This window comes from Xenopus tropicalis, chromosome 3 (genome assembly GCF_000004195.4).
Source record: "Xenopus tropicalis strain Nigerian chromosome 3, UCB_Xtro_10.0, whole genome shotgun sequence".
Classification (NCBI taxonomy): Eukaryota; Metazoa; Chordata; class Amphibia; order Anura; family Pipidae; genus Xenopus; species Xenopus tropicalis.
The window spans coordinates 63,799,400-63,871,488 of record NC_030679.2 but is presented as its reverse complement, the minus strand read 5'-3'; the positions used below and the strand labels follow the sequence as shown (position 1 = coordinate 63,871,488).

The window sequence follows — 72,089 nt, the reverse complement described above, 5'->3', positions numbered from 1 at the left end:
GTTACTACCACTTTTATTTTATTCTTGGTTATTTACTACATATCTATAACCGTAAAGGTACATGGGAATGTCATTTTCTGTGTTTATTCTTAAACTCAATAAAAAATGTATTACAAAAACGTATGAACACAAAAGTTACATTTACAATGCCATATGTCCTATGTTTGGTGCAAGGACAAAATTCCAGCAAATTGAAGCTTGGGTACTGAATACATTAAAGGGGATGTTCATCTTCAGACAATAGTCTGAATTTGTAAAGCCCTACAGCCCAGGTCAGAAAAAAAAACTTTTTGTAAATCACCAATTATACATTGATCTATCATTATTTAAAATATTTACTTTTGAAGCTACAGACCAGGATCAGTGCTGCTGACAGGCTTTCTCCTCTGCTCTCAGTAGGGAGTTTCTCAGGACTTTGCAGGCACCAAAAAAAAAAAAAAAAAAGGTTTGCGCTGAAACTGGTTCTGCTCATGCCTTCCCTCTCCGGCTTCCTTTGAATATCTGTGATACAATTGGCTGGCAAGATTCAGCCAATCGGATAAACACAATGCAAATGAAACAGGAGAGGGAAGGCATGAGCAGTAACTAGTTCAGTGTCACATTCCCGGTTTGGGCAGAGCGCAAGTTGGTGTGGGGGATCCCTTCAGAAGGCAAAGGGGAGAGCCGGTCAGCAGCACTCATCTGTAGCTTCAAAACTAAGCTTCCTAAACATTAAAGATGACAAAAGTATTTTTTCTAATAGGGTCTGTTCAAATTCATACATTTGTCTGAAGGTGAACATCCCCTTTAAGTAATACATCAAACAGGTATGGGATGTGTTAAGCTCAGAATTATGGGAAGGCCATCTCCTATAGACTCCATTTTTAAAAATGGTCTCCTTTTTCTCTCCAGTAATACAACAGTACCTTGTACTTGGTGGTAACTAAGCTGCATGGATCTATATTTTTTAATAGATAAGTTTGTTTTTACCCCAAAACCCTTTGCTGAGTTTCTAAACTTGCAGAGGGTTTCCTTTTAATCTGGCCTTTAATATATGGAGACCCACCTGCAAAATCCCAGGCCCCAAGCATTCTGGATAACAGGTCCCAAAGCTGTACTGCTTGTTCTCAGGGTACCAAAAATAGGGCTCTTTAGGAACCTCAAAAGAATGTATTTTTATGGCTAATATTTTGACCCTTCAAATACACTACCTGTCTAGGTTTTTTTTTTAGAAAAGCCCCAAACTCTAAATTAACCCAAGAAAATCATGTTTGTCAAGTACAAATGAAAAGATGAGTGCAGCAGGTCTTGCCAACCAGCATGCATAGTTCATTATATTTCAGGCTAAAAGCCTTTGAATGTGTGTCCAAAGCATTAGTTGCATTCAGAAGACATTATATGGTTAAACAACACAAAGAGCAATTTGTCACTACTGTAAACTACTATAAAGAATAATTAACCTCTAGCATATAAAAGCTCAAGGCTAGAATTCCCCACTTTTTACCTAGGGTTAAACACACCTGATCTTCCAGAAAAAAACACTGGGATTATAATCTATATGTGTGAATTTAAGTTTGTTTTTCTAAACTAAATAAACTCACATATTGAATTCTAGAACGGCAAAACTAGTTTGAATAAAAAACTCGAATACCTCAAATGTTTCCAGTTGAAAAACTCGAAAAATATTAGTTTGCAAATATGGCTTGACTTTGCCTAGGACAACTCCCATTGACTTCTATAGAAACTTTCAAGCTTTCTAGATGGCATTAGAGTTTTCAAGTTTTTTGCACTAATACATTTGAGTTTTTGAAACATAATTCAAAGTTTTGTTTGTCTACTTCATGGCCATTCCCTATTTTTGAATGGGAACAAAGGGGAGAAATAGGTGGAAGAATAGATGCTAGCATGTAAATAAAAAAGACTAGAATAAAGAGGTTGGAGAGTGGGCCTATAGTCTAAGGTTTTCTGGTGGGCCCCTGGGGTCCCATTCCGACACTGGTCTGAGGTGTCTCATCATATTCACTATAATAAATTGCTCTGCATGTATGTTTCTGGAATGCAGGAAGAAACCTTTGTGAGCAGTGGGAGAACAGAAAAACCCTTTGTATTTCCTGGCTGGAATCAAACCTAGGGCCCCAGCACTACAAAGCCAACGGCGGCGCGATTTTGCGCAAATCGCCCCGCCGCGTCTGCCATCCCACCGGCGACTTACATGTTCGCCGGTGGGATGGCAGGGGAAGGCAACTCGGGGAGATTAGTCGCCAGCGAACAGGGAGTTTTGCTGCGGGCGACTAATCTCCCCGTTTGCCAGAGCCCTAAGTGCTTTGGGGCTTTGTGTACTTTATACCACAGAGACAATGGGGGGAGTTCACATGGTGATACTGAGACACTGAGATACTGAGAATTATAATATTGCCCCATTCATTAGAGGGATTCTGTCATGATTTTTATGGTATACTTTTTATTTCTAGATTACACTGTTTATATAGCAATTAATTCACTCTACCATTTAAAATTTTATTTTTGAACCAACAAATATATTTCTTTTAGATATAATGTTGGTGTATAGGCAGCCATCTCAGTGCATTGTGCCCAAGTCTGAGCTTTCAGAAGGAGCCAGTGCTACATATTAGATAACCTATATTTCAGATAGCCCTTCACATTGTTTCAGTTTCCAAAGTCGCACAATGTTGCCTCCAGGAGGAAACTTTGTGTGACTTTGGAAACCGAAGCAATGGCAAGGGCTTTTTGGAGCGGTTAAACGCCCGGGATAGATTAGAGTAAGTTGCTCTGTGGGTGCTTACCCACAAAGCGAATTACTCGCTGGGGAAGGGATGGGAGGTGTCTTGCAGTAAAGAGTTACTGAAGTTTATCAGAGCACAAGTTACATGGCTGAGGGCACCAGGAAAATTAAGAATGTCTAGCAACAGATGCAGATTCCTTTAAAAATCTAAGGAGGTTTTTTACACCTATTGTTATTCTATGGTTATTCGGAAAATGAGGTTTGTACCCTGCCAATCCCCATGAACATGCTAATGAGGCCCCCTATACTGCTACTGAAATAAGGGTGAATGGAGATTGAAGGAAGCATTGCAGAGCCAAGGGCAGGGGGAGGAGATATCCTGAGCTTTATTCGCAAGCGCAACAATTAAACTCCCATACGGAGCAGTGGGGAGAAGTCCCCATTGCTCCGTATGGGCGCGAAATGTAAAAATGCTGTTGCGGTAGGGCGGCATGCCGCCCCTAAATTTGTGCCGCCCTAGGCCCAGGCCTTTGTGGGCCTGCTTACCACTGATGTCAGACTAATAGGCCTATAGTTTTCAGGCTGAGAACGGGATCCATTTTTAAATAACTGCACCACATAAGTAATTTGCAGTCTCTCGGCACCATGCTATAAACCACCCCGTATAGATAAGGGGGATGAGGCCCAGCTACTGTTGCAAATAGAGGAGGCTTCACAACTGGGTCAAGTTGTTATTATGGGGGATCCGGACATTGACTGGAGTAATGGGGTGGCTAAGTCAGAAAAAGCTAGTAGGTTTGTAAATATGATAAATGACAACTTTTTATTTCAGGCGGTTCAAGAACCTACTAGGAATGACTCTATTTTGGACCTGGTGATATCTAATAATACTGAACTCATCTCTAACATTTGTGTGGGTGAGCATTTGGGGAACAGTGATCACAACATGGTCTCCTTTGAGATAATGCTGCAGAGACAGCTCTATAAGGGAGTAACTAAAACGCTCAATTTTAGACGTGCAGACTTTGCCAGTATAAGGGCATCTCTGCAATGTGTCAACTGGGAAAGGCTTTTCATGGGGTTAGACACAGAAGGAAAATGGAACATCTTTAAAACATTGCTTTGCAGGTATACACAACAGTATATCCCCCTTGTAAGCAAGGAGAGGCATCGCAAAGCAAAACCTTTATGGCTGGATAAAAAGTGTCGAGGTTGGTAAGAAAAAACGTGCTTTTAAAGCATTCAAGTTAGCTGGGACAGCAGAAACTTTCATCAGGTACAAGGAAGCAAATAAAGCATCCAAAAAAGCTATCAAGCAAGCTAAAATAGAAATGGAAAGGGATATTGCAGCTAGGAGTAAAAAGAATCCTAAATTATTTTTTAATTATGTGAATAGTAAAAAAATGAAGCAAGAAGGGGTGGGAACTTTATTATCACGGGGGGGTACGTTGGTTGATGAGAACGGGGAAAAAGCAGAAATTTTGAACTCTTATTTTTCATCTGTCTATAAATCTGAGGAGCCAGATAATGAAGGCTTCCCTTTTAATATGCCCAGTTCTAGTAATTTAGCTACTGACGCATGGGTCACTCGGGAGGAAATTCAAAAGAAACTTTAACATGTAAAGGTAAACAAAGGTCCAGGGCCGGATGGGATTCATCCCAGGGTATTAAATGAGCTGAGCGCTGTGATTGCCAAGCCTCTTCACTTAATTTTTCAGGATTCATTGAGGTCTGGCATGGTGTCGAGAGACTGGCGAATTGCTAATGTGGTGCCGTTATTTAAAAAGGGATCCCGTTCTCAGCCTGAAAACTATAGGCCTGTTAGTCTGACATCAGTAGTAGGAAAGATTTTGGAAGGGGTAATAAGGGATAGGGAACTTGAATACATTGCAGTTCACAATACTATAAGTTTGTGCCAGCATGGTTTTATGCGTAACAGATCTTGCCAGACTAATTTAGTCGCCTTTTATGAGGAGGTGAGTAGGAACCTCGATGCTGGAATGGCAGTTGATGTCATCTACTTGGACTTTGCTAAAGCATTTGATACAGTACCTCACAGAAGGTTAATGATCAAATTAAGGAATATTGGCCTAGAACATAATATTTGTAATTGGATAGAGAACTGGCTGAAGGATAGATTACAAAGAGTGGTGGTAAATGGAACATTTTCTAATTGGACCAGTGTGGTAAGTGGAGTACCGCAGGGGTCAGTCCTTGGTCCTTTGCTTTTTAACTTGTTTATTAATGACCTGGAGGTGGGCAAAGAGAGTACTGTTTCTATTTTTGCTGATGACACTAAATTGTGCAAAACTATAAGTTCCATGCAGGACGCTGCCATTTTGCAGAGCGATTTGACAAAATTGGAAAACTGGGCAGCAAACTGGAAAATGAGGTTCAATGTTGACAAGTTCAAAGTTATGCATTTTGGTAGAAATAATATAAACACGAGCTATCTACTGAATGGTAGTGTGTTGGGGGTATCCTTAATGGAGAATGATCTAGGGGTTTTTGTAGATAACAAGCTGTCTTATTCCAGGCAGTGTCATTCTGTGGCTACTAAAGCAAATAAAGTGCTGTCTTGTATAAAAAAGGGCATTGACTTAAGGGGTGAGAACATAATTTTGAGCTGGAGAGAGTGCAGAGACTGCAACTAGACTGGTAATGAGGATGGAAGATTTAAGCTATGAGGTTAGACAGTCGAGGTTGGGGTTGCTCTCTCTGGACAAGAGGCGCTTGCGAGGGGACATAATTACTCTGTACAAGTACATTAGAGGGGATTATAGGCAGATAGGGGGTGTTATTTTTTCCCATAAAAATGACCAGCACACCAGAGGCCACCCCTTTAGATTAGAGGAACAGAGCTTCCATTTGAAGCAGCGTAGGTGGTTTTTCACGGTGAGGGCAGTGAGGTTATGGAATGCCCTTCCTAGTGATGTTGTTATGGCGGATTCTGTTAATGCCTTTAAGAGGGGCCTGGATAAGTTTTTGAACAAGCAGAATATCCAAGGCTATTGTGATACTAATATCTACAGTTAGTATTAGTGGTTGTATATATAGTTTATGTATGTGATGGTAAATATTGGTAAGTATAGGTTGTGTGTGCTGGGTTTACTTGGATGGGTTGAACTTGATGGACTCTGGTCTTTTTTCAACCCTATGTAACTAATTATGTAACTATGCCTGACATTTAGGTCTGGCCTTAGGCTGATTGGGCCCAATTGAGCCCTGCTTCCATGAGGGCCCCAGACCAGGGGGAAGAGCAGATAAGAATTCCCCCAGCATATAAAGCTGCCCAACCTACCCCCAACTCTAATAGTACCAGCCCACCCGCAAAGCCGATAGGCCCGGTCCCAGTTGGGCCCTGCATTTGATAATCCTAAAAAATTAAGTAAAGAGGCTTGGCAATCACAGAGCTAAGCTTGTTTAGTACCCTGGGATACATACCATTCAGTCCTGGATCTTCGTTCAGGCCATACACAGGTGGATTTCAGCTGCCGATATCAGCCCCTTAGACCAATTTGGCATCTTATCTGCCCATGTATGGGCACCACCAACAGGCCTCCCCGTCTGACATGTGGCCTGAAATTGTCCAGATCTCCATTGGGCAGGTTTGAATTTTCCATCGGATTGGTCCCCAATCCGCTGGCGCCTATGCCTGCTGTTTTAATTTGATTGTTTGATAGAATTAGCCCCATATCACCCACCCGTACAGTATATGGCCACCTTAACATGTTCAAGTCTCTTTTGAATTTCCCCATAAGTAATCCATGCATCAGTAACTATATTACTAGAATTGGGTCTATTAAAAGGGAAGCCTTGATTAGCTGGCTCCTCAATCATGTAGACAGATGAAAAATAACAGTTTTAGCATTTCTGCTTTTTCCCTGTTCCCATCAACCAACTGACCCCCCTGTGATAAGGGTACCACCCATTTAACTTGAGTTTTGCCCGATAGCTTTTTTGCATGCTTTACTGGCTTCCTTGTACCTGATGAAAGTATTTGCTGTCCCAGCTAACTTGAATGCTTTAGACATAGACATAGTAAGTTAGGTTGAAAAAACACATACGTCCATCACGTTCAACCATAATGCCTACTGTATATATAACCTGCCTAACTTCTAGTTGATACAGAGGAAGGCAAAAAAACCCCATCTGAAGCCTCTCTAATTTGCTGCAGAGGGGAAAAATTCTGGGCTTTCTAATGTTTTCTATATTTCTGTGTAATTCCACTTCTGTAGCAAGATTTAAAGGTATAAATACCTTCTTCTCTAGCCCCTACTCATTACTGGTCAGCAGCAATCCAGCCCACACACCAACATGCCCAGAGAATAGAGGCCCAACAGGACTAGGGCCCACTGGGTCTTTATCCAGTGCCCTGTTGGGCCAGTCCAACCCTGTACCCCAATATCCCAGTTTGGGTGCCAGTGTGTATGTGCTGTTTGCTGATCACCAAGATGGCTGCTGGGAACAGGTGGGGACAATGCTGTCAAGCAGCTCTGTAGTTCTGGACATGCTATGGGGGCACAGATAAGTTGGGGCAAATGTCAATGAAGTAATTAAAGAGGGGGCACTGCTGCTAAAACTAAAAATTTGCCAAGAGGCTTTACTTTTTAATAAATTCACACAAAATGTTATTATTGCCTCATTTATTAAGCTAAAACTAGAATAATCATGCAAATGTGAGGTAAAAACTTTTTATATATAAGATATAAATTAAACTTTCTTTGTTAATCTGTGTTTTACTTGTTTATAAAATGTTAATGAGGCTTATTGCACCTATTCTTCTAAGGTTAGACAGAAACTTGTCCCCCAACAATAGGCTGCTTATCCCCATTAATATGTTACTGATCCCCGAATGGGGCCCCTACCTTAGGTGTGAAATGGAGACTGGGGGAAACAAAACAAAACAGAAGAGCTTAGAATTAATCTAACAGTTACACTGAGCTTTACTCCATTTTGAAAATGTTGGGAAAAAATGACGTTAAAACATCGTATAAACGACAAACTCACAAAAGTGTCTGTAAACGGTCTTTCACCAAAAACGGAAAAAAGGCGGTTGAGTCAGAATTTAGGCGGATTTATGTTTGTGAATCTGGAGAAAGGGTTTCCGCCACTTTTACTCCAAAAAGGGCTTTCTCCACTTTTGTGAATTCCCCCCTAGGAGTCATTGCTTCAGTATCCTCAAGTCCAGTTTCCTTCAGCAGGCAACTTCACGTGACCAAAGAGATGCAAAGGGCTTTCCACTGGCAACTCCTATTGTTGCAGCTGGAAAGGCATTTTGGAGCAGTTATTCGCAGACTAACTCGCTCACGTGGGTCCTTAGCCTTATAGAGTTATCGCTGCAGCATTATCATGTTATGATCACTGTTCCCTAAATGCTCACTCATGCAAGAATGATAATGTGCCTCGTAATGGCATTTGCTTTTGAACTGAATACAGTAACTATTGGCACCACTAATCCAGATATTAGTTTTTTAAATTTAAACTTAGATTCTCCCTCAGTATAACCCTCGCTTTGGCAAACAGTTTCCCTACTATTTTACTGGAATATTTCTTCCACTAAAAAAGGTTCTTGGTAATAAATCTCATGGGTACAATCCTTCTTTTGCCATGAATACCTGCCCATGTAGGATATTAAAACCTTTGAGTCTACTTTCTGCATGTACAAGGTAATTATGCTTTGTAGGTTTTCTATATAATTTAGTGTGTATAACTAACTCTCTTCCTCTCTGGCATTTACTTCTCTTACGAACTGAAAGTTTCTTGCATTCTAATTAATACATTCTATAAATTCCTATAAAGTGCTTTTATGGGTTCCATACTTTACAAAATGTAAGCTGTCTGATTATGTGCGAGTGATGTGAGCAGCCATTACTTATTTATTTTAAATCTGTGCAATGTTATCAGAATAAAGTCTGTTTTACTATATACTGTTTGTCTCTACACTGCTCACAAGCACCATCAGGTGTAAGCGCATTAAGTTCAGATTGGTCTGAGAGCACTGTTAAATAATTTGAATGGAGGGTGATTTTACTAGCAGATTTTCAGATCTACAGTGGCTTGCAAAAGTATTCGGCCCCCTTGAACTTTTCCACATTTTGTCACATTACAGCCACAAACATGAATCAATTTTATTGGAATTCCACGTGAAAGACCAATACAAAGTGGTGTACATGTGAGAAGTGGAACGAAAATCATACATGATTCCAAACATTTTTTACAAATAAATAACTGCAAAGTGGGGTGTGCGTAATTATTCAGCCCCCTGAGTCAATACTTTGTAGAACCACCTTTTGTTGCAATTACAGCTGCCAGTCTTTTAGGGTATGTCTCTACCAGCTTTGCACATCTACAGACTGAAATCCTTGCCCATTCTTCTTTGCAAAACAGCTCCAGCTCAGTCAGATTGGATGGACAGCGTTTGTGAACAGCAGTTTTCAGATCTTGTCACAGATTCTCCATTGGATTTAGATCTGGACTTTGACTGGGCCATTCTAACACATGGATATGTTTTGTTTTAAACCATTCCATTGTTGCCCTGGCTTTATGTTTAGGGTCGTTGTCCTGCTGGAAGGTGAACCTCCGCCCCAGTCTCAAGTCTTTTGCAGACTCCAAGAGGTTTTCTTCCAAGATTGCCCTGTATTTGGCTCCATCCATCTTCCCATCAACTCTGACCAGCTTCCCTGTCCCTGCTGGAGAGAAGCACCCCCAGAGCATGATGCTGCCACCACCATATTTGACAGTGGGGATGGTGTGTTCAGAGTGATGTGCAGTGTTAGTTTTCCGCCACACATAGCGTTTTGCATTTTGGCCAAAAGGTTCCATTTTGGTCTCATCTGACCAGAGCACCTTCTTCCACATGTTTGCTGTGTCCCCCACATGGCTTGTGGCAAACTGCAAACGGGACTTCTTATGGTTTTCTGTTAAAAATGGCTTTCTTCTTGCCACTCTTCCATAAAGGCCAACTTTGTGCCGTGCACGACTAATAGTTGTCCTATGGACAGATTCCCCCACCTGAGCTGTAGATCTCTGCAGCTCCCCCAGAGTCACCATGGGCCTCTTGGCTGCATTTCTGATCAGCGCTCTCCTTGTTCGGCCTGTGAGTTTAGGTGGACGGCCTTGTCTTGGTAGGTTTACAGTTGTGCCATACTCCTTCCATTTCTGAATGATCGCTTGACCAGTGCTCCATGGGATGTTCAAGGCTTTGGAAATCTTTTTGTAGCCTAAGCCTGCTTTAAATTTCTCAATAACTTTATCCCTGACCTGTCTGGTGTGTTCTTTGGACTTCATGGTGTTGTTGCTCCCAATATTCTCTTAGACAACCTCTGAGGCCGTCACAGAGCAGCTGTATTTGTACTGACATTAGATTACACACAGGTGCACTCTATTTAGTCATTAGCACTCATCAGGCAATGTCTATGGGCAACTGACTGCACTCAGACCAAAGGGGGCTGAATAATTACGCACACCCCACTTTGCAGTTATTTATTTGTAAAAAATGTTTGGAATCATGTATGATTTTCGTTCCACTTCTCACGTGTACACCACTTTGTATTAGTCGCTCACGTGGAATTCCAATAAAATCCATTCATGTTTGTGGTTGTAATGTGACAAAATGTGGAAAAGTTCAAGGGGGCCGAATACTTTTGCAAGCCAATGTATGTTATCTCATTTTGGTCATGCTAATGCCCACCTAAATGGGGGTAGGACAGAGCTACTACATGAACAAGATTACAATTACAAGTTAAGGTAGTGGCCATAGGAAGGGAAATGGGGCAGGAGATTTGCTTGAGGGTAATGATAATGGCAGGGAGCACCATAAGTTGTATATGCAAAATTTGATGTGATTGGTGTTGCTGAAACAAGGGTGAATAAGTCACATGACTGGGCAGTAAATATTGGAGGCTATATTTTGTTTTGGAGGGAAAAGGCAATATAAAAGGAGGACAGGTGTGTCTTGTAAAGCATGATGTAAAAGCCAAGCTAAAGAAGGAAGCGAAGATGGTAAATTAGGGAAATGAAGCCTCATCAGTGGAACTGTTCACACATAGTAAGTTAATAGTAGGAGTATGCTATAGACCCCCAAATGTAAATGAAGAGGCTCCTTTTGCAAATAGTAAAAGGGCAAGTATCTAAACTTGTTGCAAGAAAACTTCATGTCACAGGTTGTTGAGGAGCCAACTATAAACCATGCTATATACTGGATCTAGTGAACTATAACGACCCAGAATGCACATGTAGGTGAACCCCTGGGTAATAGCAACCATAATGTTACCTCATTTGATGTTTGGTGCATAAAACAAATATAAACTGGGGCAACAAAAGCCATGATTTTCAGAAAAGTAACTTTTAAGGGCTGTCCTATAGAGCATAGATTGGGGCAGTGTTTTCTGCTAATAACACAGAAAAGAAATGGCTGGCATACAAAAGTGATATTACATCATTACTGTTCTCAATTTATTCCCTTAAAAATTAAAAGTAGAAGCTTTAAGAAGTCAAGAAGTAACAGGCAAAAAAGGAAAGCATTTAAGATATACAAGTCCAAGGAGACAAATGCTGCATTTAATGAATATAAAAACTATAACAAATGTTGTAAACTAGCAATATGGAAGGCAAAGATAGAAAATGAGGAGTGCATTGCAGCAAAAAATAAAACTAACCTCAAAAAGTATATTAATAATAAAAAGGTGCACATTGAGATTGTGGCTCTATTAAATTATAACAATATGGTTATAACTGATACAGAAAAGGCAAAAGTGCTAAATCAGTTCTTTTACACACACACACACACACACGTGTGTGTGTATGTATGTATGAAGAAAAGAACTGATTTAGCACTTTTGCCTTTTCTGTATCAGTTATAACCATATTGTTATAATTTAATAGAGCCACAATCTCAACGTGCACCTTTTTATTATGATAATATATATATTCTATATATATATATATATATATATATATATATATATATATATATACACACAGTAGTATATATACAGTAGAAGAGCCAGAGTGGCAAGACCCACCTGATAGGCCAATAAGTTTAATTGCCTTTTATGATGAGGTAAGCAAGAAGTTGGACAGTGGGGGTGCAATCGATGTGATCTATTTGGATTTTGTCAAAGCATTTGATACCGTTCCGCACAAACAACTGCTTTCTAAACTAAGGTCTATTGGCCTCAGTGAAGTCGTTTGCACATGGATAGGAAACTGGCTACAGGATCGGGTACAGAGGGTGGTTGTTAATGGCACATTCTCTACTTGGATTAAGGTTCTCAGTGGGGTCCCTCAGTGTTCTGTACTGGGTCCACTTTTGTTTAACTTAGTGTTTGCAGATGAAACAAAACTCTTTTGACTGTAGAGTTTGGTTTCATCTGCAAACACTGATACGTTACTTATAATATCCTTCTCTTAACTTGTCAACCAGAAAGACCCAAAATGAGTGGCACAATTGGCTTTTAGTCTCTGTATCAATGACATTTGCCATATAATATTACATATATATTCACACAACAGTTCGGCAAAGATCAGTGTACCTGTTTCTGTAAAGGAAATTTTCTAGCTTCAGTTTTACACAAGCTATTGTGCCCCTCTTACTATAATTGGCTCCTAAGCTTTTGTTCCCCCGAAAATCACAAGTACTTTTACTAGGTCTAGTGAGTTTCTATCAGTGTTCCTCCATGTTATTTTAGGATTAACCCTTGCATATCATTGTGAGAAACAGGAAGTATTAACAAATATGGGATGGGATGCCGACAGGACTGTAAAGCCCAAAATCCACCCCATAATGAAGTTCAAAATGTAGCTAAATATATCACTCATCAATAGAAATGGGTTATTTGAATGTTTACAAGAGTTTACAATGACTTTCCAAGGCATATGGTTATTTCTTCTTGGTACGATAACAATTGTATTTATTAAAAATCACACACAAAGCCAAACAAGCAGCATAGTATTTATTTGGTGTTGCCATAGGTGGTGCCCATCTTAAAAAAATATATATATTTATTGGACACAGCTTTGCTGTAGCATACTGTTATTCTGAAAGTTTATTTTCTAAACAGATTCTCTATCAAGATTCAGACAGTTTAATACATCATGTACACTGAAAGTTCAGTGTGTCCAGTTAAGCTCAAAATGATTTCAGAAAAACAATTCACTACAATTAGAGGAAAACACAATCAAGGTGAGTTCTGTGATCAGAAATTTTACCCAAACAGATTACATGTACTGTACATACAGTTCCTGGTTGAGAACCAAGTATCAAGACATCTCTAATTTTACACACATAATTAAGTCAAAATGCTGTACATCATTATTAAACCATATATCTTTGCTAGTAAAAACAAAATGCATGGGTGGCTTTGGGGGGGGGGGGGGGAGGGAGGGAAAGATCACTAAATGTAATCAAACATTTCTACACTGAAAATTAATTTTATCAAAACCTGATTCCAATAATGGCTGCGAACAATTCAGATGAGACGCTGAAATTGCACTTTCACAATTATATCCAACATTTGACTCTCATGATCGAAGAAAAAGATCAATTTCAAACTGTTTTATCAGTCCCCTTTTTTCCGAGAATGTTTGTACTTGTCTACATAAGCCTTTACAAGATTTGCAACTTTGGATGAATCCACTTCTCCGCTCTTACTGTGGCAAACCTGAAAACCCAAATAAAAGATACAAGGTGTGAATTATTTCCTCCTCACCACTGGTGTGAGCTGCTACCATTGAGTGATGGGGCCAGAGGTTATTATTATTAACATTTATTTATAAAGCGCCAACATAATAAGTGGGTTTCATACATACAGAGTAACAGATAAAAAGCAATCAATAACTGATACAAAGAGGTGAAGAGAGCCCTGCCCAAAAGAGCTTAGTTAGTGCCAAGCCTTACTTTCTAGGATCACAGGACAGTGCTGAGGGAACCCTTGTAGCAGGGAAAGGACATTTAAAGCCTGTACAGAATTTTTGGTCTTTCATTTTCAGGGGCTATATGTTATCAGCTTCCCTGTTTCTTGTCTGTTATTGGGTATGACCTGTTTAGTTTGTTTCTTACCCACCCCCTATTATTTCTGGGGCATGTCTTTGGTAAACCCCATATGTACTGACATGGAAGGGACGCAGAAGAAAATGAGAATTTCACTTACCTACTTGTATTAAATTCTTTTTTTTTTCTAGTCCCGACATGTCAGTCCATTTTTTTTCAATGCCAAGACTTTTCTGTACTGCTATGTCAAATGTATAACAGCAGTGAGGGGGAAGTCAGGTGGTCTTATAGGTCATGATTAATTCTGATTTACTTTAGTATAGGTCCTACCCTCCTTGACAGGGTGGGGCAATACTGCCCATAGGTACTGACATTTCCTGACTAGAAGAAATGGATTTTACGACAGGTAGGTAAATGAAATTCTTATTATAGTGTTGGTTTTGCAAATGTAACCAGTACTGTATCTACCCAAAGCCAGACATATTTTACAGTCACTTTTTATTGAATGCTGTCCAGCTGCAGACCTGAGGGCTGGGCACTTCCCCAGCCTGCCTCATAGCTCCAAAGGACTCTTTGATGACATTTTAATATTATCAAGTCCATAACAATATGTTTAATCACTTTTCCAACTGCATGAAAAAAGCACAGACTTACCTTATCAACTGCTTTCTTTACAATTTCCTTGTATTCCTCCTTTGTTATATCTTTATTTTGGTAAAATGGTTTTATGGCTATTTTGACTTCCTGTGCTGCTCTCTCCTGCATTTGCAATCTCTATCATTAAATAAAACCAGTAATTAAAGTTACAAAATATGAAGCATTTACAGATAAAATAACTCATATTAAATATATATGGCACCAGAACATTTTAAACATCATGTCAAGCCATATACGAAGTATCATTTGTCAAACAACCTATGTGGTGGGCTAACCTACAAGTTCAGTACAATTCACAGACAAATTAAAGCAGAAGTAAGCACCACCAAAAAATGACATATTGCATAGTGTTCTACTTTTTTTCTTTTAGTTTTCTTGATTAGTTCTCGCTCACCTATCAGATTATATAATCTAACAATTAGAAATAGAACTGAGCAGCAAAGTGTCGGGAGATATTTCCTGTGTCAGCCACCCGTTAAAAACAGAAATACAGTATATGGGGCTTCCTGATGGCCACCAATATAATAATGCAGGAAATACTCCAGCAGAACAGACTTTTGGCGGGGGGGAACCCAGATGTGGAAAGAAAAATACACATGAGCTGACACTCCATGTGATCATAGGGAAGATATGAGAGACTGCCCACTAAATGACTCATTAACGGCCTATTCATCACTGTATGTGAGCTAATTTCTCACCAAACTGTATTACTATTCGCCAGGCCACTCACAATCCCAATTTAAATAAACAGGGAAAAATTTGTGCCATTGTGTTGACGGAGATCCAGGAAGAAGCGGATCCACTTTCCTCCGTCTGCATACAAAATGCAGGTGGAAGAATGAATGATCTGCTTCATATGCTCCTACACAAATATGTTTGTTAAAGGTGTCAAGGCCCAATTACCTTTTCCTTCTTGGAGCTATCTGCAGTGGCCTCCACTGTTATGCTTTCTTTTCTTGCAGAAACTTTAACTGGATAACTTGAGGTAGCAACACTACCAGAATTTGGTCCCAGCATAGTTCCAGCAATTCCCTGGGGTGCTGTTGGAGCAGGCAAGAGTGGTGCACTCAGGTTACTGCTTACATGAGAAGCACTGGGATTGCCCTGTTACACAAAAAAGTGATTTTCATTTGTAGCAGCAAACAAAGTTCACTCATGTTTACTTCTAGCTACAGAGAAACATTTATATAGTCAATAACGTACTTCCTATTGTAAAATACAAGAATAATTTAATTCACTGAGGAATTTCATGACCATATAAAAGGTAAGAGGTTACAGGCTGAGTGCTTTTATAGAGGTCATGGAACTCCGAGGTGACTTCCGATATTCTCTTATTTTATAACAGGGTCTTGATTATTAATTATAATACAATAAGTAAATTATGTTTCAAAGAGCTTTGTGACACAAAATTACATAACTAAGGAAGGTTCTAAGAAAGTTGCTTAGAATATAATTTTCTTCTTTGAAATTTGGCCTATCTGCTGATACAAAATATGCCTATTTTACTGATCTCCTGAAACTAAAGCTAAATAACAACTATATATACACATTAAAACCATACCTGCAAGTGTTTTCCATCTTGCTGTGAAGCAATATAGTTAATTTGTTGCGTTGGTGGTGGAGGTGGTGGAGGTGGTGGCAGTCCCTGAGGAACTGTGGTAGAAGCAGTAACTTGAACTATAGGCAGCCCAGGGTGTAGATGCATGGGTAGCTGTGGAGGAATATTAAATGGATTGTGTTGGATGTTTACCATGGGAGGATGGACGCCCACTGGATATGGGAAAATATTCATAGGTTGCTGAGGCACTACATTCACTTGAGGCTGTAAGATATTTACAGACACTTGGGATGCTTCACTTTGCTGACTTGCAGGCTCCTTAATGGTTTGATCTATGTTGAGATGCAAAAAAAAAAAAAAAACCAAAAAACACAAAAACAGTGTTAGAAATTTAGCTTTAATTTACTCAGGCAAAATGGTTAAATATCAACAAGGCAACCATCCATATATTACATGAACCTCAAAAAAAATCAAACAATCAGTAAAAAAAAAAAAATTGCAGTTGACAAATTAACTACTCTTATGCACACACAAAAAATGTTTTTTTAGTGAATAGTATGAGAACTGGCAGCCAACATAAAAACCCAATCCCCACAGGGCTGCACTGTGGCCTGAAATAGAGAGCATACACAACTAAAAACAAAAATACATTTTTTCAGAATTATTTTGGCAGCTAAAATACATATAGGAGTGACCATGAAACACTCATAACTAAACTTCATGACCAGAGAGGCAGTGCTTCATTTTAAATGCCATATTGGGTATATTAAAATCCAGCATCAGTTGGAGCCTGTCCACATAGGGGCCACACACGAGTAAAACTGGTTATGAGACACATTGGTTGTTACATTATATAATCTAAGATTTTTATTTTGTAACACAATCTTCATAAATATCTGTGCATGTATGCCAAACTGATCTGTTTCAAAAATTCATGGCTAGGAAGAATTTTTGGCAATGAACAATAAGGACATAGAAACACCAGTAGGAAAATAATGATGGGTTTTATAGCATTGTGTGTGTCAGGTGCAGTAACAGACATATATGCCCCTAAAGGGAGAGGTCAAATGGATTTTAATTTAAAGATTCATTTTGGGGTTGAATTAAATCATGGATTTAAGCTATTACAGATATGGGACCTGTTATCCAGAATGCTGGGGACCTGGGGTTTTCCCAGATAAGGGGTCTTTTCTTCTAAAAAGCATTAAAACCTAAAATATCTGCAGGAAGGGGATGTCATTAATACATTTCTTCTGCAATACTATAAGAAATGTATTTATATAATATACTAGCTTGATATTAAAAGAAACCTTGGATAAACATGAGCTGCACAGAGGTCTGCAGGATCTTACATATTTTAGTGTAAAGAACACTTTTTTGTAAGAATTAAAAACAATATAACAGTACTGACCTTGATCCTGAGACACTTCCTGTCTTGACCACCCTGGCTGCGGGCCTGCATTGCTTTTCCCCCTCTTTGAATAATAACTTTGAACATCAGCTGGTAATGTTTTCCTTACAGCCCAGCTTGATGCAGATGACCATCCAGAGCGGTCAGCAGGTGGGTTGGGAGGTTCTGGTTCATATTTGGGCCTAAAATTTTTTTCTGTTAATCCAGAAGGCTCAGGCCCAAAATTTCCTGAGAAAGGCTGTCTAGAGTTCCAATGATTTTCATTTTGGTCACCACAGCTTAATCCACCACGGAACCCACCTCTACCACGACCTCCACGACCTCTAGGTGCCCTCCACTCTGAATTTATATTTCTATTCCATGAATCCCCTGAACGGTACTGGTTATCCGACCAGGAAGATCCCCTAGTATAGCCTCTTGATCGATTTGCTCCTCTTCCTCTTTTTTCAGAGGGTTTGTTATTTTCTGCCACCCAATCTGGATAATGATTTTTATTTCCAGGATATTGCTCAGATCTCTCTCTATTCATATTCTGCTTTTCGTCTCTAAATTGCTCATTTGGTTCATCTGGCTCATTTGGCCAGTAATGGTTGTCCGGCTTCTCAGGCTCATTTCTCCAGAAATTACTGCGATTTTGTTCAGATTCATTCCACCGGCAATGATCACTAGACTTATCATGCTCATTCCTCCAGAAGCTGTTACTGGGCCTTTCATGTTCACTCCTCTGGAAATGATTTCCAGACTTTTCTGGCTCATTGCGGTGAAAGAAGTTGGTCTTTTCTGGTTCATCAGACTGGACAGAGTCGTTATGCTGCTTAGGCTCAGTTTGCCAGAAAGAGTTGCTGCGTTTCTCAGGCTCCTGCTGGAAACAGTCATTGGGTTTCTCAGATGGATTCTTTTGGAAAGGGATAGAGGGCCTATCCGATTCATCCTGTCGGAGAGTATTACTGTGATTATCTGGCTCATTCTGCAGGATATGTTCACTGGGCTTTTGTGGTTCATTGTGCATTAAATGTTTGGTGGACTTTTCAAGCTCTTTTGGCTGAGAATGGTCAGAGGGCACTTCTGCTTTATTTTTAGGAAAATGGTCATTATTTTGTTCTAACTCATTTAGTTGATAATTTTCAGCAGTCTTCTCAGACTCATTTCTCCGAAAATGATCACCGTGCTTTTCTGCTTCATTCCACCTTTTTTCTGTCTCACTGCGATGCAAGTGCTCATTTGACTTTGCTTGGTCATTTCGTCTTGAATATTCATTTGACTTATACTGCTCATTCCGTCGTAGATGCTCATTAGGTTTTTCATTATCACTTCTTCTGTACCTTTCATGTCCTCTAGAACCTCTCCAGTTTTCATGTGACCGCCTGTCTTTCCAGTGTGGAGAATGGCTATCATTGTTTCGATCAGATGCAGAAAATCTGTTTCTATTTCGGGGACGCGATCCAGATCTTGAGCGAGAACGACTTTTAGATCTAGACCTAGACTGTCTCCTATGTCTACGGTCTCTGCTTCGCCCTTTCCACTGTCCACCACGATCTCGCTCTCTGTCCCTACTGCGGCTTCTAGACCTTCTTTTAGCTGGAGAGTCCCGTGCTCTAGATCTTGAACGAGATCTTGGTCTATCTTTTAGATCAGTTTTACTAGGAGACCATGTCGTTGATGGAGAATGAAACCTAGATTTCCTGGTTCGTGTTTCTTTTTTAAGCTTTTCATTAATTTCTTTCGATTCTGTTTTTTGAATATTACTTTTTTCTTCCTTTTCAGACACCTGAGAATCTGATTCTGATTTTAGAGTTTCCTTGTCCATAACATCTTGAATACTGTCCATTTCACATTGTTTTTCACTAACAAAATCACAAGCAGATTTATCATTTTTACAAAAATATTCTTGCTCAGGATTGAGATCCGACTTATCACCATTCTCATTAACACTCAATTTGTGAGATTCTAAATCAACACCTGTGTTTATAGTGCTTTCAAAATTTTCATGCATTCTTGTACTACTTTCCATGCCAACATTTACTGGCTTTTCACAATCATCCACTTTGACGTGCATTTGTGCAAAGTTTGATTGTTCAGGGAGATCGGTTACATTTATAGAAACAAAGTTAGGTTTTTCCTTATGTTCTTGTAAACTTGCTGTACTAGCTTCTTCCCCAAAACATTCTTTATGCTCTGAAAAGCCACCTGCTGTGTCATCATCTTCTTTTGTTGGTAACAACTTATTCTGAAGCAAAGATTCACTGCAACTTTCCATTTCAGAAACAGATGACTCACAAGTTGCTTCTAAAGCAACAGATTGCTCCTTTAACAAAATATCTGCAAAATTACCAACTTTGGACTGTTCCCGTTTTTCTGAGGCAGAAAAACATAGAAATTCCTCATCTATCTGTGACACAACAGTGCTTTCTAATGAAGGAGGAGAGTTATGTCCATTATGTGAAACAGGGAAATCACTGGGTTTGTTTACTATGGAATGGCTATCAGTGACTGATGAAGGGTTTCCATCAGATTCATCCTTTTCACATTGTAATCTATCTTCTATGTAATCTGCAGAGTCATTTTCCTCTAGTTGATGGCACTTTTCCATTGACATCAGTGGTAAACCTGCTGCATTTTCAGACTCTAGAAAAGTTTCAGAAGCAGACAAAGATTTAGAATGTGTGTTATGCTCCAGATCCTCTCCATCAGATTGTTCTGAAGCAAAATCTGAAGTCTGTAAATCTTGGGGCTTCTCTGTTTCTTGAGTGCCAGGATAATTGTTTTCCTCCGAACACAAACTAATGTTTCCTGCAGCATCTAGTTGAGAATCAGTTTCAGATAAAACAATATGCTCTGCAGAAGGTGGAGAATCTGGTACAGAACCTAAATGTTGTCCATTGTTTAACCCAGGAGAAGATGCAATGTCTTTATCAAAACTATCCTCATTTTGGAAGTCAGGTGAATGTTGAATTTTATCAGAGGATTGTATTTGAGGAGAGAGAGAGGAATGTTGTTCATCAAACTGTTTGTCAGTATCAGAAACTGGTATATCTGAAGACTGTTCATCTATTTGATGCTCACACATATCAGCAACATGATCAGCAGAGGTATCTGTGTCCGTGTGTCCCATATCTGAAGAGCTTTCCATGGATGTCTTTGGCTTCTTTTGATAACTTTGTTCTGATTCACTGCCTGAATTTTCCTTACTTTCATCAGATTCTTCCTGTGCACGTGTGTTGGATCTAAGCCTTTTTCTAACCTGTGATCGTTTTTTAGATGTTTTTTTCCTTTGTTTAGGTGGGGGCTTTACTACCTTTTCAGATGACTCTGCATTTGTGGAGGAGCTGTTGCAGCCAGTAGCACTGTGGTCAGAATTACTAGATTTTGGGGAACTCTGAAGTTGACTGTCATCTTCAATTTTGCTATTTCTTGTAGATCTCCTCCTTGTGCTTGACTGAACAGGTTTTTTTCTTGTACCTCTTGTACTGGAAGCACCAGCTGCCCGTTTCTTTTCAGTGCCTTCTTGTGCGCCTGAATGAGCACAAGTTCTCTTTGAGAAATCTATTTGCGAAGGAGAGAGAAATAAACTGGTTACGGTATAAGTTCTTATAATAATTTGGCTCTCCGTTTAAAATAAACAGTTACTTAAAGGAGAAGGAAAGGCTAAGTCACTTGGGGGTGCCAAAATGTTAAGCACCCCCAAGTGACTTTAATCGCTTACCTTGTACCCCGGGCTGGTGCCCAATTTAGGAGAAAACAGCACCAGCCCGGGGTACCTGTAGCGATGCGCTTCCTCCTTCCGGCTTTGTTTCGCTGCGACTACACGAAAGGCGCATGCGCAGTAGAGTGAAAAGCCGACTTCTCTGTTAAAGTTCAGCTTTTCACTCTACTGCGCATGCGCGCGCTCGTGAAGACGGAAGGAGGAAGTGCTGCAGCTACCCCGGGCTGGTGCTGTTCTCTCTGAATAGGGGCACCAGCCCGGGGGAAAAGGTATGCGATTCAAGTCACTTGGGGGTGCCTAACATTTTGGCACCCCCAAGTGACTTTGTCTTTCCTTCTCCTTTAAACATCCTTTAAACATCTGTGTTCCCCTGGGTCTGGGTATTACTAGCTCCCAGAAAGTGGCTTTTTGTTTACGCTTACATGGAAATTTTCTAGCATGGCACTTTATATAAGTTACATGCCTTGTCAGTGGTGTTTTTCTATTGGGGAATAACACATCAAATGCTACATTGCCACAGAAAACATAACTTCATAGCAATGAAGAGAGAAAGCAATGGTATTCCATTTAAATTCTTTAAAAAAAAAACTTTCAAACTCTACTGGTAGCCTGCAAAACCTACTGTGACCAACCAAAATATATTGTGCAGGCTATGTGGTTTGCAGCAAAAAGGTAAATATACAGTCATATGAAAAAGTTTGGGAACCCCTTTCAGCCAGCATAATAATTTACTCCGCTTTCAACAAAAAAAAAAAAAAAGATAACAGTGGTATGTCTTTCATTTCCCAGAAACATCTGAGTACTGGGGTGTTTTCTAAACAAAGATATTTAATGCAGCAGTATTTAGTTGTATGAAATTAAGTGTGAAAAACTGGCTGTGCAAAAATTTGTGTACCGTTGTAATTGTGCTAATTTGAATGCATTTAACTGCTCAATACTGATTACTGGCAACACCAAATTGGTTGGATTAGCTTGTTAAGCCTTGAACTTCATAGGCAGGTGTGTCCAGTCATGAGAAAAGGTGTTTAATGGTGGCCAATTGCAAATTGTGCTTCGGTTTGACCAGCCATCAAATGTAACTGAACCAGCCATCAAATGTAACTTAACTGAAATAAAGTTATACATACATACATACATACAACTGGACAAATGGTCAAAAATACCACCATCCAGAATCCAGACACTCATCAAAGGCTATAGGAGGCGTCTAGAGGCTGTTACATTTGAAAAAGGAAGCTCAAGTATTGATGTAATCTCTCTGTTGGGGTGCCCAAATTTATGCACCTCTAATTTTGTTATGATGCATATTTTCTGTTAATCCAATAAACTTTATGTCACTGCTAAAATACTGTTTCCATAAGGCATGTTATATATTAAAAGGAAGTTGCTACTTTGAAAGCTCAGCCAATAATAAACAAAACTCCAAAGGATTAAGAGGGGTTCCCAAACTTTTCCATATGACTAAGTCTTTGTTCATTATGTGTAGTTTTATTATCCAAACTTTTCTGAGATTATTCTTTTCATACAAGATTTACCTCCGGTCCTGTGGAGTTAAAGTTAGCAAAAAATACCAAAGCACTAAAACAACTGTCAATTTATTTCTGCTGCAAAGGGGTGATTTACCTAATGCACGATTAAATACATTAAATTTTGGTCAATCATTTATCAGTCAAGTTTTTGTATGATAAAGATGCATGTATGGTCACCTTAAAGGTGAAGCCACACGGAGCTACTTAGTAGCAGTTACTTGTCACTGCTAATAAATGCCAGAAAATCTCCTGCCATAGACAATACCATAGAATTGCCCCTGCTAAAACACATGTAGAGACAATTATCAGTAAATGGTCAGCATGGTCTATTTTAGTAGCCACAAAAAGTAGCTGCTACTTGTAGCTCTGGGGGTCTTCACCCTATGGGCAATGTCACATGAGGAGATTAGCCACCCTGTGATTAATTTCCTCTAGCAGTGGCAACTAATCTCTTATGAATGCTTTCCTGCCTGCAATAATGCAAATCACTGGTAGGAAAATATTTTGCCTGAGTAGGAAAGTATTCAGAGGTTAGTCGGCACCACTAAAGGGGATTAATCACAGGGCAGCTAATCTAATACCCAGAAACCATAAGAAAAATATCATCTGGTGAACTCACATGCTCATTTATTGGGGCTGTTTTTTTCCTGCAGCCAAATAGCCTTCAAAACAAAGTACAGAACAATGCAAATTCACTATGGGTAAAATGCCTTGAGTGCTCTTTCTCTGCCAATGTCATTGGGAACCTCTGTGCTGTCCTGAATAGGTAAAGTAAAAACCTGAACTTCAAAACTAAATTGCATAAATGCAGTTAGAAATGGCACCCAACATGTCACTCCTGCAGTGTTCTTAAAAAGTCTGCAGTGGGTGTGATCTAGTGGCTAGGAGACTAGTATTATATAGTAGTACTTTCCAAGTTCAGCCTAAAATCTGCTAATAGCTGACATGGAAAGATCTATAAACCGAGTTCAGCACATGTCCCTCCTGCATTTTGAACAATTCTGTAGGATATTTAAGGGCACAGTGGTTCTTTAGTGATGCAAACATAAAATTTACATAATTACATTACCTTTGTTTCTGGCCGAAAAGTGATTTAATGGGAAGATATGGTCAAAAAAAGTAAAGGAAGGCAGTGGAAGTATCAGTGTTTCTGTTTCAGTAGAAAGAGGTGTATTGCTAAAAAAAAAAATGTATTCGATCACTTATTATTTAAAAGTACACAGCAATTAATTAAAATAACAGTTAGCCCTTGCGTATATGCAAACAAAATACTAATTCTCTACTGTGGCCATTAATCTTACAAGGGAAGAAATCCACAATGGGGATTAAAGGAAATCCTATCAAATAATTCCAGATCCTTTTTCGGTCATGTTAAAAAATAAACTTCCCTTGCACTCAACTTAGATTACTTGAAAATACACAATCACAGTAAGCAAGCCAGTGTCATTTTGTGACGGTTGCAATCATGGCAACAACGTATCATCCCTAAATTCCACATATAGGCCAGAAAAGAAGACACAATACATGTGAACAAGGTCAGGTTATGAAAGATTAAGACAGTAAAGAAAGAGGTGTAAAAAGATTCGAAAGCAAGTGTGGTATGTAGATCGACAAAAAAAAAAAAAAAAAAAGAAGTGGGGGGGGGGGGGTTCAGGTTTACTTTAAGAAAAGCTTGCGATAGGAGACATTTAAACAGAAGAACAATGTGTATAGTTGCAACTATTTGCCCTATTATGGCTCACAAAATGTAAAATGCTATCTGGTTGTGAGACTGCCACCTGAAATAAAAAACCAGAGTAATCCTGATATTACACTTCTACTGTAGTTTTTATTCAAACCACTGCTCCACTTAAACAACTGCCTGGTGAGAGGGGAGGTGCTAGCAACAAGGTAACCTAATTTCAAACAAGGATAAAATATAAGGAACAAATGCTAACTGCCCCTTTAAGCTATTAGACATGGGATCATTATGCGCTCATTTAATTTTGCAACCATGCCACCATTTATTGACTAAAAAGGTCTAAAGCTGGCCATACACGCACCAATGATATTGTACAAAATCTTGTTTCGTATGATTTTTGGAGCGAAATCTATGTTCAGGGCTGAATTGGCAGGAGACAGAATTTCTATTGTTTCTACCTCCATATCTGAAGCAGTCACATGAAAGATCGAAAATCGCTACATGTATGGCCACCTTAAAATGACAAGCCTCATCAGCACCTGAATTAAGTCATCTGACATTGTCCTTCAGTGCTGAAGGCAATAAGAATAAATACCAAACAATATTAAGCTGGGCGGTTTCTACAGCATACTACTCAGACAACTACATAATAGAATCAAAGAAAAATGTGTGATAAGTAGTTCATTTTCATTCTATATTGTAAATGCAGTGGTTTTATGGGTTTCAAGCAAAAAGGTTTCTTTAAAACTGAATTTGGTCGGGCCCTAAAAACGGTTTCAGAAATATGAAAATATTCTGTCACACGCTGAAGTATTTAGTATCACAAGTACCCACATTCTCAAAATTTCAACTGGACTGATGTCCAGGTTGGGATTCAATGAGTGTCAAAGTGGAACTCTTCTGAAATCCCACCCTAACTGAAGTATAGGTATGGGATCAATTATCTAGAAACTCATTTTTTAGAAAGCTCTGAATTATGGGAAGGCTACCTTACATAGACTCCATTTTAATTAAACAATTCAAACTTTTAAGGATGAATTCCTTTTTTTTTAATTCCAACTACGATATTATCCTTACTGGGTTTAATTAATGTATAAATAATTTTTTAGTAGATAAACTTTAGTTATGTAGATTCATTGCCTGCAATAAATTTTGGCTACCGTGGGGCAACTAGTCTTCCCAAAATTCTTTCCCACCAGCCATAATGTAAATATCCAGTAGGAAAACATAGCACTTTGTTTTTTCCAGAAGTCACCTGAAGCTGCAGTGAGAAAAACAGTGTCATGTATGTTTTGCCACTGGCGCTTTACATCATTGCTGAAGTGAAAGCATTTTGGGGAGATTAATTGCCTGCCATAAATCTTTGCTATTGCAGGCAACTAATCTCCCTGTGTGCCAGTACCCTTGGGGAAATAGCCCTTCATTCCCCTTTACCAACATTCAACACATGAAAAACACATTACATACGGCAAGCCAGCTTTATTATTGAAAAATGCCTTATTTCTCATTTTTCTGTGACTGAACTGAATCACTGCATGTATTGTGTTTTATATATTGTAATCTGAAAGTTTGTGAAGGGAAAGGCATTTTCAAGCAATTTGTAGCCCATGGTAGTGCAGGATTCCCACGGGTGACAAATCTCCTTGTTTGCCTTTACCCAAAAACTTTAAGTGCTGCCTGACAGAATCCTCACTGCTGACAAACAACCACAGCGTTTAACCTTTAAATATTTAAACCTGGAATAATTTTTAATTCCAAAATTACATAAGGGCGTCTGTACAGACCATCAGGAACGCACAAAATCACCTATCAAATACATTCATATCTTACCATTGGGCCTGCCGAGCTACAGCTGGTGTCCTGAAGTATCTAAGTTCATCTCTCTTCTTTTGGATCAAATTGATTTCAGAATCGTGTGAAAAATATGAACTGAAAGAAATTTTACATGGGACAGATGATTAACATGGTATGCCTGTGTAAATTATTTGTAATCTTCAATTTAAAGAATCTAAACTAGATATTACAAATATCTGTAAAGCATTATTTTGAACAGAAACGATTGTAAGGATAAAATAAAGGGGAACTCCACCCAAACACAAATTAAGCTTTGAAAAGTAAACAAAATTTCAAGCAACTTTGTAATATACAACTAAAAATATGCCTTTTCACAATTTTGAGACTCAAAATTTAACGGTCGCCGACTGTCCTCAGTCTGCATCCTACAAATCACATAATGCCCTGCATATGTGATGTCAATAAGGAACATTGCAGTGCAATGCATTGTGGGTTATGTAGTTCCTGTATATTGTCTGTAAGTCATGGAGACATTGCTACAATTTGCTACATCAATGTCTTAGTCCCTCCTCCCCAACCATGATTTTAAATGATGCAGAAAGAGAAGCTTTGCAGTTTTTTGAGCATATAAAAGTGGTATTTATTCATACTTTTTGAAGGAACAGATTACAGTTATGGGTATATTAGGGGTTTCTGTGTTGTCCGGGGCTCTATGACAAAATTTGGTTTGGAAGCCATAGCTCCCCTTTAAAATATATTTTTTAAATTCCTATTTTTACTCTTTGCTATAGGGCCACAACAATATAAAAGTTTTAAGTAGATAGCTCCAAGCAGGTAGGTGTTACAGCACAGGCTGCATCAAAGAATCACAGTTCAGGTATGGGATCCCTTATCTGGAAACCCATTATCCAGAAAACTCTGAATTACAGAAAGCCTGTCTCCCATAGACTTCATTTTAATCAAATAATTCAGAATTTTAAAACGGATTTCCTTTTTCTCTATAGTAATAAAACAGTTCCTTGTAATTGATCCCAACTAAGATATAAAAGAAAATCCTTATTGGATGCAAAACAATCCTGTTGAGTTTAATGTTTCATAGATTTTTTAGTAGGCTTATGGTATGAAGATCTAAATTACGGAAAGACCCCTAATCCGGAATACCCTTGGTCCCGAGCATTCTGGATAACAGGTCCTATACCTGTACTTCCATTACTCAGCCACTGTAAAGCAACTTTAGAGACTTTCAGCATGTTTGAGAGCTATTTATTGCAGGTGTACGCTACTAACCAGTGTGTATTATTTCAAGAACAGTGTCCCTTTAAAGTAAATGACGATGACAAATTAGCAATTAGAAATAAACTTTGCAGCATTTTCAGTTATGTATATATAAAAATTTTAAGACAATATTATTCCCCATCTACTGTTTGCAATTTTTCTTTCTACACAATGTGATAATTTCTGAACTGCATCATTAGTCCATGTATAGGGCCATGTAAAGAGTGATTTGGACAGTCAAAGTGGCTCCCTATTGATTGTTGATGTCCTCCATGAGCTTGTGTCATAGAACATGATATGGTAAAACTGCCAGCTTGGGATAAGCTCAAATATATACCTGGGCATGGCTAATACAAGCCACAGCAGTAAGTAGTCTTAACAGGTAGCTACCTCATCAGTCATCAGATTAGAAACCATAAGAAAAGCATCTACGTAGAACCACTAGCTTCAAATTAAAAAACATTTATAAAATCCAATACTGTTAAAGTAAACCAGCAATTTATTTTTATGCATCAAGAAGGCAGCAATGGCCCCCCCATGAAGAAATTTTAACTACCAGTACTTAAAGGAACAGTAACACCAAAAAATGAAAGTGTATAAAAGTAATAACAATATAATGTACTGTTGCCCTTCATTGCTACAACTGGTGTGTTTGCCTCAGAAAGACTATAAGCTACTATAGTTTATATAAGTAAGCTGCTGTGTAGCCATGGGGGCAGCCATTCAAAGGAGAAAAGGCACAGGTTACTTAGCAGATAACAGACAAACCCCCATTATATGGGGCTTATCTACTAGTTATCTACTCTGTAACCTGTGCCTTTTCTCCAGCTTGAATAGCTGCCCCCATGGCTACACAGCAGCTTATTTATATAGTAGTTTTTCTGTAGCAGTATTTTGCAGAGCAACAGCACATTATATTTTAATTACTTTAAAACACTTTCATTTTTTGATGTTACTTTTCCTTTAAGTTATCTGCAATGCAGCATTAAGATTTTGTGCATCCAATTTTAAAAGCACAAGAAGCCTGTGTGGTATATGAATATAAAATTTAAAATTAATTCAGTAGATTAATGTGCTGTTTCCTTTTAAAACTATAAAGCCAAACTTTGGCCTGTCATAAGATGTATGAAATCCACATGCTGCATCGCTGATAAGTAATTAAACAGCAATGTAGAATTCATCTGACTGAGATTAGTTGAAAGCAATGCAGCACATTTATTCCTATAAAATGTACCCGCTTGGAATACAATAGCAGAATCCCTAGCATTGCTAAAAAAAAAAAAAAAAACCAGTCTAAAGGTGGCCATACACGAGCAGATCCGCTCGCTTGGCGATGTCGCCGAGCGAGCGGATCTTCCCCCGATATCCCCACCTACGGGTGGGCGATATCGGGGAGCATTTAGGTAAAAAAAATAAATAATCCGATCGTTTGGCCCTGGGGCCAAACGATCGGATTATGTGGGCGGCAATGGGGCAGTCGGATCGGGGACCGCATCAACGAGCCGATGCGGTCCCCGATCCGACCGGATTTTCTAACCTGGCCGATCGAGATCTGGCCAATTTCAGGCCAGATATCGGTCGACCAGGTCGCTCTGCTCTCCCCATACACGGGCCAATTAGCTGCCGAATCGGTCCAAGGGACCAATATCGGCAGCTATAGTCGACCCGTGTATGGGGACCTTGGCCTGTAGTCTAATTTAGTCCTTTGTCGTGCCCTAAGCAGAACAGTATAGTGTGGATGTGCAAAGTAGATTCTTAAATTTAAGTTGTTTTCAAATGGGCATCTAGGCTGTGGGCTGACCAGCTGGAACTCAAGCTCACACATATAAGGCCACATGTCAAATCTGACAAAGAAAAAAAGCAGATGCTAGCATTGGGGATGATTCTCAGCCCTGTTTGACATCAGCACTATTTTAAATTTGAACGTTACCCCCATAGCAGCTTTGTTTATATAAACTATAGTGGTGTTTATGGAGCAAATAGAACTTGCAAACATAACTTCTACCAGTGCAGGGCAAAAGTATATTTTAACTACTATAGTTAATTCTCTTTTTTTGTTACTAATGCTTTAAAAAAAGAAGGCCTCTCTTTGGCTGGACCTAGTAGTGGAAATTTAAGTCCCAACAACTGTAAATTGTCATATCATCACCGAATTGCTCCCAAGGGGATCCCTGGGGGGGAGGGAAAAAAAAAAAAAAACAACCTTGTCCCTGAGGAAGAGCACAGACCATGCTTGAAATGTTGGATTTTTTTTTTCAATAAACACTTTTTTCTTTGCATTAAGCCCCTGTGTGTGCAGTACCCTTTCTTTATATTTTACCTGCACCCAGGGCATTTGGTTTTGTGAAGGGTGTGCTCCTCTCTGTTCATTAAAATGTATAATATATTGTACTTTTGATTTTTAAATTACACTGTTTACATAGAAAATAATTAACTCTAATATTTAAAGTTTTATTCTTGAACCAACAATTTTTTTTTTTTGTAATATTGGTGTGTAGGCAGCCATCTCAGTGCATTGTTCCAGAGTTCCATTGTACCTTCCCATTGTTTTGCTGATTGGCTGCTGGGGGGAAAAGGGAGGGGGGTGATATCATTCCAACTTGCAGATTAACAGTAAAGTGTGACTAAAGGTGGCCATACACGCACCGATATTATCGTACGAAACCTCGTTTCGTACGATAATCGGTGCGTGTATGGCATGTCAGCGAGCCGACCGATATCGCAGGAAGCTGCTGAAATCGGTCGGCTCGCCGATCGGCCAAGTTAGAAAATTTTGATCGGGCGCCATAGAAGGCGCCTGACCAAAATTCTCCCTTCAGAGCTGAATCGGCAGAAGGAGGTAGAAATCCTATTGTTTCTACCTCCTTACCTGCCGATTCAGCCCTGAATGGTGTGTGGCGGATCTGACGATGTTTCGTGCGACCGATGGTCGTACGAAACATCGTCGGATCGCCACGTGTATGGCCAGCTTAAAGTTTATCAGAGCACAAGTCACATGGCTGTGGCACCCTAAGAAATAAAAAAAAAACATGGCTAGCCCCATGTGAAATTTTAAAATTAAAATATAAAACCAAAAATAAAATCTGTTTTTAAAATACGGATTTCAATGCAGGATTCTGCTGGAGAACCTCATGTGCTGTGCTTTCAGAAAAATCTAGCAGAGCACAATTCAAGTCCTTTCCAGCACCTATTGCCTTATATATTCAAGTCTTATGGGATTAGTAATCCAGAAACCTCATTACCAGAAAGCCATTTTATTCAAATAAATCAAATTTTTAAAACATATTTCCATTTACTCTGTAATAACAAAACAGTACCTTGTACTTGATCCCAACTATCTTACTGGGTCTATTTAAATAAGATATGATTTTTAGTAGCCTCAATTTTAAGTAGATCCAAATTACAGAAAGACCCTTATCCAGAAAACCCGAGGTCCTAAGCATTCTGGCAACCATGCCTGCATCCCAGTTGCAAGTCTTGTCTGCCTTAGTGCTATCCTCACATCTACCCCCTAGGTGGATCATGGGAGCATGTTTAGCAATGCACACTATTTGTGAGTTTATTTTGATCTATACAACGTTGAAACCTTTTCCAACCTTTAGGTAACCTGCTTTTTACAAGGGCAAAGGGAAGTCTGGGGTGTCAGGAACCATTGCCTTGCTTTATAGAATGTATTTGGGGTGTTGCTACTTCAAACTGATTGTACTATTGTTTACTGCTTTGCACACATACATATTTGGACAAGCTACGCTGTACATTGGGCAGTTTATTCAACAGTTTATTTAGCAGTTCATGAAAAACATAATAGCTTTGAAAAAAAAACAAAGCAAAGTAAATTGCAAAAGTGCTTAGAAAAGCACCCATAGGGGTTTTTTTTTTGTTTTTTTTAAAGGTTTACATATCTTAAAAGCCAAAATTCTGAAGAAAGAAGAGCAACCTTGGTTACCGTCTGTCTTAGATTTGCATTATTAGATTTGGGCTTGCCATCTTTTTTATAGGAAAGACACCTGACATCATATCCTAGTTTTTCTTACTGTATATTACTTACACTCAAAGGCTGATAGCGATAGTAAAAGGACCATTTTATGATTAAGACAAAGTGATAGTGCGAGGTATAACAGAATATTACCACTCAACACCTAAACAGTACAAAGATGGACTGTATACAGTGCTGGATTTTGATGTAATGTGCCCCTAAGTAGGGGTATCTGCTCGCTTCCAGCCTAAAAATTGGATTCTCTGTATTACAGTAAAAATGCTATATACAATAGCCAATAGTAATTCAAAGGTTACTTACTAACATTAGGGTCACCGTGCCGATTCCTGATTAAGATGCGGGTCCCCAAAGAACTGCATTACAAAAAACACTGAAGTTCTGATGATTAACCCATCTAATCTATTTACTATTTAGCAAAGATTTACCCCGTGTACAACAGCCACCAAAATGGTTAATCACTTTAGTGCTACAATTCCACACTGTTTAGCCCACAGTGGTCATAGTGAAAGCAGCAGTGAAATCATCTATACCTGCCTATACTTCATTAGCCCCTTAATGGGAAATACTTAAAGTGGACCTGTCACCCAGACATAAAAAGCTGTATAATAAAAGTCCTTTTCAAATTAAACATGAAACCCAAATTCATTTTTATATTAACACATCCAAACCCATTATAAAGGCATTTAAAAATCCCAGCTGTCAATCATATATTGCTTGCCCCACCTCTATGCCTTAGGCATAGAGGCGGGGCAGACAATAACTTTAGCTTTCCATTCAGCACTACCTAGATGTCACTGCACATCTCACTTTTCCCCTCCCTCCTCACCATCTAATTGTGTAGCCAGTGCATGGGCCTGGGTATCAGGTCCCCCATTCTGGCACATACACAAGATTTTGGCAGGATACAAAGTTTGCCTTCATAAAAGTGTCCACAAAATGGTGCCTGCCTGCTTGCTTTGATTGAGTAATTCTACGACGGAATGAAACAAGATTTATATTATTTATATAGAGTAAGTGAACTTTATTTTGCTCAGCTAATATAGAAAATAATTTGGAGCTATTTCTTAGGGTGACAGGTCCCCTTTAAGCTATATAGCCAGTGCTAAATCAGGAGAACAATGGCATCCGTGGTTTTTAGCAGATTGGAAGGCTACTCCAGATTCACTCCCAATTACAGGAACGGGATCAGTTATCAGGAAACCAGTTATCCAGAAAACTCAGAATTATACAAAATTACGGGAAGCCCGTCTCCCATAGACTCCATTTTAAACAAATATTTTAGAATTTTAAAATTGGTTTCCTTTTTCTCTGTAGTAATAAAAAAACAGTATTGATTCCACCTAAGATATAATTAATCCTTACTGGGGGCAAAACAATCCTACCAGGTTTTATTGATTTTTTAGTAGACTTAAAGAGATTCTGACACCAGAAATGAAACCTTTTTTTATATCTATCATAGCGGTCTTTACATGCTAATCATAATTTTGCCATGGAAGTATTTGCCCGATGCTATCTGATCCCCCATATTCCTCTATGAGGGGGAAGCCATATTTGTGCGGCAGTAGGCCGTTAGCATTAGAAGCTATAACATACAGGCTGAGAAGGGACAGGCAGGTTGGCAAAACAGTCAGGTTGAGGAACTTTAAGTAACAATTACTTACAAAAGCAGCCCTATCAGTGAAAAACAATCAACATGACCTAGAGGTAACTTTTTATGTACATTCTAATTTTGAAAATAATTTTTAGCGTCAGTATCACTTTTAGGTATGGCGATCCACATTACAGAAATACCCCTTAATCTGAATACCCTTGATACAGAGCATTCAGGATAACAGGTCCTATACCTGTACCTGCTATAGCAATCACCTGAAAATACTAATGCCTATAGGCAACTGTCCAAGCAGGGATAGCTTTTATTTTACAGTTTATTACAACAGTGGTAGAGTAACAAGAAAATGATATTCTGAATTTAAAAGACATTTGAGGCACCAGCTATTTAGACTTTTAATTTTAGACTTTCTTAATTTTAAAGATCAAAGTCTCTCCTTTACAGACTTAATTTCAGTTGGGAAAATGTATATTACTATAAAATAAATGCAGCTTTTACAAAGTAAAAAAAAATAAGATTCAGAATCCAATCCACAAGAGAATGTGTGAACACTGCTCAGTTGTCTGTAAACAGTTAAACAAAGTTAAATAAACAGAACAGGTGTGGCCTAAATGATGTGGCCCTACATTTTCTTACCATGTATATAAGTTGGGCACATCTCCCCCATCCAAACCACACCATTTGTATTGCATATATGTCCTCTGTTCACCAGCACCATCGCATTTTCCTAAAACAAATAGCAGCTTTCACCTGGCGACCATTTTCCCCTCTCACACATCTTCAGTGATATTTATTTCTGCAAACAGCACGTGTGTAGTAAAGTTCATTCAGTAAAGAATGCAGGCTTACACAGGCAGAACTTACTTTGATAAATTCTGCTTGGATTGAGCACTATAATGGTTATGCTGAGCTCAGGAGAGGATGTGAGGAGAAGAAAAACATTTTTCTAAACGAGAATGCACAGCTAGAACAGCGTTACAATGGAAAGTATATGGTTTTCATATACTTTAACTGCTATCTAAAAATATTACAGTATTACACCACAGGCCTGTTTCTAGCAGGTCTTAAGATGTGCAATGGTTTGCTCTCCATCAAGTCTTGCACATTTCTCAGTTTGTCTCAAGCAATCAAATGCATTCCATGTGTTTAATCTGCCCTGTGTAATTTTCATTACTTTACAGTAGAACTTTACGTTTCCCAGGGGAGAGAATCAAAACAGCATAAATTCCAGGAAGCATTAAATTAGGGAAAGAATATAAGTAAGAATTAAATTCAGCTTGCCTGAATGGGACAGCAACAAAATGGCATCAATGCCAGTAAAAAGCAAAATCTGGGGCCATTAAAAAAAAAAAAAAAAAAAAGAGGCTTCTTCTATAAAATGATTCTAATCGTCAAGTACTCTTCACTATTCCAGTTTCAGCAATCTGTCTCTACATGCAGCTTTGTGCCAGAGTCAGTTATTTTAAAGGGTTAGCTCTAATACACTGTTAGGCAAAAAGAGCATGCACCAATGTATCCAACTTGTTAATCAAAATCTAATTCAGACTCCTGCATGAAGACAGAGGTTTAATTCATTATATTTAGAAAGCTTTTTATTACCTTATATTTCATATTAAATCTCATATTTTGCAATAGCTCCCCATTAACTGTAATTTCACAAGGAGTATGTATATTTCTAAAAGAATCTGAAGGGGGGAAGGCTACAAAAATCTGCATCAAAGTTAAGGGCTGTGATATCTTCCAAACGCCTTGAGGATCTCCTCACAACCGAAAAGAACTTTAAACGTGAAGTCTTCAGTTATCATCAAGGGGATCATATGTTGGCTTGTTAGTGCCTGAAAAACAGATTTAAAATCCACTGTAGTAACTGAGACTTTAAATAAAACTGATCTTTGTTATGTTACAGCTGTGGTTATATTAAAAACCTACAGTCTGACTTTATTAAGCCAGAAATGTAACTTTCTAATTTTGCCACTTCCCCCAAAATTTATCATAGTTCCTTCTCCCAGTTATCAATTAAAAATACTATAAATGTAAAATACCAAAAATGACATTTGAATTAAAATCAAATGAAATGTATGCACTCATTTTAGCACACCGTGTAAAAAAATCCATTTGGGAGTATTGAGAATCCTAAATATAAAAATTTTAAAAAATTTGTTCCGACTAAAACACATTACTAGTAGGTTATAAACATTCTGATTATGTGAAGGGGTTATAAGACGAAATTACAGCATTTGTCCTAGCCATACACCCAGATGCATAGCTCAAAATAAAATTCAAATTCAGAGACAAACCTCTAAACTAAAGAAAAACTTTAAAAAGACATCCTAGAAACATTATAGTAGGGATGCACCAAATCCAGGATTCGGTTCAGGATTCAACCTTTTTTCAGCAGGATTCGAATGCCTTGGGTCGAACCAAATCCAAATCCTTAAAATCATGTGACACAAAAGTTGAAAATTTTGTGCACGGTTCTCTTTAACCCTGTTCTAATTTGCATATGGATATTAGGATTCAGATTCCATCCGGTATTTAGCCGAAACTTTCGCAAAGGATTCGGGGTTCCCCCCCCCCCTCTAAAAGGAATGTCTTGGGGAAACCTCTTTTTTCAAAACACATCACTTAATGTTTCTCCAGCAGAATCCTGCACTGAATTCCATTTTCAACAAACAAAACAAAAAAAAAAAACAAAACAAAAACCTTTATGGTTAATTTTAAAATTTCACATGGGGCCAGCCATATTCTTCATTTCACAGGCAAACTGACAAAACTTCAGTCACACTTTATTGCTGAGCTATAAGTTGGAATGATATCAGCCCCCTCCCTCCCCAAGCATCCGATCAGCAGAACAATGGGAAGGTAGCAAGATAGCAGCTCTCAGTGAATATCAGAATAGCACTCAATAGTAAGAAATGCAAGCCTATTATGAGATGTATAGATGGTGACACGATAAAGAGGGTTTTGAGCAAGTTTGTGAAGTTTCAAGTGCAAAGGAAGTTTTTCGATTATTTAAGGTTTATTTTGTTATGAACAAAAGTCTGCAATAAATTTAGAGATCAGTATTACTTTAAATGTATATTCTTTATTGCATCTACAATACAGCGGTCACCAAAAAGGTCCGACAATGATTCAAACAGCACCCATCGAAGTGTATAATTAAATATCAAATGTAAACTAACCACCCTTGTCCATTAAATACAGTTACATGAAAGTTATTTTTTCCAAGGCTGATTTTCAGCATTAATGCATATTATTTTAAGTGAATAATAATAAAACAAGACACAGTACTGATAAGAAGTAACACTGGAATAATAAAACTAATTAGTTTGCCCCATCTAGGATCAATAAACTGCAACGTTCCTGTTATTTTTGCACTGGCTCTTTCTGAAAGCTCAGACTCAGACTGGCTACAACATACTATATTACAACTAAAAAAAATGTGATTGAATTATTTGCAATGTAAACAGTGTAATTTAGAAATGAAAATTACACCATATAAATGACAGAATCCCTTTAAAAGTCTGCTAAAAAACGTTTAAACTTTTTTAAACTTTAAACCCAACAGGATTTTGCCACCAATATGAGGTTTTAACATCAAGTCCAAGGTACTGTTTTATTAAAGATAAAGTAAATTAAGGGGGGGGGGGGATTCATTAACTCTTGGAAATTGTGACCTAAAACCTATTGAGATGTAGGTTTTAGAAACTGGGAAATTGTTTAAAAAAAAAAAAAAAATAGATCACAATAAGGATGGGCACTTCGAAATCACTTCATATGCCCTTCCAGACTAATAAAGATCAACAATCTTCTGGGTAAGGCAAGCTAAAGAATAATTATAACAACCAACCAGAAGTTTTTTTAGTCAGCCTCCTACAAAATGATTCCCTTGTCTATGGGGAAATGCTCGGAAGGCAATGTACACTGCTGGACAGTTCCCAGTCCAGTGACAAAAGGGCAACACTGTAGGTGCTGAATGTAGGAAAGCGCCATGTAGTAATATCAGCTTAAACATTACAAGCAATTGTTTGCCAAAAACCTCAGCCGTCTAAAATTGTCTGAAAATATGTAGGCAGCATAAACAATGTATTTTTAATTAAACTAGCTACTTGGGTTTTTCTTGGCAACTTTATAGTAAGTTTTACAAGATACCCTTTAGAAAGCATTGTTGCAAGAAAAAACTAAGATCTGGTTTAAGATGGCAACAACACAATCATGTAATGTTAGAAATAGTTTTTGTTCCCCTGCCAAACTACATTATATTGTTACTATCACAACAGTAATGTGCTTTAATATACAGCCCAACAGCCTGTGCTAGAGATGCCTGCAGTGTTCCAGTCTTAGAGGCTCCCATTTTTCACAGTGGGAAGTGATAGAAAATAATTTTTGTGTTTTTGCAGGCAATAATACCTCCAGTGAAAATTTGCAGCAACAAAAGCAGCTGTCTGGTGTATGAGCCACTAAGCAACATAACCATAGAAGTAAACAGCTTTTGAACCAAAATCAATCTTTCCAGATTAAGATATTACTTTGTAGTACTTTTTTTGTAAATAGTTAACCTGATATGTTAAATCACTTCACTGCAAACTAGATACACAAAGAACAATGTGTATCATACAGTAAGTATTTCTGTAAGAAAGTTTATGGTCCCTTTGTGATTGAAATAGAACCGTATGAATTAACCTGCTGCTAGGTGGCTTATAAGAAAGGGCAAGCAACAAAAGTTTAACATTTATTTATCATAAAGGGCCAACATTTTTTTCTTAAGCAAATATCAGCACCACCATTAGAGTAACAGAAGATAAAAAGCTTCTCTATTTAATTAAGCTTTCCAGTTCCAGAAATTTGACACTATATTTAATCATAACACTGAGGGGCAGATTTATCAAAACGTGAGTTTGAATCCCGAATGGGAAAAATTTGGATTGGATACGATATACGATACGATCGCAAATATCACAAATATGCTTACGAAAAAATCGTATTCGTCACGATATCGTATTGGTGATCCGAAAGTCACAAAATTTTCGTATCTGAACGTAAAATGCAGGAAAACCTTTCCGACTTTGATCCTTCTGTGCAAGATTCTGGAAGCCTCCCATAGGAATCAATGGCACTTGCACCTCCAACCTGGCCCAAGGAAAGTCATGATACCGAAGTTTGAATGAATCCGAAACTTTCGTACTCGTTGCGTCAATATGATTTTGTCGCGGTTTTTTTTTTTTTTACGCACAGTACGAAAAAGTCGCGTTACATAACTAAAAAATCGTCGAAAATACGCAAGGTACGAAAAGGTCGCAGCAAACACGAACGGTCCGATCGAACAAACAATCAGGCCGTTCGTGGATTGATAAATCTCCCCCTAAAGGTCTGCAATTTTCTTCAAAACCAGCAAGTTCACTGTTACTTTTATATATGTATATATCCTTTGCTTTATCAGATTGCTGTGCAGTTATATACCTTTCTAGATGAATTTAGCAATGTGCCATCAGGCAGTGTTTCCTTTTAGAGATTTATTAAAGTTTTTAAACAAACCTATAACATCCGTTTCACAAGTAGACACATTAAGGCCAGCACACAAAGAATTTTATGTTAAAATATGTGGTTTAGAACTTATTCTTTATACTATTGATAATTTTGTGCGCACAAAAGATGTTTTTTGCTTAGACAGCTAAAAGAAATTAAAGGAATTTAGAAACCGACACAAGCAAGATTATGAATTAAAGGAATAGTACATACATAAAGCCAAAAGTTTAACTAGTGGTCACAACGATGGCTTATTTGGCTTGCAGTTTTAAGAAAGAATATGCGAATAAAATTTTACTTAAATTTATTCCTTAAATGCTTTATGTACTCCCATTTTATAGTTTTCACCTTTTTATAATCTGCCTTTGTAACTCCCATATGTGTAGTCATGTTTTTTTTCCATCTTATTTTCATCTTCTTTATAGGTCATTTTCAGTTTTTGTTGTTACATACCAGTTTGTATGCCTTAAATATGGCTTGCGTAGAGTGATGTTACCACCAAACTTAACAAAAATGTTTCAACTGTATATAAAGATTTCACTATGATACAGATTTTATTGAAGTTGGCAATATGTTTTTTTTTTTTTTTTTTTTTTTTAAATCAATTTAAATTGAGTAAATAAGGGTAATGCAGAAAAGTAATGACACATGGGGTAAACTTGGTGTAAAAAGTGCCTGAAAGAGCACCCCAATAGACTTACACTGAAATCGCCTTATACTTATGGTACTCAGTGGCCCAAACAGCCCAGTGTATAGAAAAAAGCAGAAATAGAGACTGCACTCAAACAAATTTTGGCTGGGGAGCTTACCCCATTTATTCTGCCAGTGTACCACAAAGAATCAACTATTTTTTTTTTGGGGGGGGGGGGGGCACACGATTGACTGAATTACAAGCCAATCAGATCAAGGACATGAAATGAAGGCGGCATATGCAGTAGCAACTAATAACTGCACTCTCAAGTTAAACTTGGAACAGGCAGGATCTTTCAAAGCTGGCTTACCACCCCCATGGTCTGTGCCAGTGTAAGTGGTAAGCAGTGCAGTCCTGCCAGGTAAATATTTTGGAAACTGTGCATTTTTGTTAAAAAAATTGCCAAATTGCCAATATTAATTCAATGGGAAAATATGTTTATTTCATCAAAATGCATCTCTAACAAAGAAGTCTATCAAGGATATTGCAGTGTTATTCTGAACTATTACACCCACAATTCTCAAGTGTGCCTAAGAGATCAAAAATATACATGGCAGTGATAACATTAAGACTATGCGAAAACAAATGAGAACATTTAATTAACACTTTTACTTTACCATCATCTATAAAATTAAAACATTCATGGAGATGCGTCAGAAATAAGGGCCCTGGAATAACTAAAATGCAGCACCTACTACACTAAACATTCCAGGTTAACCAGCAGTAAAAGCAGAGTCTGTAGACTGACCCCCATATGTAATAAAAGTCACTAAGATCGCCCGGTAGCATTAACCTATAGCAAGCAATAAAATGCTTGCTTTTAAACAGGTGACCAGTAAGTTCTACCTGCTCATTGGTTACTGCATCTGGGCAAACACAGTGCCTTTTATTACATAACAACCTTAGTGTTTTATTGTATGCACCGCTGGTAATTCTGATTTTTATGATATTCTGATATTGGTCTATTGCATGTTTCAGAATCAAAATTTAAAATTTGTTTAAATAAACCGTAAAATTAATATGTGATGGCCAATTTTAGTAAATAATGAGTTTTAACTGTGCTACTGAAGAAAATGTTTGATCTGCTTTAAGTTATGGAACATGTGCATGTGAAAAGGAGCACATTTTTCAAAATTCTGTTTTTAGTATGCTCTCTGTGATCTTATATTACAACCACTCAACCAGTGGTTTTATATTTTGTGACTGCAGAAGCATAATAGGATAATACAGAATCACTTTTAGAAAATACCAAATGCAAAGCCATATTTATTTCAAACAGTACTTACCCACTAGTAACATGGTTAGGTGTATCAGGAAGGTGAGCAGGAGGATACATGTCTGAGAAGCCACCAGAGCAACAAGCACTGGACCAGCTTAATCTTTTGATCTAAAAGGAAAAATGAATCACTCATTTGGCAGATTTCACAAACCATAGCTTCATTACTTTATTATTTGAGCTCACTTTAAAAAGGGAAATTTATTTTGTGCATTGTTGAAATAGATAATACATTACATATAACTAAAGTAGCACTATATTTAGCATACCTTTTCAATGTAATTTTTTTTGTTCAAAATCCTGAAAATGCCTATTTCACTTACTTCCTTTCTAGTCCTCCTCATTGAGGGCATGGATTCATGGCAAATTTGCGTGTTTTTGGCAGATTTTTTTCACAAAATGGGCACAAAAATTTGCTACAGGAAAAATGGCAGCACAACAAAAAATTGTTACGCATGCCAAAATAATGACAGGGTCAAAACAAATTTGTTGCGTGTGTCAACAAAATGACGTGCATGGCAATTTTTTTAACGCACGTCATTTCCGCCAGTCCTCAAATTTTTCAGTAAAGCGAAATGGGACAGATTCGCTCATCACTAGTTATGGTTTGAAGAAGGGACAAGAAAGAGCATTGGATGTCAATCAATACCATAACGATTTCCTGTTTGAGGATGAAGGGATACGTCCAGCACTTATTTAAATCTAGACATACAATGTTTTTTAAGTAAAATGTTTTTTTGGCACACTGTAATGAAGGAGGAATATTATACTAAAAGATGGTTATAACACAATGGGGGGGTCATTAATAAACAATGGGCAAATTTGCACCTGGGCAGGACCCCATGGCAACCAATAAGATGTTTGATTTTACTGTTCAACTTGCAGATGGCTAAAGAAAAAAAAAAAAAAAAGCTAATTACTGATTGGTTGGTATGGGTTACTGCACAGGTGCAAATTTGTCCAGTGTTTGAAGGACATAACCACAAAAATAATTTTTTTGCCTAATAAAAGAAATCATAATTTCATGCAACCTTCCAATGTGAATGTATTGAAAAATGTTAGTGTTTTAAAAGTTATTTGTAAATGTAATTGCTATTGAAAGCAGCATTTGCTGAACTCCTGGTTGTTACTTTTTAAACAATGTTGTCAGGTCTGTCAGTCTGCTGCCTTTTGTTACACTGTTTCAACAGTCAGAGCCAGAAAAAAGCATATGGCACTCAGGACTACAAACCAGGGTAATACCCTTTTAAAAGTTTATTGCGGAGGTGCACCTCCGCAATAAACTTTTAAAAGGGTATTACCCTGGTTTGTAGTCCTGAGTGCCATATGCTTTTTTCTTGCTGTAGTATATTTGGAGGGTGCCGATCCCTCTAGCAGTGTGCACCGGACAAAATAATTTTTGAGAGAGAGGGTGTGCGGATAAGGTCTCTGTGGTCTATCAACAGTCAGAGCCACCAAGGCAGAGACTAGAAAAGGACAAATATTGCTTTTAATAACAGTTATAAAAACAAATACATTTAAGTTGACTTGTCCTTTAAAAATGAGCCCTAATTTGCCTCCTTCATGGATGCAGCATAACCCCCTTCTCTACTTGAATTCAATGAATAAGGCTTGTGGTGAACATAATGGATTATTTTTAATGCTATGCTTGTGGATTTAGCTGTCTTGTGACCCCTCCAATTGTTCTGCTGATCGGCTGCTGGGGGAGGAAGGGAGGGGTTGATATCACTCCAACTAGTAGCGCAGCTGTGGCACCCAGGAAAATGAGGAACATTGCTAGCCCCATATGAAATTTCAAAATGAAAATAGAAAAAAATGTGTTTGCACTTTGAAAAACAGATTTCAATGCAGGAATCTGCTGGAGCAGCTCTATTAACCCTTTCACTGCCAGCCGTTTTGGTCAAAGCGGAACTTCTACTGCCAGACAGTTTTTGAACATTTTGCACTTTAGGGGCCTTAGATAAAAATTCTACCATATTTTGAAACAAGATATAGGGTCGACAATGAAAAAAAAAATATTATTTTTCATAATATAGACACCTACACCAGAAACAAATTATTTTATGCATGAAAATACAACGGATTTGGAAAGCCCCATGTCTACTTGTATAGGACAAAAACTTCCAGCAGTACACTACCATATTTCCAAAGCACTGCTCCAGAAAGCTGCATACTTTAGATTTCAAGGCCAAAAATTCCACTAACAGAAGGTTTACCTAAAGTTAGCGCTTTCCTAAAGTTAGTGGTTCCTATGACATTTCAGAAAATCGCCTAAAAATGTTGCAATTTGCCGCATTTATCTCACACAATTTCTTGCATTCAAAGGCAAATCACCCCAAACAGGAACACCAGGGGTCTACTGAACAGTTTGATGCCCAATATGCGAAGATATACCAAGTTTGTGGTGTGTACTGACCCCAAAACGAAAATAGTGCATATGGATTTCTTGCCTGCCAACTCAGCTTTTGCATACAGAGCCCCCTGACAGCGTATTATGTGCTGTAAGACCCCTAACTATACAGAGACCCCCAGAAAACCATATATTTTTGGAAAGTACACATTCTGACAAATCCAAGAGTCCTTTCAACACCAAAGTACCAATCAGCAAAGCTTTCCTAAAGTTAGTGGTTCCTATGACATTTCAGAAAATTGCCTAAAAATTTTGCAATTTGACGCATTTATCTCTCACAATTTCTTGCATACAAAGGCAAATCACCCCAAATAGGAACGCCAGAGGTCTACTGAACAGTTTGATGCCCAATATGCATAGATTTACCAAACTGTGGCATACAGGGGCACCCAAATAATAGTGCATATGAATTTTCACAAATGACGCTCCGGCTTGTGCAGTTTTTGAACCCGGTATGTGTATTATGTGCCATAAGACCCCCTAACAGTATGGAGACCCTAAAAAAACTATATATTTTCCGAAAATACACATTGCCAAAACAAAAACGGGTAAATACAGCTTTCTACTGCAAACTACAAAGCTATGCTAACCATAATTATTTTTATGACATTTCTGAAAATCGTCACACAGCTTGCATTTTGCCCCATTATGTACCCCCACATTTCGGAACGTACCAACATAAAAACATTCTAAACGCAAGGGGTCTACTGAAACTACGTGCCTGGCTTTTCCTATGGCGCCCCTGGGCAATCGCGCCCCAGGGACCACTAGAAAAAAAAAAAGGGATGTTACTTAAGTCTTCCAGGACAATGTTTTATGGACAGATAAGTCAACTTTTTCAGTTCATATTATGTCTAATATAAATCATATACATCATTACACAATTAGAACATAATTCCAACATGTTAGTGTGGTGCTTTTCTGCCTTAGGACCTGACCAACTTTCCATTATTGAAGGAACCATGAATTCTGCACTGTAATAAACTAAAGGAATACTGTAATGGGTAAACATGTTTTTTCAAGGTGCATCAGCTAATAAAGCCTTTCCAGCAAAATCCTGCACTGGAATCCGCTTTATAAAAATGCACACAGATTTTTTTTATATTTAATTTAGAATTTTCACATGGGGCTAGACATATTCTTCACTTCCCAGGGTGCTACAGCTATGTGATCTCTAATAAGCTTCAGTCACACTTTAGTGCTAGAACTAAAGAAAAAAACACATTTGCTGGTTCAAGAAGAACATTTTAAATGGTACAGTGAATTATTTGCTATGTAAACAGTGTAATTTAGAAATAAAAAGTATACCATAAAAATTACGACAGAACCCCAATAACAACTATTCCTGGTCACCTTCTTGTGAACTGAACCTTAAGTGTAATTGAGTCAGGCAGCAAAATAATGAAGTCTACAACTGAATGACTGAAGAAAATAAAAATTGTAGTTTTGGACTGGAGTACACCCAAAAGTCCCAAAATGCTTTTAGAGGACCTTAAAGGAGAAGGAAAGGCAAAGTCACTTGGGGGTGCCAAAATGCTAGGCACCCGCAAGTGACTTTAATCGCCTACCTTTTACCCCAGGCTGGTGCCCCTGTTGGGAGAGAACAGCACCAGCCCGGGGTAGCTGCAGCGCTTCCTTCTTCCTGCTTCGCGAGCTTGCGCAGTAGAGTGAAAAGCCGAACTTTAACAGAGAAGTCGGCTTTTCACTCTACTGCGCATGCGCCTACCTCATAGTCCCAACTTAACGAAGCAGGAAGGAGGAAGCGCATCGCTCCAGGTACCCCGGGCTGGTGCTGTTCTCTCTAAACAGGGGAACCAGCCCAGGGTACAAGGTAAGCGATTAAAGTCACTTGGGGGTGCCTAACATTTTGACACCCCCAAGTGACTTTGCCTTTCCTTCTCCTTTAAATGAGCCTTTAATGCACGAAAGACAAGGTGTCAGTTAATGCAGCTATCAAACAAAGAGTGGGCTAATATACAAGTGAATAATACGGGTGATAGATAATGTTTCCTAAAAAAAAAAAAACAAGAAACAAAACATGCAATAATAGGCGAATAGGAAAGGTGTAAATACTTTTTTCACATACCTATGTATATATTGGGGCAACACAGTGAAGCATTGTTTAGCACTGCTAATGAGCTGGGATCCTAGGTTAAATTCCAGTCACGGCAACATCTACAAGGAGTTTTGTCTCCCTTCCCAAACACAGATGTAGGTTAACTGGCTCCAGATATAACTGACCATAGTGTGTGTAAAGGTGATAAGGACATCTTTCTAGCTATATGACCTGCCTGATAGTAGCTAATGAAATCAGTTCATTTTTTAACATTAAATCAAAATGAAAAGTTAACAATTACCTTCAATTTCAGGTCAGTTTTCTCTTCTGCAAGAGACCCTTAATGTTAAAGAAAGTTACTGTAAGTTAATGCATATTTTGCACCATTATACTAATCCTGTTAGTTTGTCCACATTTTACAGGAATAAAATAATAAAGAGTCTGTCTTTAGTGCAAACATACACCTTCAACATACATACATACACCTTCAACTCTCAATAGGTACAAAAATTTACAATACTAAATGTGAATATACATGAGTCTGCCCCCCCCCCCCCCCAAAAAAAAAAAAAAAAAAGGATTTGGTGCATCTCTAAGGGCTCTGGCACACGGGGAGATTAGTCGCGTGCAACAAATCTCCCTGTTCGTGGGCGATCAATCTCCCCGAAATGCCATCCCACCAGCGAAAATGTAAATCGCCAGTGGGATGGCATTTTGATTAGTCGCCGCAAACAGGGAGATAATCTCACCGAGTGCCAGAGCCCTAATAAAAAGTCACTGATTTTCATGGAGATTTTTAAAATAATTCTCACATTTTAACATTTTAAAATATTGTGTTTACAAAACATTTAAAGAAAATACTGGTGAGTTATGGAAAAAAAACTTACGTTTTTTCTCAGAAGTGCTGCTTTTACAATTATGAACTGGAATTTCTTTAGCTGTATCAATTCTGTTTAGATAAAGAATGAAGCATCTTAAAATGTTTTTCATTGTAGAGCAGTCCACAAATAGTATGTGTACTGAGATAACATTATGTAGGCAAAAAAAATACAATTGTCTTTTATAAAATGTAAATGATAACATTCAGAAATATTCCTGTATAGTTTAACTCATGCTGCAACAGAACTGGACATCCATGCAAAATGTATGGAAAAACAAACATGTAAAACAAATAAGCATACTGAAAACATAACCTCCAAGAATTTAAGTTGCACTAATACATAAATGTTATAGTGGGGGAAAAAAAAAAGCCCTATACATTGAACTAATGTAGCAAAAGGGGCCCTTTGCTGCAAAAGTAGTATCTGCAAACATATCAGTACCTTGCTGATGCAAGTTACAACTCATGTACCTGAAAGAAATGTTGTCATTTTCAATCCCAAAAGAACAGCACTGTTTTCTATCACAGCAATATCGTTCTGTGCTTTGTGTAGTTTTCACCTTGACAGGGATCTGAAATATAAAATGTAGACGATATGCAATTTAGAAAAACTGAAATAAGTTATTTTATGACATTCTTTAGACTTGACACAATAGCACAAGGGATATTTTATCTGGAAACAAAATTAAATTGTGGAACGAGTTAATGATAAAAGTAACAAACGCTGCAGATAAGACACAGAGTACAGTCATATGAAAAAAATTAGGACACCCTATGAAAGCCTGTGTTTTTGTAACATTCTTGGACATACAAATATTTAATCATTTTTAACAATACTGGGAGATTCGAGCAATATAACTAAACAATTAAAACTGAAGCAAAGACTTTTCAAAATCTTCTGTAAAAAGTAGTTCTACAAAAATGCAATTTCTGGTGAGGAATAAATCAGGACACCCACATTTTGTCCCACTTAGAATGGCTCAAATCACACACAGGTGTATCACATCAGGTGCACTTGATTAGAACATTGTTAGTTAGCATTTTGAAGGAGGATTGCCCTATTTAAACTTCAGACATTTAGTTTGGTGGGCTCCTGATTGTTGAGGTGAGAGTGAACACCATGGTGAGATGAAAAGAGCTGTCTGAGGCCTTCAGAAAGAAGATTGTAGCAGCTTATAAGTGTGGAAGGGGATTTCAAAAGATCTCAAAGGAATATGAAATCAGCCACCCCACTGTCTGGAAAACAGTCTATAAGTGGAGGACTTTCAAAACAACTGTCAACATGCCCAGGTCTGGCAGTCCAAGCAAGTTCACCCCGAGAGCAGACCATAAAATGCTAAAAGAAGTCTCCAAAAACCATCATCACGGGACCTACAGCAGGCCCTTGCTCCTGTTGTTGTGAAAGTGCACGTCTCACAATCTGTAAGAAACTGCACAACTTTAACTTTTAGGGGAGGTGTGCAAAGAGGTAACTTTTGCTCTCTAAGAGATACATCAAGGCCAGGCTAAAATTTGCCAGAGAGAAAGTTGACAAACACCAGGACTTCCGGAATAATGTTCTTTGGAAAGATGAGTCAAAAATTTAAATATTCGGACACCAGAACAGAGGACATGTTTGGCATAAACCAAATACAGAATTCCAGGAGAAGAAACTCATTCCAGCTGTAAAGCATGGAGGTGGAAGCGTCATGGTTTTGGGATGCTCTGCTGCAGCAGGACCTGGCCAGCACACCATAATAGAATCCACCATGAACTGTGTATCAGAGGGTGCGTGAAGAACATGTGAGACGATCCTCAACACAACAATGACCCAAAACAACCCAGTAAATCCACCAATGACTGGCTGAAACTAAGAAATGGAGAGTCCTGAAGTGGCCGAGTCAAAGCCCAGAGCTTAATCCCATTGCAATGCTGTGGAGTGTCTTGAAATGGGCTGTACATGCAATAAACATCCTCAAACATCTCACAGCTGAAAGAATTCTGCATTGAGGAGTGGGGCAAACTTTCCTCAGACCAATGTCAGAGACTGGTAGATGGTTACAAGAAGGGTCTTGTTAGTTCAGCCAAAGGGGGTAACACTATCTATTGGGAGGGGGGGGGGGGGTAGAGAAAGCTGTTCTGAGACAATTTGCAACTGGTCTTCATTTTTTTTTATTATTTACTTTTTGTTCCGCAGCTCTCCAGTTTGGAATTTCAGCAATTATCTGGTTGCTAGGGTCTAAATTTCTTTAGTAACCAGGAAGTGATTTGAGAGAGTGACCGATATATGAAAAGTAGAGGGGCTGAACAGAAAGATTATAAAAAGCAATTCTTGCAATACAATTGTAGCCTCACAAAGCAAGAGTTTTTTTTTGGCTGCTGGGGTCAGTGACCCCCATTTGAAAGTTGGAAAGTCAGAAGAAGGTGGCAAATAAACTATAAAAGATAAAAAATAAAGTCCAACTGAAAAGTTCCTTAAAATTAATCTATAACAGTGCTGTCCAACTTCTGTGGTGCCGAGGGCCGGAATTTCTCTAGCATACATGGTGGAGGGCCGCTAATGGAAGCAAGTTTTGACCACACCCACTTCAAACCACACCTATTGTATCACAATGGTGGTAGTGCAGCAAAAACCCAAATGCTTGGTCCTCACTGCGGGGATATCAACCGTCATTCATATGTGAAATAATTATATTATGTCATATTAAGATGTACCCTTAAATCCATATGCCTCCTCCCCCCCTGTGGATAGCACAGCAACCCCCAGAAAATAATTACACACCATAGGGACCTATTTCCAACTGCTAACTAATTCCCAGAACAAACCCCGCCAGGTTCACTTCCCACAGGCAGCATAGGGCAGGCAGAGTATGGCACACACAGGCAGCATTGGGCAGGCAGAGTATGGCACACACAGGCAGCACTCTGCCTGTCCTATGCTGCATGTGTGTGCCATACGCTACCTGCCCTATGCTGCCTGTGTGTGCCATACTCTGCCTGCCCTAACTGTTTGTGCCATACCCCCCCTGCGTGTTCCATGCTCTGCCTGCCATACCCTGCCCTATGCTGCCTGTGTGTGCCATACACTGCCTGCCCTATGCGCCATAATCTGTCTACACTATGCTCCCTGTGTGTGCCATACACACAGGCAGTATAGGCCAGGCAGTACATACAATGTCTGAGGTGTGAATAGGTGAACAATGTCAGTGATTACAGCCCGAGCTGCAGTGGGTGAACAATGCAGGCATTAAAAGGTGTGAACAACACAGGGAATTACATTTTTAAACAATACAGGGGGATTACAGCCTGAATCTGAGGCGAGAACGATGCAGAGAGCCAGTTAATCTCAGCACTGATACCATTTAAAGCTTGCTCAAAGGTATATAACTATTCCCATAGGTACATCATCTGCAATTTGAAGCTCATATTATACCATGTTTAACCCAAAAACCAACTTAAATTTAACTGTCCATTTAGACCTCGTGGGCTTACAGAATTTAACTTGTCTATCCAAAAGGCTTCCCTTCTCAGAAGCTTCTTGCCACTGTCAGCACCCCTTGGATGCATCTCTACTTGTTCTATTGGCATACAGCGGAATTCGGATGGGTGAAGAGTGTTGCACATTACACACCCTGTGTATTTATACACTCCAGGGCACGGACTTGTGTCTGGCATTGTTTCGTATATTTATCCCTTGGGTCAGTACAGCTCAATATATCTTTCAAGTTTCTTGCCCTTGAATAGCTAAACTTTGGTCTCTTACATATACTGGGCTTGAATTGCTCGTCAGTATAAATTACATCCCAATGTTTTAAAATAGTATTTTTAATTTGCTTACTGTTGGGATTAAATTGGCTTACATAGTAGACCTCATTTTTACTCTCTCTCTGATCCCTAATTGTTTTATCGTGCTGTGTTAATACTTGCTCATGATCCACCTCCATCTCCCACTTCATGACCTCATTCACAAGTAGTTTAAGGTATAATCTGTTAATAAATTTTTCATTATTTCTAAATACCGCTTCCTATTGGATAACTCGCTATCTATGCGGACCACACGTAGCATCTGTGACTTTGGTAGGGAATTAAGATGATGTCTGGGGTGGTGACTCTTGCAATGTGTTTCTATCAGTAGGTTTAGAGTAAATGCAAGTTTGTAATCCCTGTGTGCTCTTATACACCGTAACATCTAGAAAGTTGATACTCTCACTGTCATATTGTATCTGCAATCTAACAGGGCTATCCAACTGATTCAAACCTTCCACAAACTGTACAAGCAATTCTACTGGGCCATCCCGTATGAAAAAATGTGTCTATATAGCGCCTATAAAGGGCGCCATACTTTCTGAACAGCTCATTGCCATATATATATTGTAACATTCATACTCCCACATATATGCATTCGCATATGAAGGCACCACCCGTGACCCCATAGCGGTGCCAGTGTATATAAAATTGGTTCTCAAATTTAAAATAATTTTTATTGAGTATGAATTCCAATAGAGCCAATGTGAACTCAATGGAAGGGCCCTTGTAGTTTGCATTTTCAGTAATCATGTTTTTAACAGCTGATAAACCTGCCCCATGAGGTATACACGTGTATAAGCTTTGCACATCCATCGTAACCAATATTACATCACTTAAAGGACATGTAAAGCCTACATTTGCCTACAATGTGTATCAGTTGGGCACATCTCCCCCACCCAAATGGCATAACTTGTACTGCATATATCCCCTCCGTTTGACCGCACCATCACATTTTCCTAAAGCAAATAGCAGCTTTTACCTGGTGGCCATTTTTCCTCTGATACATAATCAGATACATTTAAATCAGCAAACAGCATAAACACACACAGACCCTTATTCAGCATACATTTCATCAAGAATACAGGCTCACACAGGCACAACTGTCTCTGATAAAAGTTCTGCTTTGTTTGAGCACTGTAATGGTTAAGCTGAGCTCAGGAGAAAAAAACTGAAGCAGACAGCTAGAGCGGAGAACCAGCAATGCCATCTCTTCACTGGCTGCTAGACTGTGGGGCGTGTTTAGTAATCTGAGCTTAGAACAACTGAGCATGCCCACAAGCCAAGAGCCAAAGCAAATTCCTGAGGGAGGGGGCCGAGTGGTTACAGGAGGAGAAGCAAATCTACGTGATTAAGGGGATGTTGCAGCCTTACTATTAACCTCTGGACAACCAGTGTGGCAGGTATTGAAAGATTTCAAAAAGGCTGTTCACTGATTAAATTTGTGTGTGGGGTTTACATGTCCTTTAAAGGTACAGTAACACTAATTTTTAAAAAATCATTTGTATCTTTTACATAACTATTAAACCGCTTTAACACAAGGCTGTAGCAAAAAGTCAACAAATTGTGCAATTCTTTCATTGAGGGGCCCCCTAGACGATATAATCGGACATCATATCAGCAAACATAATTATAGCATAAAGTGCAGTACATCAGCATACCTAGATTTTGGACAATACAATGGACTATGTTGACTTAAGAATATATATTATATATTGGTACCAGCTTTAAAGTAAAAGTAACACTAAAAATGTTTAAGTAAAAAATCTATTCTACCCTGGATACCATTTATTATTTTGAATGCTTTATCAGAAAACACCTGCTAAAAGGCTTCCGGTCATTTGAAATAGGACGATACGGCGATGCAGAATCACTATGCGACGATCGATTGATCAATCCTAGCCTTCCTTCTGTATAGGAAGGAGTCGGGCTAGGATGGATCGTCGCATTGTGGATTCTGCCCTGCATCACCGTATCGCCCTATTTCAAATGACCGGAAGTCAAGTTTTAGCAGGTGTTTTCTGATAAAGCATTCAAAATAATAAATGGTATGCAGGATAGGGCAATTATTTGGGCAGGGTAGAATAGATTTTTTACTTACCGTATATACTCGAGTATAAGCCGAGTTTTTCAGCCCCAAAAATTTGCTGAAAAAGTCATCCTCGGCTTATACTTGAGTTTATGGATTTGAAGGATTTCAAGATGTACCTTAACTGGCTGCTGACATCCGTAGCGCGTGCGTTCACTTTTCCAATTGCAGAGGTACCTACAGAAAACCCGCCGACTCACCTTTGTGGGGTCAGACTGTACACCCTGTCCAGGTAGGACCCGCTGCCGCAGGTCGCTGACGATGCATTGCCGGGACACTTCCCGTGGGGTGTAGAACTGGGGCCGTATGGGACTCATGGCTGAAGCGCTCTGGCTGCTCTGTTGCTACGCCAACCAGACGCGCTGCGCCTTGACTTCCGCGTTTCACTGCCTGTGTGTCGGCCTTCAGCTGCTGCGCGTCATGCCTCACTTTGAACGTAAGGGGCGCGGCTAGTCTGTAGCGTTCTGCCCTATTGCTGAGACAGGCTGGCTGATGTCACCGGCCTCTCGTTTGTCATTGGCCAGCGGGTCTTAAAAGTTGGGCAAGGAGCAATGGGAGTTGTAGTTTTATATTCGTTCCATGTGTGATCTGGACTACAAGTATCTGAAGACTGTGCGGACTGTGCTATGGCAGCTGTGCTGGAGGAGAATAGCTGTAGCAGGCAGAGCAGCCCCTGGGCTGGGGTAAGTGGCCTCTTTCTGCCCTAACTTGTGGCATATTGCTGTGTGGTGTCTGGTTCGGCTACTAATATCTACCTAAATGCTCACTTGCGTGCATTTTGTGTGGCCACATGGCGAGTGTTTCTGAGCACCCTGGCTTGGGTAAGTGCATAAAGGCAATAATGATGTGAATAACATGGCTCAAAGCTACTGTGGGTGTTGCTCATGTAGAGCGCACACAGCAGGACGGCAAGTACTTGATACTTAGTATGGCAGCTTCCTTAGCATTCCCAAACTTGCCTGACAGCTAAAAAAAAAAAAACAACTTAGCAGTAGCAGCTGCATTTCCCACCCTAGGCTTATACTCGAGTCAATACGTTTTTCCAGTTTTCTTAGGTAAAATTAGGTACCTCGGCTTATATTCGGGTCGGCTTATACTCGAGTATATACGGTAAACATTTTTAGTGTTACTTTTACTTTAAAAGCAAGACATGGAGTATAAAGAGGGACTCAAATCTAAAGTCTGAAAGATCCCTAAAGACAGGATGCAAAAATTAAAAACATACCTTAGTACATCCAACAACTTTATCTATTTTAATAACAGCATGAAACGGTTTGCGGTCAACAGGGCATGAAGTGGAAGTCTAAAAAGAGAATAAAATGCATATTTCTTTTTAAGGCACAACATGTTTAATAGATGACTGAAGCATTAACTTATTAATTACATTTAGAATCCTATTTTTTAAGTTAGAGGAGCAAATAATTGCTGAACAGATGAAGAGCAGTCACGGAAACGCTGTTGCTTGGTCACAAAATATATTAGGTCAAAAATGCACAATAAAAGCAAAAATCTTTGCTGTGTAATCGTGCTTTGTAGGAGGGATCCCAATCTAGACATTGCTATATGTTCTTTTTCTGGCCAGTATATCAAACTTAAAAGGGCATCTAAATCCAAAAAAATACTAAATGTAATCTACTCTGGCCACGGTATAATCTGTAATAAGTCAAATCAACTGGACTTGCTGTGTTTATTTTTTTTCTTGAAGACGTTTCGCCAGTCATCCAACTGGCTTTCTCAATTCTGAATTCTCAATTTAGATTGGAGAAAGCCAGTTGGGTTACTGGCGAAACTTCTTCAAGAAAACAGATAAATAGTTGATTTGACTTATTACCACACATGTAATCTACTATGATTCCATAAGCACTTTTTAAATTTTCATTCTTTTAATTTTGAGGAGTACGTTTTTAGACTGCGGATACCAGGCTTTTAGCTCAACTGAGAGTCAGTAACTCTAGGGTTAAAAGTAAAAAGAAGTGCATTGAAAGTCAGGGTAGATGACACTGACCATTGAAGAGCACTGCCAAGCTCAAAACCAATTCACCAATGCTATGAAACCAATTCATTTATGAGGGTATAGACACCCTTAATTTTCCCCACCCAGGGTAGGGTGATGAAATCTGTGTTTGGGAAGACTATCAACAGGTTACTCCAGATGGGAGGGATGCTAAAAATATGCTTATAAATGAACCTGGTCTCTTTGTTGGAAAGCTGCTCCTATGCCCAAAACTGGGAGTTGGACTTTTGGATGATATATAACTATAGGAGAAAGACAAATGCATCTCCAGACAAGGTTAATTATAAAATAACATTAACAGAAGCCCTCTAGCTCCTACCCCCTTTTCATGCCACCAGTACATTTGACCTCTCGTACTTAGCGAAAGGCCCAGTACTTCTTTTTCACATGCACTTATGACATTATTCAGCCATCCTTTCCCATTCAATGACATGCCTACCTGCTCTTTTTTCACTTGACTCTCCATTACTGACATGCATGCTCATGTCCCACCACCATCAATATTGCTAATATGGCTAATTACTTCCTAACCACTACCAACTCAAAAGCATGACCATTTAATCTTTCCCTGCTTAAAAATGGGAAATATGTTTTCCTGGTCCTTCATCACACAGTCCACCCTCTGACAAGTCTCCTACCAAACATCCCCTGCCCTGAATTGGTGACATAGTAGACAGGCATTTTAGAGAGTGTGAAGAGGGGGAAGATACATGCTACCCTTTCCCTCTATCACTCCTGTATATGATATGGTAAAGCAGATTTCAGCATTACTAACTATGTATTATAGGTAGTGTCCAGAGAAGTAAAAATTAAAAAGCACTATATTTTCCTTGGACAACCTATATTAACCTATATAAACCTAATATTAGAATGTGGGTTGTCTTCAGTTTGACAAAAGATACATAGAGAAATGCAGTTGCATACTTACTTCAGACCACTTTAAAATACAGGTGAAACAGAATGCATGGTAGCAATTTTCAGGATATGCAACATCCTTTCTTAGAAAATTCAAACATATTGGACACCGCTCTTTTGCGAAACATGCTACAAGACTTGTCCTGGTGTTATCTTCTCTTTCATCATCTGTGAAACAAGAGGCCAGTAGCATTACATTGAATAAGTTCACAACTGGCTGATATTGTATAAAAAAAAAAATGAATATTGTAATAACTTACAGAACACGGACCCATAAGTTAAATAATTAGTCATTCTCCATTCTCTTCCTCTATATAGTATACTCTGCCCTTACCCATGAAATGCTGATTGTAACTTGGAAATTTACTGCATTCAGTAAAATACTACTATGTACAGTATAGCGTTAAGGTGGCTATAAACTGGCAGATTTAAGCTGCAGATTCAGGCCCTCCAGGCAAATTTAGAAGCTTATCTGTCTGACAGGCCTACCTGACCATTACCTGGCCAAATATCAGGCAGATAATGATCGGGCAGGGTTAATTTTCCTGTTGAATCAAAGACTGCATTGGCTCATTGACGCCGTCTTCACTCTGATGGCTCATCTTCCTGTTGTTGTACTCTGATTAACCTAAAGGATTAACATTGAAGCATTACAGCTGATTTTGTTTCAATGTTTTTCTTTTTTTTTATGTGGAGTTCCAAGATATACCCTATTAAACTCATGTTAAACAATGGAGTATACTGCCTCTTTAATAAACAAACCCCAATATGTGCTTTTAAAACTTACCATCATCTTTATGCTGCTTGTCACTTCCAGCTAACATAAATCTCTTGTTCTTCATTTTTTCAAAATCTAAAACTAAAATTGTAACTGGTAAGTTAAACTTTGGAAAAACTTTTGTTATCAGTAAAACAAGATCACAGCATACACAATTTAATGTTACTGCAAAAAAACAAAACAAAAAAAAACAAAAACACAAACATGCATACGGCTAAAGGAAATTTTCATGGAGAGGATGGTAATTAATACACAGAACAAATACATAATAGGAAAAAAGCAAAGATTTTTTTTTCCACAAAAAGAGCATTTAAAAAAAAAAAAAAAAAAAAAATTGTGATCAGGAAACAGATATAGCATAAACCAAAGTGTCAAGAACTACTTTAAATAAGTTTTCTTCCCTTCCCAACGCTCAAATGGCCCCCTGTTTAAAATCAGAATCCTCTGTTACTGCCATTGCTTCCTAGCTCTTTATAACAAAATATTTGTAGATGGTGAAGTAGATTTATATAAGCAAGCAACCGCAAAACAAAAGTCCATAACGCAGATTTTCAGCCACAGCATAATAATGAAGCACTGGACCATTGCTTCATTCTGAGAGATGTGGTACAGCAACAGCTAGAAAGACAACAGCTGAAAATTAACAGATATACTGTATTAAAGGAGAAGGAAAGGTAAAAACTAAGTAAGCTTTATCAGAAAGGTCTATGTAAATACAGCCATAAGCACTCACAGAAAAGCTGCATGTTCTTCGGTATCAGACTTCCACTGTTTTAGGGCGCTATGTATGTATGTATGTATGTATGTATAACTTTATTTATAAAGCGCCACAAGGGTACACAGCGCTGTACAATCTTACAGAATACAAAATTACACACAGGGAGGACAAGTGATATAATAAATAAATACAATATATAGTGCCATGTGGTATGAGACAGTAGGAAGAAGATCCCTGCCCCATAGAGCTTACAATCTAAGTGGTTGGGTAACATACAGGTACAAACTGGAAGGTAAGAGTGCACCAGGTATGGGCATTTGCCCGTAAGCGCAGGACTGGGCAAAATAATGTTTTAGTGCTCCAGAAGGTAACAGCTGAGCTTTTTCTTAAAGAGAGTGGGTGAGTGTTCCCTACGGAGGGATTCAGGGATAGCGTTCCAGAGGTAAGGAGCAGCGAGATAGAACGGTTTAAGACGAGAGAGCGCAGTGGGTGTGGATGGTGTAAAAAGACGGAGGCTCTGAGAGGAGCGGAGGAGACGACCAGGAACATGCAGGGAGACCAGTGAAGAAATGTAGTGAGGAGCAGAGGAGTGAAGGGCTTTGAATGTTAGCAGAAGGATTTTGTAAGCTATCCTTTGCTTAACAGGCAACCATGCAAGAGAGCTTAATTGAGGCTGAACAGGAGAGAGTAGGAGGATCCTGACAGCAGAGTTTAAAATTGATTGCAGGAGAGAGAGGTGGGAGTCTGGGAGGCCAGTTAGTAGGAGATTGCAGTAATCTAAGCGGGAAAGGATAAGGGCATGTATTAGTGTTTTAGCTGTTTGGGGCTTAAGTCTGCTCAGTTCTCTCCTCTCTCCCCACCGCCTTTCTCCTGCTGCCCCCTCCCATACAAATGCATAAGAACTCACTTCCCCCACCCTTAGGAATGCGTGATCTGAGCTTTCAACAGCTATAACTGCGGCAGGAAGCTACCAAGACCAAGCTAAAATGGCAGCTGCTATCAAAGGGAGCTTCTAGGGCTCTTTACTCAAGTATAGCAAAGCTTTCTGCTGAATAAAGCGTTCCGGGTGGCACTAATGTGGCGAATCTATTAGCAGTAAAATGCCAAAATGACTTTCCTTCTCCTTTAACTAGAGCCATATTGCCTTATTTTAATTGATACTGTATCAGCAGCATGCTGGTAGTGAGCAACTTGCCCTCACAACCAAGTCCTAAGGAATACGAGCCATATCATCTACCAAGCAGGTCACTGGTGGATTTTGAAGTAAATGACAGACTGAACATTCACAATCTGGCATCTTCCCAGCTGAAAAACACCACAGGCCTAAAAATGCACCAGGAATAGCTGAACGAGAATCATCATTTGCCCAGATTGCCATTATTGTATTATACAGTCTAAGTTCCTGACACCTGATTATAGATTAAGGTGGCGATTTATCAACTTTGAAATTTGAATTTTCTTTGCAATTCAAGTTTTTGCTCTTAACTTCCAGTTATAGTTCAAAAACTTGAATGTCTTATTTATTGAAGTCAATGGGAGTTGTCCTAGGCAGGCGTCCTCAAACTTTTTTAAACACAGGGCCAGTTCATGGTCCCTCAGACTGATGGGGGGCCGAACTGTAGTTCTCAAATTACATCCCAACCCCTGTGTCCTCAAACTACAGCCCGCTTCCTGCTGCGTCCTCTGGCTCCCTGATGACCCGCAGCATCCTCTGGTTCCCTGATCACCAGCTCCTCACTTCCCCACTGTGTATGCAGACAGGTAGTAGCCAGGGATGAGGTTGCAGCGGGGACCGGGCAAATTACCTTCTGGGGTGGATCCGGCCCGCAGGCCATAGTTTAAGGATCCCTGTCCTAAGGACAGAGGATCCCTGTCCAAAGTCAAACCATATTTTCAATTCAAAATATATAAGTTTTACGATTTTGTAAATTCTCGAATTTGTAAACTTAAAATTCATATTAAAGATATTAATAAACATTACTGAAAATATTGACCAAACCAGTATCAGCAATTGACCTAGAAGTTCAGATCAACCCTGGTCCCTATTGCATTGCTGGTAAAAAAATAAAAATGGTAATTTATGGTTGAGTTAAACACATACACAGATAAAAGTAACTTTAGCCTGTATAGAGAATAAATATCAGTTAAAGGGGTGGTTCACCTTTACGTTAACTCTTACATTATATAAAGCCCTATTCCTAATAACTTTGCAATTGGTCTTCATTTTTTTTTTTTTAAATATAATTTTTGAATTATTTGCTTTCCACTTCTACATCTCTCCAGCTTTTAAATAGAGGTCACTGACCCCAGCAAAATCTATTGTTGTGATCTTCCAATTTTATTATCTTTGCTGCGAAGATCCAGTTAAGGATTAATTTAGAATAAATGAAGAATTTTAATAATTCTTCCATAATTAAAGACACTGTATTTAGGGCTATTTGAAAACATTCTAAACAGTGTTACTTAAAAGCTTGCTTTGAACAGACAGCATGTTAGATGGGCAGTATGAATCTGTATGAATAGCAATGTTCAACAAAAACACATAAAATTTAAATTCGGTCTCTACTTTTACTTAAAAATAACTATTTTTACATTAATACTATAAGGCACTAATAGATCATTCTCATGGCTTTAAATTTAGTACTGCCCCACCCCCAGGAGAGTGTGTTTAAACAGAGATATTGCATAAACAAAGGCCTCCCTTCCCCACCTGTTCTCTGCGTAAGGCTTTAGGATAAGGAAGTGACCGTTACACAGAGAGCTTATCTGTAGACTTTTAATTTAAAAAAAAAACTTTTTAGTATAAATAAAGTGCATATTATGTTTAAATTTCAAACAGACATTCAACATTTTTCAATGTTATATGTATATTTAAATGCTTCTGGAAGCAGCATCTATGCAGCCGGCAGGTTTCATTTAGACATGAAAGGTTAAACCTGATGGACATGTTATTTTTAACCTATGTAACTATGTATCTGTTTAGATTATATGCAGTACTAGACGACTCCCTAAATAAAGTAATAGATACAAACTAATAAATAGGCCAACACTGCCTTCTGCTACTTTATTTTACAAAGTTGAACAAAGTTGCCTGGAGGAGGAAACTTCACATGACTTCAGATTACCAAAGTGATGCAAAGGGCTTTTCACCGGCAACTTCTACTGTTGATGGAGGAAAGCCTTTTTGGGGCGGTTAGTCGCCCACGATAGCCTTAGACCAGGGGTGTCAAACTCAATCACATAAGGGGGCCTAAATCTAAAACACAGGCTAAGTCGCAGGCCAAATTTTTTTAATTTACTTTAGTAAGATACTAATGGGTATATTTATCACAATGTGTAAAAACTGGAGTAAGACATTACCGGTGATGTTGCTCATAGCAGCCAATAGATGCTTTGCTACTGTTGAAATCTGATTACTGATTGGATGCCTTGGGCAACATTACTGGTAATGCTTTACTCCACTTTTTACACAGCATGATAAATATACCCCTTAGTCTTAGTTACTATGTGAGGAAAATGGAAAAATCAGGCTGGATGGTCAGACACACTCACCAAGGGCCACATAAAACAGCCAGGTGGGCCGGATTTGGCCCCCGGGCCTTGTGATTGACATATATGCCTTAGACAGAAAGGCTCTATATGCTGCTGTATAGCCACATGGGCTATCTATTTACATTATAAATGCAAAGGGCCCATTACATCAAATAATAGATCAACTGTGGCTTTAGCTCTTATATAGGAAGGTAAATAGGGGTCAAATGGCTCTATACAGGACAACAGAATGAAATTCTCTCTTATATAAGATATTTGATTTCAAATAGTTTATTTCACGGTGCACAATGAACATTTACAAACCTTAATGAGATTCTGCCATGATTTTATTGTCTTTTTAATATTATATACACAAGGATTAGGGAACTTAGGAAAGAAAGAAAAAATGGCTTGATCTTTTGAAAAAATATATTTCACAACAAAATTATGCTTGAGGAGCTTATTTAACTGTTAAACATATTTCCCCCGTTACAGTTTAAATGTAAAAAAAAATATATAAATTTTTTTTTTTTGCAGCTACTTTAAATAGCAAGTAAAACATTTGTCCAGCACAAGCCCTATTCATTGAATGAATGTTGCTCAAGGGTGTCATACTACCCCTTTAGGGTAAAGGCACACTGAGAGGAGTAGCGATTGGGCCGAAAATCCGTGCTCGGCTCCGCTTCGTACAGCTAAACATAAGCTGAAGCTGTACTTGTCAATGCAGTTTCACCAAGGTGCGTAATGGAACAGACCCACTTCCCTTAGCCTGCAAAAATAACATGCAGGCTGAGAGGAGCGGAAAAAATGCTCTGTGTGGCCTCAGCCTTAAAGATCAATTGCATTTAGATGACTTACTGGTTACACCGATTTATTATTTTACCTATATGCATTTAATAACTTTTACACTAAAAATTCGACAGGCACATTTTTTTCCAGATTATAGATAGATAGATAGATATATATGTTTTTTCTTTACAGTAATGATTAAAATAATAGCATGCATTATGGCTGGTATTACAGATAACATCACTCAGTACACCTGGACATAATGTGACCCTGCTAAACAGTTTTTTTCAGCTCTCCATGTCCCCCCCCATGTCTTATCAATTTCTATAACAAATGTTTTATTGTGACTTTTTAATATTAACTAGCCACAAGCAAGCAGTATTTATTGACAATATATGAAAGAAGCACTGTTCTGTATATTGTATCATAATAAATAAAAAGGTTTTCATAAACCTTAAGTGATTGTGAGCCTCGTGTATTCTAAACATTTATTTTATTCACGCTAGCCAATTTCGTTTCCCTGGCAAAAACTAGAAAGGTTTAAAATAAAAGTGCAATAAATAAAAAAAATTCAAAAGTACTGCTATATAGATTGTGCCAGTCACGAAGAGCATACATATAGTCACTGAATGCGGTCTGGGCCATTATGGCGACTATTTCAATATAATTGATTAATAAAAACAAAACGTGTGCAACTACCTGCCATTTCTATATTAAAGAAGGAGGCAACAGGAGTGTTGGACCGGTAGCATTTGAGGAAAATGGCAGCGCCATTCCTTCTTATTCTCAGCTGTCTATGTACAATTGTTGGCAGAAAGTAGCAACTCTCATGCGAGTGAAGCACTAGGGGATTAGTAATGGCTAGCTACAAAGTGTCCCCCAAAGCGGCAGCAGAGCACGCTGTACAAATGGAGGGCGACAGTAAACACGCTACTAGCTATCAGGCCTTCACAAACATGCAGAAACTCCGCCTTCTCACACACAGGGACTCCGCAAGCACACACAGGCAAACGTACGAATAGGGCTCATTCCGGAACGCTACCTGTCCGGCTCAGGCCTCCTCCTCTCTGTACGCGTGTAGCTGCTCTGCAGTCAGCGGCAGGGCTTCGGACTAGGCTGACCCCCCACGTCTCACTCAGCGAGGCCACATGTCCGACCCCAAAACAATAAAACAAAACAAAAAAATACAGCAACACCGCTCGGTGGTTCTGAACGACTCGGCTCACAGCACAAAAACACTCGCCGCCATCTTCCCTATCGACTCAAGGAGGGATTGCTTACGGGAACCAATCAACTGCAGCCTTCAATGAAAGCGTAATGACAGGCAACTTGAGCCAGAGGGAAGGCTAATGTGCGCGGAGTTGTGATGTTATGCGAGCCGTTATAGCTTGGGAGACTTGTGCTTGCGAGACCGCAGCTACAGGCGCTGGACAGGGTCAAACTAATGCGCTTGCTTTTTCATTGTTTTTACTTTTGCTCTTCGCGCCACCTGTCGATAACGCTCGCTTAATCACCTCGTTTCACTTTGACATGAAGGCTTGGATGCCTAAGGTGGCCTTTCCAAATGTCAAAGCATATAACGACCAAAATACACAAATACCCAAATTATAGTACTTAAAGGAAAACTGTACCCCCAGAATGAATATGTAACCAACTGATAGTTTATATTATGTCAAGTGAACTATTAAAGAATCTTGCCAAACTGGAATATATATGTAGCCCCTTCTTGGCTAAAAAGCACTTTTAACACCAGGCTATGGTTAAAGCATGGGGCACATTAGGACTCTCTTTCAAAGGAGTGGGCCTTCGCTAAGTGGAAGGAGACTTTCACGATGTAGTTGTACTACAACTCCCATGGGTACTGTGTAGTGTATTAAGTAATAGGACGCCAGGAGGAGCTCTTGCAGATGAACTAGTTAACTCTTTATTGTCCAAGACAGATGTTATTATCACAGGGATCAGTCGATACTTACAGCAGTTGAGGTAGATTGGTACAGTTGGTAATAGCAGTTGTAAAGCACAGAACAGTGCAGCACCACAGTGGAGATTAGATGTGAGGCACTAGCAGGAGTCCCAAGGTTGAATACCCTTTACTGGACCGGATCCCTACAGCCAACGGTGGTTCAGGGATTAATACTAGCCTGATACCTGTGTCTGAACTGTGGTCCCTACAGCAAGGCAGACAGAGCCTGGGGTATGCTAAACCCACTAAATTCTCCTATGTTGGAGCAACAGTCCTGAGACTAACTTTACCTCGTTCACGGGGCCCTGTCCCCGACTTTATATCAAATGGAAGTGGCTTACTGGGGCCTATGTCTGCCTCCAGGCTCAATGGAGCTGTTGATGGGAAGCAGACAGGCAGCCAAAGAGGAAGCCACTCCTCCTTGCTAGACACTATATCAGTCTGCAGGGGGAGTGGTCAACCTGACTAGACCTATAAGGAACAGTATTAGAACTGTAACTTAAGTACAGGGGCTCTTACCCAATAACAATAGAGGTGTGAAGAGGTAGGGGATAAAGCAATAGGGAGCTTAACCCTATTTGTCCCTACATATATATCAGTAAATATTGCCCTTTTACACCTTGATCCACCATTTAGTGATGGGCTGTGTGCTCCCTCAGAGATCGTTTCACCACTCATCCGAGTGGCTTCTTCAGTTCAAATGACTGGTAGGGTATTCCCCGGTATTTAAACTCTTGATGGTAGTACAGTCACAGACATCCAATCACAATGATTCCATTGAACTTGTTCAGTTAGGTGTTAGCTGAAACTGACAGGTGTTAGAAGGTATGAGAAGGGCCTGAGACACCGCTTGTCACCTACATACAATGCCGCTTTTAATTGTTAATTCATCAAAGTACATGGCTGGAAGTGTGAACTGTTGTGGAACCGCCAGGGTAAGGACAAAGCGGCATTGTATGTAGGTGACAAGCGGTGTCTCAGGCCCCCTCCTCTGAACAGAGAATCATGGTACCATTGTGATTGTATCATACCTTCTAACACCTGTCAGTTTCAGCTAACACCTAACTGAACAAGTTCAATGGAACCATTGTGATTGGATGTCTGTGACTGTACTACCATCAAGAGTTTAAATACCGGGGAATTCCCTACCAGTCATTTGAACTGAAAAAGCCACTCGGATGAGTGGTGAAACGTTTTCAAGAAAAACTCAGAAAAGTCCAGTTGTTTTAGACTTAATTCTTCTAGATACTGTATATCATGACCTGGATGAATGAGAATCTTCATAGACATATAACAAGAAGTAGTATGGAAGCAAAAGACAGAATTCTGTCCATTAATTGGCTGATGGGGCCTGTCATGTATGTGTGCCTTGGCTTGTTTATGTGCACTGTGAATCTTATGATCCCAGGAGGTGGCCTTTAATTCTTAAAATGGCAATTTTCTATTTAGGATTATCCAATAGCGCATACTACTAAAATGTATTTTTATGAAAATGGTTTATTTAGATGAATCAGGGTTTTTCATATGAGCTTGTTTATGCAATATATTTTTATAGAGACCTACATTGTTTGAGATCCAAATAAGCAATAAGGGGAAGGAAGGAGATAAGCTGGGGTTACACAAAAAATGAAAAGAGAGGGAAGTAACAAATGATGTACATTGTACCTATTACTCTACATCCTAAACAATCACCTTCACATATGCAGAGTTAAATAGACTAGATTGAAAATATTAGTGACGTTAGACATCTGGCAGAAGATAAAGCTCCAGAAGTATGCTGATTTTAAAACTGGAGGCTAATTTACTAACAGCCTGGATATTTAGCACATTAATCTTATTGAACTGTATTTGATTTAGATGGTATTCTAATCTGATGGATTAACTGCAAAGTGCATTCAATAAATATTAATGCTGATCGAACACAATTGAAAACATTTTAAAATTTTCCATAACCTTGTACAACAGTGCTGTCCAACTGGCGGCCCCCCTGGCGACCCCCCTCTGTGTGGCCCCCCACCTGTCTGGCTGTTTTGATGGCTTACTCTTGTGTAAGATTTAAATAGTATCAGTACTGAGTTTAACTGGCCCCCTGCATGGTTAACACCTCAGATTCAGGCTATAACCCCCCTGTATTGTTTAAAAATATGATACCCTGTGTTGTTCACACCTTTTAATCCCTGCATTGTTCACCCCCTGCAGTGTTCACACCTCAGGCTCAGGCTGTAATCACCCACATTGTTCCTCTGTTCACACCTCAAACTGTAGGAGCAGTAGAAACCCACAAATAATCCCTGCACAATACAAAAACAACATATACTGAGGTGGTACTGCAATTAAAAAGTTTTTTAATATATAGTTATTGTGCAGACTGTAAGAACAGTGCCAGCATTGTGTCACTGTAGGCTGCCTGTGTGTGCCATACACACTGGCAGGATAGGGCAGGCAGAGTATGGCACACACAGGCAGGGTAGGGCAGGCAGAGTATGACACACACAGGCAGGGTAGGGCAGGCAGAATATGGCACACGCAGGCAGGGTAGAGAAGGCAGAGTATGGCAGGTTTTTGCTGTACTACAACCAAAACTGGCTTGCATTATCGGCCCTCCACCACGTAGGTTGGAAAAATTCCGGCCCTCAATGCCACAGAAGTTGGACAGCACTGTTGTACAGGATTACACTCAGACCAGTAATACTAAGGCAGTGGTTTTTTTCCACTGCACTTTTGAAAGGCAGAGTTTAAAGACACTCTGCAAAGCCAAATATAAAGGGACAAAATGACCAGTAGTAAACAAAACACTCACCAAGTAGAAGTGGTGGTCCAGGTGCACCAGCCCCAGACCCTCAGCATAAAGTGCATAAAGCAACAAGCACCATGGGCATATAGGCACTCAGGATACTCCACAGGGGTCACAAAAAGATTTATAAAAGTAAAAAAGACTTTATTCAAAGTTACATTAAAAAGATACTCTGTCAATCTGGGCTTGAACCTAGTTTGAATCTGGAACAAAGAAACAGAAAAAGGCTGGCACTCCGGAACTCCAAAAAATGTAGATATAAAGCTCAGGTTGTCAGTAAAATAAAAAAGGTTTATTAACATATACACATAAATTCTATGAAGCCTAACATGTTTCGTGCCTTACTGGGCACTTAATCATAGGATATGCTTGTTCCTACATGGCTCCCTCATGCTGAAGATTTGGAGCATGAGCACCCAGACCCCTAACATCTATTGGTAAGCACTTCTACTCCCTTTACTTAGCCCTATATATATCTATATTTGATATTCTAGTTTGAATCTGGTTAGCCCAGAAGGGCTCAACAGCCTCCAGGTCTGCACAGCCCAGTTTAATAAGGTTCCAGTCACCCTACTAACCCAAGCGGTGGCAAAAACATGCCAAAATAATTCCTCTGAAGATTGATGAATATTGTTTTTATGTTATGATTCTGTGGTGCAGCCATTCATGCAACAAAAACTGGTAGCCAGGTCTTTATTATATATATATATATATATATATATATATATATATATTGTCGCCAACAACATGGTCAACAGAAATCATCTCTAAACCTTCCCTAATTCCCATATTTTTTTCAGAAAAAGTGTATTTCACTACTGATCTAGACAACATTATTTCCCCTGAAATTGATGGAAGCGCATGAAAAACAAAATAAAAAATATATAGTGCAGATCAATAAGAAAAAGAAAATATATAATGGCCGCTGCCGTGAGTACTTTAATAAAACACCACTGTAGTGTGTAACCAGGACTATCTATATATTATAACTGCTCACCAGAACGATTCAAATATGGAACACATAAGCAAACCCAGCTGAACATTGATTGGAGCGGGGATCCGTTCAACAATATATACAAGATAAAAGATATAAAGCAGATATAGTGTGAATCTGTTTATTGAGAATAAAAACCCTGCACAATGCAGGCTACTTACAGCGTAGTAGTATTGTAAAAGCAGAAAACATTCAAGAAATCAAATCGTGGCTCAACGCGTTTCGCGTGCCTCCTGCACGCTTCCTCAAGAGCAAATGAAGTAAAGTGTGTAAATAGCATTACTATAAGTGATATTTATAGACCTACAATCAGGGTATAAAACGAAGGCACCAGCGAGATACCGGAAGCGCATGTATGACGCGCTGGAAGTGAAGGTGCGTAACCATGGGGACCGGTAAACACGCGCACACGGCGCGCTCAGCTAGCTGCTGGATAGATGAACCGGCCACCATGGAAACGCATCAGTGCTAATGTCGGCAGTGTCCCGATACACCATTGTGGCGCGCTTGACCAGCGCTAATGGGAAAAATATCAGTGATAATGCGGGTTAATAGGTCGGGAAAAGATAGTCTATATACTGAGAACTGGATCACTAAATGCGGGTCATAATCCGCAAAAGGTAGAGGGAACACCCGTTGTTAAAAGGTTAATAGGTCGGGAAAAGACAGTCTATATACTAAGAACTGAATAACTAAATGCGGGTCATAATCCGCAAAAGGTAGAGGGAGCACCCGTTGTTAAAGGGACCCACCACCACATATCAAATAAATCAATATATGAATGTACACAGATTTGACAAATCAAAAATAAAAATAATAATATGAATAAAATAAAATGAAATGAGGATAATAAACCGGGCATAAATAGATATCAAAATAGGAACAAAGATTAGATGTCAATTCCTAAAATGTCTACATATATTCTATCACCAATCATAAAATCTAGATTAAAAAGCTGCCAGATCCAAATCAATATTGAGACCCAGAGGTTGTAGGGTGTTAAGCTTAAAGATCCAATAGGTCTCACGTTGTCTGAGTTTGATGAAGCGGTCTCCACCCCTAATATTGGCCGGTATTTCCCCTACGAAAAGCTTTAACTGTTATAGAAAGACCAACTTTTATCCCAGGGAAAGCCAAGGTGAATACATTAAAATGTATCACAAATTAGTCCAAAAAGACATCGATGCTATGTTCAGCAACACCCACAGTTTGAAGAAAAACTTGTCATATGGAGAAAGAAATGCCCTACAGTCATTGATGAAGGACCAAAGTATAATAATAAAACAAGCGGATAAGGGGGGGGGAATAGTCATTCAAAATAGACAGGACTATTTCATTGAAGCAGAGAGAATTTTGGGTGATGTGGACACATATGACAAATTAAGTATAGATCCCACCACTAAATTTATTGGCGAAATGGAAACATTGTTGGGGGAGGCAAAAAAGAAGGGCATCATTGGTGATAAAGAACATAAATTCCTCTTTTCCCGTTTTCCAAGAATAGCCTTGTATTATCACCTCCCGAAAATACATAAAGATGCTTTGATTCCCCCTGGGAGACCGATTATCTCTGGAATCAATTCTCTTACCAGCAACCTCTCAGACTTTGTAGATCACTACCTCCAGAATATAGTGGTCAAACAAAAATCCTACCTCCGTGACACTAGGGATTTACTGAACAGAATAAAAGATATCGAATGGAAAGACACTTATTGTTGGATTACTTGTGATGTCAGTTCCCTATACACTAATATTCCACACAAGAGGGGTATTGATGCTATACAGAAAAAGTTACATTTAGAAAGCAACTTACCACAAACTTTTCAAACCTTCTTATTGGATAGCATTTCATTTATATTGACCCACAATTATTTTAATTTCAACAACAAATTTTATTTACAGAGACAGGGTACAGCCATGGGGAGCAAGTTCGCCCCTGCGTATGCGAATTTGTACATGTCTGTATGGGAGGATGACTTTATCTGGGGTTCTCCCACCTTTAGGGAACACATTGTCTTATATACCAGATTTATAGACGATCTACTCTTCATTTGGAATGGCCCCCTAGAACTGTCAGATTCTTTCATTGCACACATTAATACTAACACATTCAATCTCAAATTCACTTCTGAGGTTCATTCTAACACTATTAATTTTTTAGATTTAACTTTATTTTGTACTAACAATAAGATTGAGACAAGACTTTACCAGAAACCGACAGACCGGAACGGTCTTTTACATGCTTCCAGCAGTCATCACACCCAGTGTATTAGGAATATTCCAAAGGGACAATTCTTGAGAGCAAAAAGAAATTGTTCTAGGTTAGAGGATTATGAGCAGGAGTGCTCCATTTTGGAAAGCAGATTTATAGAGAAGGGATACAAAAAGTCCTGGCTCCAGGAAGCCAAACACACAGTAGACAACATAAACAGAGAGCACCTCATTCAGCCTCAAAGATCCAGGGACAACATATCCCTAAACTGCAATTTTTATACGAAGTTCAACTCGGCAGCTTATAATATTAGAAATATCATCCAACGTCATTGGAATGTAATTTTGGCTGATCCTGTGTTGAAAGGACATTGTAATTCAAAACCACAAATATGTTTTAAAAAATCACAAACTCTGAGCAATATGTTGGCACCTTCTAAGGTCTGGGATCGCGAAGGACATACAAAATATTTGAATTCATTTGGTTTGAAGGGAACTTATAAGTATTTCTTGCGCCTTTGTCGCCCCCAAAAAATCAAATCTTATAGATATTCCTTTAAAGAATGCTTTTATCAATTGCCGGTCTATTTATGTTATATATTTATTGATTTGTCCATGTGAAATGTTTTATGTTGGGAGGACAATCAGAGCAGTTGGAACTAGGATTAGTGAGAATGTACGCAACATCAGAATAGGTAAGATGAACCATGGAGTTTCTCGGCATTTTAAGCATAAACACAACAGTGACCCTAAGGGCCTAATCTTTATAGGTTTGGAGCAAATACCGGCCAATATTAGGGGTGGAGACCTCTTCATCAAACTCAGACAACGTGAGACCTATTGGATCTTTAAGCTTAACACCCTACAACCTCTGGGTCTCAATATTGATTTGGATCTGGCAGCTTTTTAATCTAGATTTTATGATTGGTGATAGAATATATGTAGACATTTTAGGAATTGACATCTAATCTTTGTTCCTATTTTGATATCTATTTATGCCCGGTTTATTATCCTCATTTCATTTTATTTTATTCATATTATTATTTTGATTTTTGATTTGTCAAATCTGTGTACATTCATATATTGATTTATTTGATATGTGGTGGTGGGTCCCTTTAACAACGGGTGCTCCCTCTACCTTTTGCGGATTATGACCCGCATTTAGTTATTCAGTTCTTAGTATATAGACTGTCTTTTCCCGACCTATTAACCTTTTAACAACGGGTGTTCCCTCTACCTTTTGCGGATTATGACCCGCATTTAGTGATCCAGTTCTCAGTATATAGACTATCTTTTCCCGACCTATTAACCCGCATTATCACTGATATTTTTCCCATTAGCGCTGGTCAAGCGCGCCACAATGGTGTATCGGGACACTGCCGACATTAGCACTGATGCGTTTCCATAGTGACCGGTTCATCTATCCAGCAGCTAGCTGAGCGCGCCGTGTGCGCGTGTTTACCGGTCCCCATGGTTACGCGCCTTCACTTCCAGCGCGTCATACATGCGCTTCCGGTATCTCGCTGGTGCCTTCGTTTTATACCCTGATTGTAGGTCTATAAATATCACTTATAGTAATGCTATTTACACACTTTACTTCATTTGCTCTTGAGGAAGCGTGCAGGAGGCACGCGAAACGCGTTGAGCCACGATTTGATTTCTTGAATGTTTTCTGCTTTTACAATACTACTACGCTGTAAGTAGCCTGCATTGTGCAGGGTTTTTATTCTCAATAAACAGATTCACACTATATCTGCTTTATATCTTTTATCTTGTATATATTGTTGAACGGATCCCCGCTCCAATCAATGTTCAGCTGGGTTTGCTTATGTGTTCCATATTTGAATCGTTCTGGTGAGCAGTTATAATATATAGATAGTCCTGGTTACACACTACAGTGGTGTTTTATTAAAGTACTCACGGCAGCGGCCATTATATATTTTCTTTTTCTTATTGATCTGCACTATATATTTTTTATTTTGTTTTTCATGCGCTTCCATCAACTTTTTGTACACATATTTCGAGGCTCATCTAAAAGGGGAGCTGATATCAAGAGGAGGCAGCATATCTTCACAATTGGCTATATTGTATTGAGGACAATACATACACTGATTTTCACCAAGAAGCGCTGAGTATTTTGGGTGTTCCTCACCTTCTGAACAATATTATTTCCCCTGAGTCTTTTTGGTAGAATGGGAAAGGTCAGGCAAACAAGCAAGACACCTCCCATATGCCAAATATATACAGTATATAAAAGATACAGATTTACATACAAAGCTGCCAATCTTGAAAAAAGCTTGCAATCTAAAAAGTTTGGCCAATATGTATTTTTCTTGTGCACTCCAAAATATTGCATTTATTTGCATTTGCATTTATTGTGCCCGTTTGCTTTCCCAATAATATGCATTTATTTATTTCATACATGTTACAAGCATTAGAGGCAGGCATAACGGTTTCAGATCCTGGCAAAGGAAATACAGTGTACTACAGTATGCTCAGGTAAAGTCTGTCACAGCCACAATATGAATTGGTGGTCAGAGATATACAGAGGTAACAAATATATTGTTCTAATGACTGGTTGCTCCTTTTCTATAGTGTAAGGTTTGCAAATCATTTGAAAAATCATGGTAAAATTCTGCACAATGATTGTACTATCCTTAAGACAGCAACAAGAGGTCATCACTCACCCATTAATTCTTAATGAATCGGATAAATGTGAGTATAGGACTGGCCAGATCTGGGATGACTTTGACGTAGTTGGCCAATTTGAAGTATATTGCAATATAAGGACAAACAATCCCTGTTTTGCTTAAAGGAGAGCTTGCTCAATTAAAAGAATGTCTTAAAGTGATACTGACACGAAAAAATGACTTTTCAAATTATGAATCTACATAAAAAGCTACCTATAGGTCATGTTGATCTTTTTTTCACTGTTAGGGCTGCTTTTGTATGCAATTGTTGCTTGAAGTTCCTAAACCTGACTGTTTTTCCAACCTGACTGTCCCTTCTCCGCCTGTCAGTTATAGCTTCTAATGCTAACAGGCTACTGCTGCACAAATATGGCCTCCTCATCATAGAAGAACATGGAGGATCAGATAAGGAATGGAAAAGCATCAGGAAATACTTTTTTGGCAAAATTATAAAGCTCATGCAAAGACAATGTTATGATAGATATAAAAAAGGTTTCATTTCTGGTGTCAGTATCTCTTTAATGTCCTATACAGTATATTTTGGTAATTGGTGAGTGCAAAGGACCTCTTGTTGCTGTCTGAATGGATTTTGTGGTCACAGCCTCATTGAACCCTCGCCTAAGGGCTCTGGCACACGGGGAGATTAGTCGCCCACGACAAAACTCCCTGTTCACGGGCGACTAATCTCCCCGAGTTGCCACGACCCGCCATCCCACCGGCGAACATGTAAGTCACCGGCGGGATGGCACGCGTGGCGTGCTATAATATATATAACTATAATATTTGAAATAAACTGTGCCTAAAATTAATACTGAAGATATGTATGTAAAAAAGTGACTTTTACAGATTTTTTTTCACATTATAGCTTACAAGCACTGAAATATTATTTGGTGCTTTGTAAAATGTTTTTCAGCTATAATTTGTTAATGTAATCTTGTATTCTAAAAGGTGTTGCACTTTAATTTTCATTAATCATTTGCTTGATATATTAATAAAGACATTATTTATATGTGTCCTTTAACAGTGCTTGCTCATCCATTGCCATCAAAAGC

General features: G+C 38.8%; 1 protein-coding gene across 2 annotated transcripts; it reads right to left on the bottom strand.

Annotated features, from left to right (window-relative positions):
- Positions 1 to 12,661: 12,661 nt before the first annotated feature.
- scaf11 (SR-related CTD-associated factor 11) lies at positions 12,662 to 61,832 on the bottom strand. 2 transcript variants are annotated; one of them, XM_002932806.5, is made up of 15 exons: positions 61,428 to 61,831; positions 55,357 to 55,428; positions 54,583 to 54,737; positions 52,866 to 52,943; positions 46,240 to 46,340; positions 45,776 to 45,837; positions 45,190 to 45,227; positions 40,433 to 40,533; positions 26,085 to 26,183; positions 23,643 to 23,749; positions 17,342 to 20,884; positions 15,934 to 16,262; positions 15,276 to 15,476; positions 14,370 to 14,489; positions 12,662 to 13,386 (listed from the first exon to the last, which is right to left on the bottom strand). In XM_002932806.5, exons 2-15 carry the CDS (start codon positions 55,409 to 55,411, stop codon positions 13,285 to 13,287), a joined length of 5,091 nt encoding a protein of 1,696 aa, XP_002932852.1. In that variant the 5' UTR covers positions 55,412 to 55,428; positions 61,428 to 61,831; the 3' UTR covers positions 12,662 to 13,284. The 2 variants fall into 2 exon arrangements, with proteins under 2 accessions (XP_002932852.1, XP_012815380.1); XM_012959926.3 differs by lacking the exon at positions 15,276 to 15,476 and having other exon boundaries at positions 61,428 to 61,832.
- Positions 61,833 to 72,089: the final 10,257 nt, after the last annotated feature.

Coding starts and splice junctions, on each gene's coding strand:
- scaf11 (XM_002932806.5), bottom strand. CDS start 55,411: ATGAAGAACAAGAGATTTATGTTAGCTGGAAGTGACAAGCAGCATAAA. Junction 46,341..52,865: donor AAGTTGTTGGATGTACTAAG/GTATGTTTTTAA, acceptor TTTATATTTCAG/ATCCCTGTCAAGGTGAAAAC. Junction 13,387..14,369: donor TAAAGAAAGCAGTTGATAAG/GTAAGTCTGTGC, acceptor TTGGGTTTTCAG/GTTTGCCACAGTAAGAGCGG.